Source organism: Equus quagga, chromosome 16 (assembly GCF_021613505.1).
Source record: "Equus quagga isolate Etosha38 chromosome 16, UCLA_HA_Equagga_1.0, whole genome shotgun sequence".
Taxonomy (NCBI): domain Eukaryota; kingdom Metazoa; phylum Chordata; class Mammalia; order Perissodactyla; family Equidae; genus Equus; species Equus quagga.
The window spans coordinates 62197329-62269417 of NC_060282.1; positions in this window are offsets into that span (position 1 = coordinate 62197329).

The following is a 72089-nucleotide window of genomic DNA, read 5'->3' on the forward strand; positions in this document are numbered from 1 at the left end:
TTTTCTAGTTTCTTTAGGTGAAAATGAGGTTATTGACTTGAGATCTTCTTTTTAAAAAATATAGACATCTACAGCTGTAAATTTCCCTTTAATCACTACTTCACTTACACACCACAAATTTTTGGCATGCTGCTTTTTTTTGTTTTTGTTCCTCTCAAACTATTTTCTAACTTTCCTTATGATTTCTTCTTTGATTCATTGCTTGTTTAGGAGTATGGTGTTTAATATTCAAATATTTGTGAATTTCCCAAATTTCCTACTGTTTTTGATTTTTAATTTTATTCCATTGTGGTCACAGACATACTTTGGATATCTCCAATCCCTTTAAATTTATTCAGACTTATTTATTGGTCTAAAGTATGGTCTATCCTGGAATATGCTCCATGTGCACTTGAGAAGAATGTGTGTTCTGATGTCATTGGGTGGGTTGTTCTATAGATGATTATTAGGCCAAACTGATTTAAAGTGTTGTTAGGTATTTTATTTCATTGTTGATCCTCTGTCTAGTTATTCTATCCATTATTAAAAGTGGGATATTAATATCCCTTATTATTTGTCTATTTCTCCCTTCAATTATATTAGTTTTTACTGCATGTAATTTGGTGATTTGTTGTTAGGTGCATATTCATCTATAATTGTCACATATTCTTAATAGGTTGACCTTTTATCATTATATAATGTTCTTCTTTGTCTCCTAACAATTTTTTTCATAAAATATATTTTGTCTAATATTAATAGAGCCACTCTAACTCTCTTTTGGTTTACTGTTTGGATAGAATATCTTTTTTCATCCTTTCACTTTCACTCTATTTGAATCTTTAAATCTAAAGCAAGTCTCTTATAGACAGACAGCATATAGTTGGATCATTGTTTAAAAATCCATTCTGCCAATCTCTTCATTTTGATTGGAAAATTTAATCCATTTATATTTAAAGTAGTTACTGATGGGGAAGGAATCCTGCTGTTTTGCTATTTGAATTCTATGTCATATCTTTTTTGTTTTTCCTTAATTCCTTCATTACTATCTTTTTTTTGTGTTAAATAGATATTTTCTAGTCTACCACTTTAATTCCTTTGTCATTTCTTTTACTATTTTAGAGTTATTTTCTTAGTGGTTGCCCTGGAGATTACAATTGACATCTTAATTTCTAACAATCTAGTTTGGATTAATACCAACTTAGTTTTAACAGTATACAAATTTGCTCTTCTATATGTTTGTTCCCAACTTTATGTTGTTATTGTCATAAATTTCATTTTTATACATTGTGTGCCTATCAACAAAGATTTATAGTATTGCTTTGTGCAGTTGCCTTTGAATCAGAAAGCAGAAAAAACATTACAACATTAAATTTATACCTACTCTTACATCTCCCCAGATATCTTTATTCGTGTGCTTTATTTCTTCATGTTGATTTGAATTATTCTTTAGTCTCTTTTAATTTCAGCCCAAAGGACTCTCTTTACAATTTCTTATAGGGAAGGTCTGCTAGTGATGACTTATTTCAGTTTTTATTTATCTGAGAAAATTTAAATTCCTCTGTCACTTTTGAAATATAGCTTTGCTAGATATAAAATTCTTGGTTGACATTCTTTCCCTTTTAGCACTTGAATATGTCACACACATAGCCTCCATGGCTTCTCATGAGCTATCAGCTGTTAACTTTATTGAGGATCCCTTCTATGTGATGAATCATCACTTCTCTCTTGCTGCTTTCAAGATTCTTTGTGTTTGCTTTCCAATAGTTTGATTATGATGTGTCTAGGTGTTGATTTGTTTGTGTTTATCCTACTTGGAGTTTGTTGAGCTTTTTGGATGTGTAGAGTTGTATATATATATATATATATATATATATCTCAATTTTAGGCAGTTTGAGGCCTTTATTTCTTCAAATATCCTTTCTATTCTTTCTCTCTCTCCTCTCCTTCTGTCACTCCCCCTAAGAATTTGTTGATATGCTTGATGATGCACTTTAGGTATCTGAGACCATTAGTTTTTCTTCCTTCTTTTTTCCTTCTGTTCTTCAGACTGGACAGTCTTAATTAACCTATCTTCAAGTTCACTGATTCTTTCTTTTGCTTCTCAAAACTGTTGTTGAACCCCTCTAGTGAATTTTTCATTTTGATTATTGTACTGTTCAACTCCATAATTTCTATTTGGTTATTTAAAAAAATTTATTTCTAGCTCTTTATTAATATTTCCATTTGGTGATATATCATCCTCATAATTTCCTTTTGCTGTTTAGACATAGTTTCCTTTAGTTATTTGAAAATGTTTAATGTATCTGATTTAAAGTCTTTGTCTAATAAGTCCAACATCTGGTCTTCTCAGGGGAAGTTTCTATTGACACTTTTCTCTTACATATTTTCTTGTTTATTTGTATACCATAATTAATTATTTAGAACTGGATATTTTTCTTTTTCTAAAAAAAGTTTATGCTTCTTCTTCTTCTTCTTCTTTTTTGGTGAGAAAGATTGGCCCTGAGCTAAAATCTGTTGCCAATCTTCCTCTTTTTTTTCCTCCCCAAAGCCCCAGTACATAGTTGTATATCGTTGTAAGTCATTCTAGTTCTGCTCTGTGGGATGCTGCCACATCATGTCTTGATGAACAGAGCATCGGTCTGTGCCCAGGATCTGAACCAGTGAACCCTGGACCACTGCAGTTGAGTATGTGAACTTAACCACTCAGCCATGGGGCCAGCCCCTGTATATTTAAAATAATAGTGTGGCAACTCTGGAAATCAAATTCTCTCCCTCCCCAGGGTTTATTTTTGTGGCTATTTGCTGTTGTTGTTACTATTGCTGCTATTTGTGGTTTAGTGACTTATTTGGACTGATATGTATAGTTTGTGTTCTTTGTTGTGTGTAGTTCCTGAAGTCTCTGCTCAGTTAGCTTACTGGTCAGCTAATGGTTGGACAGATTTCTTTAACTGCCTGAAATCAATATATCTCCCAGTCTTTGCCAAAGAGCTTTGTGTGTGAATGTTGAAACATGCCCTCAAAACTCAGCCATGAAGTCTGCAACTCTCCCTTAGTCTTCACTTCTTGTTTATACAGAGACACAAGTTTAGCCAGAGGTGATAGCTTAGGACTCTCTGGGCATGCATATGGTTCAGGGAATGTTCAAAGCTCATGTGTTCATGTAGCCTTCCAGATTCCCAGGAATCTGTTGGAATTTTTCACAGTTCCCTATGAGCATCTAATGTCTGAGATTTCCATTTTAACCTTTTGGTTATCCTATTGTTTATCCCATGTTTTATTCACCTCCTAAGTACTCATAATGTTTAACTGCCTCTGATTATTTTTAGAAAATGCCCCCTGTGAGAGGGCTGTTCAAATCTGGTCAAATAAAGACAGCTTTGTAGAGGAGTCTCCCAGTAAACCACTAGAGATGTCAAATAATGACAATTCTCTGAGCATGGGATTTTGTAGGACCTAAAAACTTGTTCTGCTTCCTCACAAAGCTACTTGACTACTAGTTTTCACCGTGATTGTAGGCTATAGGTTTTCAAGATTACCACAGAGCAGAGCAGGATGTGTGGAGATAGGACAGTTAACACATAACAAAACTCACTGTCTTTATTAAGATACAGATATTATTCTTGAATAAAGATTTGGTTTGTTGCAAGCCTTTTCTTAATCTCCAGAGTCCTGAAAAAGTTAATTCTAACATTTTTCCCATTGTTCTCATTGCTTTATAATTTTTACAGATCCTTACTCTGCCATTTTTGCTAATATCTCATGTAGTTTTAATTTTCTTGATTGTTAACAAGACTGAGACACTTGTATATCCTCTTTTATAAAATGACTGTTATAGTCTTTCCAGTCTAAAAAAATTATGTTGCCTCTTTTCTAAGTTTATTTGTAGGAATATTTTATATATTCTTGGTATAAGTTCTTTGATATGTGTAGTGCAATTATCTTTCCTCACACTGTATCTTACCTTTTTTTACTCTTCATGGTGATAATTATTGAATAAATTTCTTAATAAAAAGTAAAATTTATCAATATGGGGTTAATTTTTTTGTATCCTGTTTGAGAAACTTTTGCCTACCCCAATGTTATAAAGATAATATCCTATGTTGTCTTCTAGAAATTTTTCATATTACCTTTCATATTTAAGACTACTAACCTGGAATTGAATTTTATGTAGGCTATGAGATAACACTAAGCTTCATTCTGTGCCCATATGAATATCAAATTGATATAGCACCATTTATTGAAAAGACATTTTCCTCACTGTGTTGTTGTGGTAACTTATTATGAATCAAGTGATTATATCTATGTGGATATGATTCTATGTTTTCTATTAGTCTATTTGTCTTTGTGCCATAACCACAAATATTTTAGTTACTGCAGCTTTATAATGCACCTTAATATATGATAAGTTCTCTAACTTTGTTCTTATTCAGGATTATTTTTGCTATTGTTACCCCTTTGGGTTTGCAGATAGATTTTGGATCAGCTTGTCAATTTCCACACAAAAATTCTGTGATTTTGACTGGGGTTGCATGACATCTGTGGATCAATTTGAGGAAATTGACCTTTCTACCATAGTGAGGTTTGTAATTTGTGTATGTTCTGCCATTAATTGGCTCTTTTAAAATTTATCTCAGTAATGTTTCATAGTTTCCTGAGTGGATGTTTTACATGCCTTTTATTAAAATTATTGCTAGATATTTGATATTTTTGGTGCCAATGTAAGTGATATCACTTTTAAAATTTAATTTTGTGTTATTAATATTTAAAAATACAATTGAATTTCATTTATTGAACTTCTAGCCAGTGACCTCGTTAAATTTACTTATTAATTATTACAGTTTACCTGTATATTCTTTTGGATATTCTACATATATTATAATTTTGTCTTGAACAATTAGTGTTTTATTACCTCTTTTTAAATTCTTATACGTATATTTATTCTTCTTTTCATATTACACTAGTTAATTCCTCCAGCAAATAATTGAACTGAAGTGGTAGAAGATATCATTGTCTCATTTTTGATTGTATAGATAATGCTTTCAACATTTCATCATTATTATGATCTTTGGTTTTTTGGAAATGTACTTTTCACATTATATTATTATATTATCACTAGTTGCTAAGACATCTCTTGATTTCATTCAATTCAATTTTTAAATTTAATATAATTATTGGGAAATTTAATGTTGTCAAATGTTTTTAATACATATTTTGAGAACAACAATTAATATTTCTTCTTTATTCTGTTGTGATGCTGATTTTTAGTGATTAGTTTTGTGATGTCATGTTGAACTAAGTTTGCATTCTTGGTATAAACCCCACTTTGCCATGATATGTTATCTTTTTTATATATTGCTGCAGTTTGTTTGCTAATATAAATGACTTTTATACATGTGTTCAGAAGAGATATTTTCTTATGATATTCCTTTCTTTTAATGTCTGTGATGAATTATGGTATCAAATTTATGTGGGCCTCATAAAATGTAGTGGATAGTGTTTCCTCATTATTTGTTTTCTGGAGCAGTGTATGATTGGTGCTTTTTTTGCCTTAGATATTGCAACAATTAATCCTTCTAGGTTTGGAATATTCTTTGTAGAAAGGTTTTAAATTACAGATTTGATTTCTTAAATAAGAACAGTACTATTCAGATTTCCCCATCCCCCTTTGTGCTGACAATTCTAGTAAGTTGCATTTTCAAGGAATTTGTCTCTTTTTCCTTTGACTCTTGGTTTATTTAAACATGTTTTAATGTTTTCATATTTTTGAGAATTTTCTAATTATGCTGTTTTTCTAGTATAATTCTTCTTTTGTTAGAGGAAGCATACTCTATTTAACTTCAATTCTTTAAATTGACTCTTCTCAAATTTATGTCTCAAACCCTTCACTTCTCTTGAGTTTTAGACTTTATCACACACACACAACACCCACATACAATTTTGATAGATTATAGAAGGATAGAGCATAGAGTGAGAAGCCCACTTATCCATGGTTGCAATCTTAGGAACACAATGTTTAGAAAGAAGAAGAGGATTCAACTGAGGACGCGATGAAAGATTAGAAGAAATGTGCTCCTCATTTCCAGAAAGCTAAGGGATTAGGGCTTCAAAAAACAGGGCAGGACTTTGCCCAAATAGATACTTATTAGCTGGTGGTAATATCGCTCTTTCCCATAATAATGGGACATTAAACAAATGTGGCTAAGGCAGCAATTCCTACTTCAATAAAAGTCTTTTCAAAATCATATCTTGTATCAGAGTTCCCCAAACCATTAAAATCTTAATAGGTAGAGTGTCAAAGTATAGACAACTAAAGGTGACTATGGAGATCAGTTCTCCCACTTTCAAAAGACAAAGATTAAAAAAATGCACCATGAGGAAGCTAGTATAAAGCTTAGCTTACAGGAGAAAATAAGACCAAACTGTAGGGAGAGTTCTAGGCAGGTATAAAGAACAGGGCATGGGCAAGGATGAGAAAGGATCTAGTTTACATGAGAGACCAAAATGAACTTTTTCTTAGGCTAACGGCTTAATGAGGTTTTCTCAAAGTCTAGAAACTCACATATTTCCCAGTTTGAAGTCATTAGCATATCACAAGCATGCCCTCTTTCTAGTATGTTAAATTGTGATAACATTTCAATAGAAGAAGTGGGAACCTGACCTGCTGTTTTTCACTTCTTGCCTCATTTACATACTTGAGGGTTCAGGAAATAAATTTAAGAAGCACATGGCCTTTTAATTTCCCTTTCCAGATTTCCAACATTTTCTGGTAGCTTAGGTATACTTTCTCGGAGAAATTGCATTGGAATGTTTATATAAGATACATGAGGAGAATATGTCTAATGCTTTTCATAAAGACTAACTTCTTTTTTGCTAGATTTTAACTCTAGGGGTTTGTTACATTTTAGGGAGCATAATCTGACCTGGAGTGAGCTAGGTAACCACAGAAGTCTGGTATACTGAAATGGCGAAAGACTGCATGTGATGGACATGTTATATCTACCTTATCTGCTTTCTAGAGAGAGTGGATAATGTTAGTCTTTAGGCCTTGGTTCTGCTAAGGGCCTCAATGAGTTTGTGTAAGAAAGTTTGGTGGAATCTGAGCACCAGCCCTCTTTTAAAAAAATTTTTATTTTTTGCTGAGAAATATTAGCCCTGAGCTAACATCTGTGCCAGACTTCCTCCACTTTATATGTGGGTCACCACCACAGCATGGCTGATGGGTGGTGTAGGTCAGCGTCCAGGATCCGAACCCACAAACCCACGCCGCCAAAGTGAAGTGCACTCAATTTAACCACTACACCATGGGGCTGGCTCTGTCATCCCTTTTTTAGAGGGAAAGGGAAAGCTACTCTGCTTGGAGGAACTTGAAGGGTGAGGGCTGTGGTACAGCATATGCTCCAGGGGTAGGAAACAAGAGAGTAGAAGTAGGAGATGATGGCAGGAGACTGTGATGTAACCCAACCCAAAACCACGTATCTTGAATAAATTCTTTTAAAACTGATGAAGTATTTGGAATGAGTAGATTTTTGTGGAAGCTGGTGAAAGGTCTGAGCTGCATGCCTAGAGGGATATATAGAAGAAAATAAGACAGATGATAAGAATGATGCAAGTGGGCCTTCCAGTATAATCCTTGGAGATTGGTAGGAATTATGGGGCAATAATCAGACTTCCAACAGCTGAAGAGTGGGCTTGGGTCAAGATTAAGTAAGCTTTGGTCTCCAAGGGACAAGGGGCTCCATCCGACATGATTATTACATTTATGTGGCATCTTCTCTTTTCTTTCTCATTTATTTTATCTCTTCACTCTCCCTTTCATAGTCTTCGAAATTCAGAAAAGAAAATTCCAAGCCCTGAAAGTTTGCAAGGAACAAGTTATTTTGAGGAAAATTCAGAGAAGTCAGAGCGATTAAACTTGAAATCTTTTGAAAATTTGGAAAAAATAGATTGTGAGCAACTGGAGGGAAGGAAATATCTGAAATATCCTACATGTACTATATAGGACATGATGCAGTATCTGCATAGACAGTAGTAGCAGTTAACTGATCCTAAACCACTTTATTTTCCCTTGTATGTACTAGACATTGATCAATATATAGTAAAAGAATTATTTTTTAGCGTTATATGTTGGTATCCTAGTAAATCATTCTCTTTAGTATAGAATGTGATAGCAATAGCTATGATAATAATAGTCATTGATTTGAAAATGATATATTTTCCAAATATTTTTCTTCTTTGCTCAACTTTATCTGATTATTTCCCATAGTTACATATTTATGTTTGGTATCTATGTGTATGCCTTGTACCGATCTCATATGTATGGATATATGTATGTACATTTAAGCTGATCATTTTTAAACTTACTGACTTTATGAGCTGTCTTTTAAATTATTAGTAATTCCATCCAACATGGAGTCATCTACAGATACACAATCTATAAATTTTATTTAGTCAAATAATACTAGCTGCAGGATCCTCTTAGAGGACATCATTTTGTACTTATGTAGATCACCAATGACTTTTGTTTCTTTTCCGGTTGATCTATCACATTTGACAATGGCGATTAACTTCTTGAAACACTCTTTTCACTTGAATTTCCAGATTTCACTCTTTTCTGGTTCTTTTCTAACTTCTTTCATTGCCCTTTCTCTATTACCACCTTTCCTTTATTAATACATCCCATCTAAGTCAGAGCTGGAATTTTAACTTTATTCTTTTGTTTTTCTACATATTTTGTCCGGGCCATCTTACACACTTATATGTCTTTAACAACTGTTTTAAGCTGATTATTTCCAAATATTTATCTTCAGCTCAATTTTATCTCCCTAAACTCCAGTTTTATATTTTCAACGACTTACAGGAGATCCATAATCTGAGGGACTTCAGGCATCTCAGAATCACACATTCTATAGTAAATTTATCACTTCCATAACTCTCAAATTCCAACTCCTTTCATTTATGGTACTCCATTTTGTTTGGAGGTATCACGACTGACCCATAATACATTGGATGTGGTAGAAGTGGAGGACTCCACGTCCTCTGGTTTCTTGTTGGATTAAACCAATAAAAGGCAGGCAGGAGATAAAGGCCGAGAAGAGGAAGAAGGTTGAGTTACTTTGCTACTTCTGTGTTTTTGAATTGCGCTTCTGGCAGTGGCTTCCTCCGCAGCTCTATCTCTTGCCAAGAGTGCTCTCTTTCATATTGCTAGCTCTCATCTGGTCTTGGTAAAATCATTTCCTTAAAAGGTGAAAATTCTTTTTTTTGAAAGAGGGAAATAATTAAGTGAAGATAAGATGGGCCATTTTTTAATCATGTTTCTTTAAGTAAATGTATCTTTAGTATTAGCACCTAACAACCTAAGCTTTGTGGAGATGCAGAGATTAATTTTTTTTAAAGTATTTTGACTTCAAGATGCTCGCTATCTGCTGGGAGAGACAAATGTACGTATATAACCATAAAGTAGAGGGAATGAAAATTAAGTCTCCTAAGATACACAAACAAAAAATTTCTGGCAGTTGAGAGAAATTTGCAAGATATATTTCTCAGGATTTTGCTAAAATCTTTTTTTTAAGTGGTCATTTAAAATATATCTACCCAAATAAAAAAAAAATTCCTCTTTTTGTTGCTTCAGGCCTTGGTAATGTCTTCCTTATATCGCTTGTCCTTGGATATCTGATTATCTCCTGGTATTTCCTTTAATTTTGCCCTACCACAATGTATAGTCTCTTCATTAATTCTCTTCAAATTCCCTTCTGAATTTGTTTTCCATTTTCTGCCAGGCCTTGACTGATAAAGTGGTCTTGGAGTTTCCTACATTGAAAACTGGGCAGGGCCCCTTGGTTCCTGTAGCCTATGTTCTCTTCAATAGACATTCACTGTTCGGGCTCCAACTTCTTGGAATTCAACTCTGACTTTAGTCCCTTGATGGTATTCTGACTTGGGTCCCCTGCTTCCAATAAGGGATTCAGGCATTTTTAAATTTAGAAGTCTTTAACTATGAGGGGGGCCTAGCATTTGAAGCCATAATTCTGCAAATGGTACCCAGTTGCCTATCACTTTTCTTTCACTTATTCATTCATTTACTCTTTATAAACTCTGCAAGTTTGGGAATTAGTTCCACCTTGTTGCTCACTCTGTTTCCTGAGCTTACCAAGTACTTGCTACATTTTAGACACTTGATAAGTGTTTGTCAAATGGGTGGATGAATAAATGGATGAATGAACTAAACTTCCAATAATAATTTTTGACTACCGTATGTGTTTTAGGCCTCTGTTGGTGTGGTAAATTGTTTACAAGGATGGCTACAAAGCTTTCTCGTATCCCTAGATGCCTGCTTCTTTGCCAGGTGACTTTGCCAATTCTCCCATCACAAGGAGGCATCTATTTCTCCCCATCTGTACCTGAATTAGCCCTCTGACTTACTTTGACCAATAAAACTTGATGGAAGTGATGCTGTGTGACCTTGAGGAAAGCCTGTGAAAGGCCTCACTGCTTCATGCTGAGACAGTATGTAAGGAAGCCCGTCTAGCTAACTGGGGCATGAAAGGCCATGTGGAAGAGGACAAAGGAAGCCTAGCTGACAGCCAGCACCCACTGGCAGACCTGACCTGTGAGTGAAGCCAGAAACTTCCAGCACGACCAGCCATTCTAGATGAATGGAGCCAGATGAGTGAGCCCAGGTGAAGGCAAGGATGACCTGCCCAGCTAACCTGCAGAATCACGTGGGATGATAAATTGTTGCATTTTTAGGCACATGACTTAAAAGATGGCATGAGTTTAAAGATGAGCAAGCCAATGTCCTTCCCTTTATGGAGTTTATAATCTACTGGGAAAGACATGTCACCTATGCTAATAATTCCTGATTTTCGTTTGAGCAGATTATGGACACGATTGTAAAATCTTCCTCCTGGAGTGGTGAATAATTCTTGGCAGCTAGAGAAAGGACAACTAATAAAAATAAAATGAAGAGAGAGAGACCTTGAAAAATATCACATTTGGCCTAATACATGTGAAATATTGGAAACGGGGGAAGATACACATGCATAAAGCTGGGAAATTGGAGCCATTTATTTTATGCGTTGTTTAGGAAGGAAGTATGAGTTTAGTATTGTCCTAACCATCTCAGCTTTTCTCCACGGGAGCATGTGGAAAGAATTCATTTACACCAGATTCTATACAGATACTACATATATTTTACATATAGGCTCTGACAAACTCCATTGAGAGTGAAGAGTAATCTTTCAGATATTTTCATTGCATTGATATTATAAACTCCATTTGGTGGGTGAATATCACTGTAAGCCTCGGCATTCATATGCTAATGTTGTAAGTTGGAGTTGTCAAGAGAATTATGCACAGGCTTGAGTACATGTGTGTGAGTGAGTGATATTTGTGTTTGCCAAAGCAGCATGTGCTCCTGAAGGGAGAGTGTGTCTTATCTTACTAGCTGTCTGGTCTCAGTTTCTCTCTCTAATGTGCCAGGAAGAAAATGTCTTTATCACTGAATATTTTCGTAATGCACAGATTCCAGGATGCCCTCCAGTGGTATGAGACATCTGTGTGTGTGTGTGTGTGTGTGCCTGTGAGTGTCTGTGTGTGTGTGGGCATATATGTGTGTGTACATATATTTATTAGGGGTGGAAGAATAGAATGCTTTTTGCTTTGTATTCTCCTTATCATTTCATGAGCTATCTTTTAACATTCTCTCAGAATTTTGAACTTTCTTGGTTTGATATTTATGAGACAATTTAACATTCCATAGACAAGAAGAAAGTGCTTTGGTATTTCACTCTTAACACTTAAATTGATCCTATGTTTCTATAAGAACAATAACCTTATTTAATTGGATATCCTCAGCAGAAAACCTTTTCTATATACCTTCTATATGTTTTAGGAGTGTTATAACAATTACCCGAAGCAGCAGAAGGCAGAGAGTTCAATATAATTGTAAGGTAGAATTTGAGCAGTGAGATTAGAGGCAAGGCCAGGGAGGAAAGGCACTTCACGTGAGGGTAGAGATGCTCCACCAAAACCTTGGGCATTCTTCTCTGGGCAGTAGGATGTCACTGAAGGGTTATAAACTGAGAGGCAATATGACCACACTCATAGTTTGGACAGTTCACTCGGGTAGGGGTATGGAGGAAAGACCTGTCCATGCAAGAATGGATCTTCTCTCTCACCAAGCCAAATGAGGCATTTTATCCACTATCATGTTTCTGGGCAAGTCCTTAAAGAATTAAATGTGGAATGATGTTTCTCAAAGTATGGTTCTGACTCCATCTACATCAGAATTATCCAGGGATGCTTGTTAAAGAAGATAATTCCTAGACCCTATCTCAAACTTGCTGAATTAGTATCTTTGCAGATTGTTAATCTTTCATCCTGACTTTATTCAAACTGCTCCCTTTATCCAGAACATTCTTCCTTTTTCCTTCTCCATCTTATCCATTTTTTTAAAACCCAACCAAAACATCGCTTTCTTGAAGAAGTTAATCCTAAATCAGGATACAAGTGACCACTCTGTCCATTGTGCTCATACATTCCTTGTAATTATTTCTATACAGAAAGTAGAGGCACATTAAGCACTTCTTTGTTCTTATTTGTATTCTTCTCACTAGATTTTTAGACAACCATGATTATGACATATGTGTCTTTGTTTTCCCTATGCCTACCACAGGAGTTTAGGTGCTTCATAAACATTGTTGGATAAATATATGAATAAATGAAAGTTTCTTGAGCATATCTACATTTCTAATTTTTCTATGGCCACCTGTGTTTAATCTGACAAGTGTTTATTGAATGCCTATGTTGGGCTTAATTCTGTGCTTACTCCTAACGGAAGGTCATAGGTTTCTAGTTGGGGCAATGTAACACGTCTAGTTGAAACTCACACATTGTGGTTCATACTATGATGCTGTGGACATTTCCCAAGTGAAGGGGTCAGCATCAGTTAGTATGTCAGACAGGTAAGTGGGGGATTTGGGGTTTGAAATGGACCTTGAGGATCCAATATAATTTAGAAAGGTGAGGAGAGACCATGCCAGTCACAGTCAATGTTCAAGTAGGAATGCTACAGAAGAGTCCAAGTTCACAATAAGAACTGCAGATGAAAAAAAGATGAGTAAATTGAAAAGAGTGGCAATATATAATTATGGAAGCATAAGTAGACAGTCTTTGGAGGGAAGTAAGTGAAACTCTGGGAACATCCAGAAAATAATTTTATTATACAAAATGGAAGAAATAGGGTGTAAATAGTGGGAAGCAAAAAAGAACAAATGAAAATATTCAAAATCATGAATTTGTCTAAATGGGCCAGAGTATCTTGTCTAAAGGAGGCAGCTATGCATGAAGTGACATGTGCTGTGCCCATTTTAGCTTCTCCCATGCTTCACTGTGACTTATATGAATCTGGGACCCACAACCTAGCCCTTCTTTGGACAGGTGGGACCTGTCCTTCAGGTTACACCAGAGCTTCCAGTTTCAGGGGTCTCTCCAGCAGAGCAACTCTGTGAGGAGGCATGTCTTCGTGATGGGGAGCTGGTGAAGTCTACCTTGTCATGTGAAGGGGCTCACTAGGGACATCAGGAACTATTCAAAAGCTAGAAAGTGATGCCTAATCCAAGAGATCACCGATCACGGATCAGGCATGGTGAAACTCCTATTCTTCCTATGAGTTTCCTGACAAATATGCTACTTTTATTATTTGTATATAAATTTCTATATCTGTGAGCAGCATTTAGTGATAGCCTTCCGTTTATCCTTTGCTGGGGAGAACTTTGACTCCAAGCATGATGTATATTATTTTTTCCTTGACAGCCTTGTCTGTAGCTTTGGTGTCTCCAGGCTTGTAACCATAGGGCCATCCAACATGTGAAGCAGTCTGACTTTCTGCCTAAGTATTCCCAAAGAGGAGACATGAAGTCAATGGATATCAAAGGGCCGGACAGATTATGCAGGGAAGAAAACACTGAGGCAGGTGTGCTTGGCTAGTCAATCTCTAAAATCCAAAGGAAGCTGAAGTGTGTATGACTAAGATATCACAACAAAAATGCCGTATATGTACTTTGAGAAAGAAGCATTGAACAAACAGGGTTTATGGCTTGTGAATTATGAGACTAGATAAATGACAACTAAATCGTCAGGACAACTTGGGAGATTTCTGCCTTGTGAAAGTTCCCAAAGATTCATTTATATTTCATTTCTCTATGATGTATGGCTCCATAAATTTTGGGCAAAGGCAGGAGGAGAAAGACTCACACCTGTGGTCCATGAGCACCTGCTCGCCTTGAAGGATGCCGATTCTGTCAGTTCTGACTTGGAAGCTGTCATGTTTTGGGGTTAGGAAGGTGATTCTTGCAGAGTGGCCACGTACAGATTTGGGAGGTTGGAAGTTTAACCTGACACTGCACCGTTTGCTGTGGGGACCTCCTCAGATGACCTTAGTTAACATTCATTCTTCTCTAAAACTGGAATTTGGCTGACAAACTACATGAGTTACTGCTTCTTTTTATTCGTGTGAAGTAGAGGCTGCAAATTTACGGAATGGGAGGTGATAAATCAAAGAGATGGGAATGAATAAGAAATGGCTCCCTTAAACTTTGTATTTGTGGATGCACCAGCAAAAAATAAACAGCCTGGAAAAGTGAAGACAGTAAAATACTTTTGAGTTCCTCCTAAAAAACGCATGATATAAATGCGATGCGTTATATTCATTTATACTCCTAGAAGGCACAATCTCTTTTGAATGCGCAAAAGAAAGGATGATTTGATACATGGGAAAAAAGTGCTAAAAGAAACTTTTAAAATATTTGCCACTGGAACATCATTTCAAACCTGTCAGAAATGTGGGCAGAAAATAGGAAAGCTTCTGCATTGACAATGTTTTTGTGAAAATGGACCAACTAAATAAATATTGTTTGAAGGCAGTAAGGAGTAAAATGCTCAGAAATACAGTTTTATTTCCTTTTACAAATTCTTCCTGCAGAGTTTTTAGTCACTCACAAAACAGATGTCAGTTTTGAAAATGCAGAATTGCAAAACACAGAAAAATCAGCATCCTTCAAGAATACTGCTGTGCTTTCTTCTCATTTGCTGGTAGAAAGCATGTGTGTCTTGAATACCAATTATCTTCTCAGTTCAGTATTTTCTTCAGAGAACAAAAACTTTCTGGTACAGCTGCAGAGCACAAACAAAATGGTATCACAGAACAGCAACTAGCACCTTGGAACCAGCTGTTTATGCTATTTTGTCATCTTCTCTTTAACCCGCTGAGTCCTGAATGAGAGTGGAGAACATTCTGGAATATGATTAGGTCTGTGAGTGTGTGTGCATGTGTTTAAGGCATCCTCAGCTTGCACTGGAGGAAAGTGTGAAGACAGATGAAGCTCTGTTCTAGTCCCAGAACTGCCATTGATTAGCTGTGTGACTTTGGGATGTCTATTTAACTTTGCTAAGCTTCATTTTTCTCATCTGCCAAATGGCTATAATAGTATTTGCCTCTTAGAGTTGTTATGAGAATTAAGTTAGACAATGCATGTTAAAATTCTTAACATGTGGCACATAGTAGGTGCTTGATAAATGGTAGCTATTACAAGATTGCAATCTACTTAAGGTCAAAGTTTTGTTTTTGAGCCCTTCTCCACCTACCTATTATGGTGACAGGCACAAAAAATATTTGATATTCAGATGATTGTTCCTCTGTAGCATCACGTCAATGCTGGAGCACCTACTGTGTGTCAGCATTTTCACCTGTGCTGTGCCAATTCTCCCATAAACCATAGTTGTGTCGCTATTGCCATCTTCTAGGCGGGAAACTGACATGCAGAGGCCCGGGAAATTGCTCAAGTTCAGGGCACTTAGTGGTAAAACTGAGGTTCAAATGCAAGTCTTCAAATTTTAAGTCCAGCATTCTTTCCAGAGAGACTTCCTAAAACAAAACAAAATAAAACAAAAAACCCAACCACACCAACACAAAACTAACCCAAGAGGAGTGAGAATATGTTGGTGTATCACATTATGTGCTCAGTGGAAAAGCCAATCTGCAAAAGTGGAGGAAGGCAGGCAGCCTCTGGGGCTCTGATTCAATCAAGAGGCCTCAGAGGTGCGAGTGTTCAAATTGGAGATGCACTGTGATCTGGCGGTATGGAGCCAGAGGCTGCTTCCAATTGAAATTATAATTTTATCTTTCCAATGCACAGAAAGTGCATTAGCTATAATTTATGTTATTTCGAGCCAGGCTCATCCACACCTTTGGTGTTTGCAGGCTCCCACTGACTTTCAGAAGAGGAAATTTAAAGGAAGCTACATAACGTGCTGCACCTTTACTGACACATTGCCAGGAACCACGAACTTTTCTAAGAAAAGCAACTTTTATATAAAAGGCTTGATTCCATACCCTTTAGCTCCATGTAGGCTAAGTAAAGGAAGGAGTTTTTTTAAAAAGTAAAAAAGTAAGGTAAAAAGTAAGATATTGTGGTTTCTTTAGTGTGAATGGGATGGGTTCAAAAAATATTCTTTCACAAGTGCCATCAAAACAAAACCAAGGGGAAGAAAGGGCAAAGACAAAACAACCTATCCATTTCCCCAAAGGAGGAGGAAGGTTTTCATATGAGATGCCGAGTCAGGGGGCAAGAACAGCATGCTGTTCCCTTTACTATTTTCTCGGTAGGCATTTCTTTTTCACAAAATCAGGGCAGCTTAATCTGAAATTAAAATCCCTGAAACCCTTCACACCAGGGTTGGAAGTGGACGATCAGATCCTCGGAGTTGCCTAGGATGTGGTGCTCGGGGCTGCATCTCTGACGGATGCAGTGACTGTGCCGTAGAGGAGGCTGGGAGGCCCTGGACAGTGTGTGCCAGCATGACTCGCAAGGAAGGACAGGGCCAGACCAAAGCTGAGCGGCCGGGAAGAACCTCGCTCCAGGGTGGAAGTCACAGTCCTTTGCTCTGGGGGCTCTTGCTGCTGGGTGATACGGGCCTTCTCTTCTAGATGTTGTCTGTGCCTTGTCCTCCAAGGAGAGGAAAATGACCTTGCAGTTTACGTTCCATTTTTCTCCAGGTGGAATGTTCAAGAAGACTTACATTTTGCTTCCAGGTGACTTTAGAGAGAAGTAGATAGTTTAATTTAATTTCTCTAACGTTTGTATGTCTGTTTGCTTGATGCTTTCTAGGCCAGTTCACATTGGAGTAAGAAAAAGGAGAAAAATTGGCTGGTATCAAACCCTACTTTGTCTTTACGTTTTGGAATATTGTTCTAGATTGTAACTGGTGTTGGGAAAAGAAGACCCTCTGCAAATTTTACCAGTGATCTGGTAGCTCTAATATGATTGTAGATGGCGGGCTGGTGACACAACCTGGGACTAATGGCAGGTATTCCAGTCACAAGTGAGATTGGAAAATGAAGAGGTCCTTACTCCTCCCTTCTGCTCTGATGACACAAAGACATCACTCCTTAATGTTAAGGCTACTCTTCATTCTGGAGCCGTCTTGGCCAATCTATTGCATGTGAAGTTTTGCCATAATGAGCCATGAAATCGACTTTTTTGAAGATTATGGGAATATGAACAATAATTCATATCTCTGTTAGGGAGATCAAACATCCTGGTTTTCCCAGAACTGAGGGGTTTCCTGGGAAATGAGATTTTCAATTTTAAAACCAGGATAATCCTAGACACATAGGGACATTTGATCATCCTATCATAGGAGGACAGCAGGACACAGAGTGCTGAACTGGGAATTAGATACCCTGATATTAAGTATTGGCTGTTTAACCGACCAGCTGTGTGGCCTTGGGTAACCTTTCTGAGCTGCGTTTTCCTCAGCTGCAGATGAAAGTTCTGACTGTGTGGTCCATGGGGTTCCTTCCTGCTTCAATAACCGGTGATTTCAGGACTATTTGCAGTGACTGAAATGGGAGCAAAATTATCAAGAATTTATATAAAGTCTCAAAAAGTTTGCATTTCCAGCTTAGAGACTTGCTCACTCTAGAAATTTGGAAATGCCTCCATCTCTGCTCCAACGAGCCTGTGCAACTGTGTCTTCCCGCACTTGCCTCCTAGAGTTCAAAGCAAGGACACTCAGCCTCCCGCCCCGTGCACTCTGCTCAGTTGACTGAAACTCTCTTCGGCACTCCGCCCTTCCCCCAGGGCCATGACCTTCATTCAGCCTGCTGTCACCTCCTATTTGGAGATGATACTAGGCTTCTGCTTTCATGTTTTTTAAAATGACACAACTGCATTATTTATATATTCTATAGTTTAAACTCTTCATTCATTATATTAGCCTTTCTCTACAACTCCCAATTAATTTGACCCACTGAAGTTTACTATGTCTAACTATAAATCAAAAATTGTAGTTACATACTGAATTTGGGCAAATATTCTCATTGTGGTAGAAAAATTAACATGCTTCTTAATTACAGTCTAAATTTATACTTCTGTCATCAGCTCTAATTTCTAAGTTTAAAATAAACTCCTCAGTCATTATTGTAATCACAAATATGGTGTTGAATTCCTACTCATTTTAAAATTTTTAATTTGAACTTTTATTTTGCCTATTTTGAGGTGGCTTGTAAAATTGAATAATACAAAACAGGATAATTTAGTGCAAAATTAGAACAGAGACCATCTATAGCACCAGATGAAGGAAATGTCACCTGGCACTTAAGATTATAATTATTGATAATAGCTAATAATAGGAGCTAACTGTAATGGAGCATTTACTATGCCCAGCACTGGCACTTTTCCTGAATTACATCATGGTTTCTTTATAGTGAAGGCACATAGGGCAACGCTTGAGGCGTATGGCTCTCATTGTCTGATCAAAGAAAATATATACATTAATTTGTAGAGAGCAACCTTTTCCTGAACTAAATTAAAGAGACAGTTTTATTAGGTGTGTCTTTCTCTGAAGTACTTTGCATAACAGGAAGAAAACTTTTCTCATTGCAATTTTGCAAAAGCCACAAACACTTTTCAAAAAAGTCCTTCTTCTTTTGACCTATAAAAGCTTAGATGGCAACATAAAATTATAACTTAAGGCTAAGTAATTTTCTTTTTGATAATCTGCTTTAATATAAGGATGGAATTTGGGGAATGTCAAGTTGAGAATTGGCAAGCCCATTTGAACATTCTCCTTAATACAGTGGTCTCCCCTTATGTGCAGAGGACACCTTCCAAGACCCCCAGTGGATGCCTGAATTTGTGGATAGTATCCTATATATATATATATATTCATTTATTTATTTATTTATAATATATATATATTTACCCTATGTGCATTCCCTGTTTTTTCCTATACATACATACCTATGATAAGTTTAATTTATAAATTAGGCACAGTAAGAGATTAACCACAATTGCTCATAATAAAATAGAACAATTATAACACTATATTGTGACAAAAGTTGTTGTAGATCTTAGCAAACTCAGCATACAATTTTTTTTCCTTATTAAGTCAAGAACTTTCACCTTTTCACTTAAAGGAAGCACTTTATGGCTTCTCTTTGGCATATCCAAATTGCCAGCATCACTACTCCTATGCTTTGGGGCCATTATTAAGTAATAGAAGGATTACTTGAACACAAGCTCTGAGATACCTTGGCAGTCGATCTGATAACTGAGATGGCTACTAAAGGTTTAACGGGTGGGTAGTGTATACAATGTGGACACGCTGGACAAAGGGATGATTCACATTCCAGGGAGGATGGAGCAGGATGATGGGAGATTTCATCATGCTACTCAGAATGGTGTGCAATTTAAAACATATGAATTGTTTATTTCTGGAATTTCCCGTTTAATATTTTGGGACTGGGGTTGACCTCAGGTAACTGAAACTGAAAAGTTTCGGTGGAAATTTGAAACCGTGGATGAGGGGGACTACGGTACCAGAGGACGTGAGTAAGCCATTGTGAGGTTCTAGCTTACAACGAGATCGTGGTCAATTTCTTTAAATATAGAGCAGGTGTTCTGTGCTTCTGTGTTTAACCTAGGACTATATACTTTATGTATTAACGTGTAAGCAGCAAAGTGGATATTTTCATTTGGTTGCTTAGGAACTCAATTCTTATTTCTCCTAGGCAGAGGGCCTCCTGCAGTAAAGGTAAGGATTTTCCCCAAGGAGAGTTTTATATCTTCTCAAGCACTGGCAAGACCACTTGTCAGAGATGCTAGCGTTCTATACCACATAGCACGAAGGAATTCATTTTAGCGAGAAACAATTTTAAAGACATTTGTTGCCAACAGACCATCTTGTCCGAGAAGGAACTACATCCTGACGAACTAGACAGAATAAAATTAACTGTAACAGGCATTTCCTTATAGTTGAAAAAATTGATGCATCGTGTGGAGTTACTTAAAATTGATGGAGTTAATTGAAATGTAATTAATGCTGGGAAATGCCTTTCAATTCAATGAGTTTGCTTTTATCTTGATGTTTCATACTGATTTGCATTTCCTGAAAGTAGGAAGTGAATCAATTTTATATGAAAATTAAAACATATCACCAGAATTTTTTAAAAAGAGTATGTTCTCCTATAGTTTATGCGAGTGTGTGTAGGGGGTGGGGTAAGTCATGTATTCAGTGTATCTGTTAAATATATCAAGTTGTTTGATATAAATTAATAAGATGGAGAGAACTAGGGTATAACCACGGTTAACATCATTTACATTGACGCTACATGTGTGATGAAAACATTCTTGTTGATTCTGATTTTAGCTTTAATATCAAGATACAGTAGCCTTTAATATCATGACTGTCCCAGATTTTGTATCCATTGGCATTATTGTTCACAATAATAATAACAATTAACTGTGAATAGCATTTGTAATTTACTGGGAACATATTAAGGGCTTTATACTTATAAACTCCTTTGATCTTATGTACCCTAACTCTAGAGGTATATAATGTTATTATTGTCCTCATTTTACAGATGGGAAACTGAAGAACAGAGATATTAACGTAGTTAGGAACTGGAGAATCCTGAATTCAAACCAGGGCAATCACACTCCCGAGGCTCTGCTCATCACCACTGGACAGTATTGCTGCCGTCATAGATTGGGGAATTTCAGAAATGGTCTTAAATTGCTTTTATCTGATATTTCGTGGAGATAGGAACACTTTATAAAACTGATCACAGTGAGAAAATTATGCATAAAATCCTCTTACTCCTCATAAAGTTATTCCTTTTGGAAAAAAAATTGTGGTTCTAAAATTTGTTTAGAATTAACCTGCAGTGTTATTGGAAAAGAATATCTAGTAGTCTGATAGGCCTATTGTTTTGAACAGGTGAAGTAGTTTTCTTTTGACAAGGCAGACTATTTGATACTCTGCCTAAGGGGATTATGACTCTAGAGATAATTAGAGCACGTAATTTTTAAACATTGGGTTTACTTAAGACAAATTCTTAGGAGATTCCTTGATAACAGACCTTTTTCTGGGGTCATCTTTTCTAACAGTAAGTGATTGATCAGATGTTTTAGAGTGGATGGAGTTCTAGGCTCCCAGCTGGGCCAGTTCCTGGAACCTACGAAACACAGAGACCATGATGGCTGCGTGAAGTGACTTGTCCAGTCATCGATAGAGACAGGCACTTTCACATTCCTTTCACAAAAGTCACGCAATGTCTCAGAACCTGCACTTAATTGCTCCCTACAGCTGAGCCCAAAACCTCCCACTGGGGTCTATTATAATTATTGTATGCTAAGTTGTTTTTTTTTTTTTACTAAAATAAATTGTTGGTTAAAGAATCTTGGCGATACCAAATAAAATCTACATTTGCTGGATTTTAGAAAATCAGTATTTACAAAACCAAAACATACGTTGGTAAATTCTCTCTTCCCCTCTTCCAAGTAATGGTATAATAAAGCTGATTTCAGCCTGTCTATGGTTAAGACGATATATAAAGAAAAATCTTCTCCCAAAAGACAGGATGAATTAAGTACTATCAAATCAAGTAGAGTAGATTAATTAAAGAGCTGGAAAATTCTCACTTGACTTAACCTTCATATTTTTGTAATAAATAATAAGATAATTTAAAATGAAAATTATTAAAAATGTATTATACTATCAATAATTTCGTTAAGAAAAGCACTTTCTGTCCTGTCTGCCCTCAACTCTCAGATGATTAAACGTGTTTGCAAGTTGTTGGCAGCAGGTGAAGGCATTCTGATAGTCCAAGGAGGTCAGAGTGACATTTTTGAAACAGAAAGAAAGGTTGTCTCAAGCATTGGGAACCAGAGACTATTTTCAGTATGGTACCATAAGGAAGCTGAATGCTTTTGTCCATTATTTTCCTGGAACAAGATTTACTCATTTGTTATTTCAACAACATATAATGAGTTCCTACTGTGTGTAGTAGGCACTTCATATAAGATTGCCTGTTTTGAAAGTGCCATGGGTAGAAGCAATTAATAGATAATAGTGATAAGATAATTAAAAACGTAAATTATTAGATAGTCCTTCTGACATCAGTAATTGATTCGAATAATGCACTTTCTTTCCTGTCTGTGTTCAATAACAAAGAGAATAAAATATATTTGGCTGCTTAGTTGTTGGTTGTTTTAGTTATCATTTCAGCATATTTACTCCTGAGAAAATCCAAGACAATAAAACTCTGTGACTAAGTTTTTAAAATTCATAACTAAAGACAATAAAGTAGCATACCCAAAAAGTTCATAAATGTCATTGTGTTCTCTATTGTAGAAGTACTCGGATAAATATACAAATCTAGCTTTTTTTCCTATTTTCGTCTTTCTTTGTCAAGGTGATCTTTTGACAGGTCTCCATAGGTCTTTAAATAGGTAGCATTTTCTAAAGGCTCTGCAGAAAGATTGTGGTAAATAACTTACTGGTTTTGCATTTATTCAATAAAAATGTGTGTTCATTTTATATCAGCATTGTTTTAGGCATAGAGCATAAAATGATGAAAAGGTTATTTTAGTTTTCAAGAAACTCACAATTGATCTAGGCACAATCAAGTCAAGAGTCAGACATGAAAATGAACAGCCATGATACATAGTGGTGAGGTGCTTTAATTATAGAAGTAACAGTGATATGTTACAGACTCTTACAGTAAGAAAGCATCTACATTTGAAATTACTGATATGGTATATAAAAAACCCTCACATTTCCAATTAAGTAGCCCAAACATTTGGGATAAATTATTTGTGCCATAGCACAAGGCAGTTTCATTTTCATTAATTCGGTACTTTGGAATTTATAATCATAAAGTTTTACTTAAGGTTAAAAAAAAGCAATGAAGGAATCTGCTATTGTCTTCTCTATTTTGGTCTCTGACATCAAGGACTTTGTGGGGAGGGTGTGTGAATGTGTAATGTGATGTCCATGTATTCTGCTTTCCAATTTTTGAAATCAAAGTACTCAATCAGCATTAATTAGGAGATATTGTGCTGTAATTTCCAAGTGCATGTACAATGGGTAGTCTTCTAAATTGTGTGCAATTTTCCTTTTCTTTCGAATTTCCACATGGAGCTCTCCCTATTATATATTAAATAGAGAGGCAGTTAGTTTCACATTCTGGGCATCCAAACATTAGGTTTTTTTATATTTCCATGTGTCATGTGCAAAGTAGGCTGACTTCTGGAAAACTTGATCTTTGTTGTTCTCCCCAAAGCACATGTTTTAGGGGCCTCTGGTAACAAACTTGGAACTGTTACTTTTGATTTTATAAATCACGTCTAAGGGATTCTAAACCACATTTAATTACACATGACAGAAAAGCTTCATGTGCTAATGTTCTTCTGGTTGACCCACCATGAATTCCTGCTAAAATTTTCATAAGCCGTGGAGACAGTTCTCCAGAGTATCCCCCAGAGCCTTTCCTGGACACTGATGATGCAAGAGTTTACCATCCCATTGATGGTTGTCCCAGAGCACCCCAGGATGAATACTCCCATTCCCTGAAAGCTGCTCATGGACCATGATGCTACTATAAATGGCTGAAATGTGATGCAGCTTCCCCTGCAACTTCCTCCAACTCAGCCTAATGGAGATTAAGATCCATTAAGAGCTCTTTGCTACATGTGCAATTTCTATTGATCAGATTGACTCATTTCATTTTAGCCAATGATCCTATTACAAAAGCTGCCTCCTTCCAATGTTTTACCGGCACGGGGAAACCTGCAAAGACTCTGTACTGTAACAGGCGGTACAGAGAAGGACACTGGCTTGAGCTGTTTTCCAGCCCCTGCTAAACATCATTTGCAGCATGTAATTCTTACAAAGTTTTGGGGGAGTTATTATCATTCATGCTCTTACTTAGGATTGGTTTGGAGGTTAGAAATCTAGTGGTTCACTTTAAAAATAAGCATTTGGTGGTGAAACTACGTTAACCACAGTATAGATGGAGACAAAGATGAGTATGAGCAACACTGTGGCTTGGAAATGAGGTTTCCCTGAACTGGAAACCTATGAGGGAAGCAGCTAGAGAAAGGAAATGTAAGCTTATAGTGACAGACTGTATTGAATTAATATGCATCTTTTTTTGTAAAAGATATTAAGCTGGTGGCAGACATTATTGTTTTAGTGGTCAACACTAAGTGGAGTGGTGAATTTTTACAAGATGTAAGTGGACCTTCTAGAAAGAGTTTATGGGAAAGGATAAAAGTAGAAGTGCATGTAACAGTGCCGCTGTCTTGTGGAAGTCCTTCTTTGCCTGATTACATGAATATATTACATGATATTAATGACTTGCATATGCAAATCCCTCCATATTCCCCATTTTCACATAAGAGAGTGATAAATTTAACTGCCATTTATTGAGCACCTATTATGTACTGTATCTTTAATGTCTATTATGACATTTAATCCCTTTAGGAACCCTGTAAACTCTAGATTACTACCAGGCTCATTTTTTAGATGAAGAGAAAAAGACACAAGGAGGTCAAACACCTTACCCATGGTCTTGACCTGGAAGTCACACAGACTGCTTTCAAACCTGAGTCTGATTGGTTTCAAGGGCAGATTTTGTTTTGTTTTGAAATCACCCCACACTTTAACTGGCCAAATTCTCTCAACAGCTTTGTTCAGTGGGTAAGGTATTATCAACTCTGAAGCTCAGCAGAGATAAACAACCTATTCTAGGTATTACAGTGGATGGTGGTAGGGTCAGGATTAAAGCCCAAGTTGCCTGACATACTACATCACCTTCTTATGCAATGTTACAGTCAAAATTTAGACAGAGTTGTAGAATATTTATACATCTTTTAATGCTATTCACTAATTATGCAAGTGTATTTATGGAGGTGAAATTTATTATCAGCGACTGGAATTCTAGTGTTAATTCTATTACTGTTATCTCTGCTCTGTAACCCTTACTCTAATTCTTTGGAAGGTAAGAGGCTGTGATATTTATTGAGCTTCAACAATGAGGTAAGAACATTGTATCAGGCCCACGTTAATGGAGAAAGGATGAGGATGGATATCTCCTTTAAGGAAATAGCTCTTACCTATTTTGAGGCAGTAGGAGTTTCTTGAACTGTTTTTCCGGACCAGATAACTGCTGATGTGGAGTTAGGATGGGCTCTACAAGGTAATTAAGTATGTATTAAATCTATTTGCCAAAATTACACATTGAGCTCGGGAATCAGCTGTTTTTTGTTTTTGAATTTTGTTGCACTGTTTTGGAAGTCCAATGAATTGCTTTCATTGGAAAAGCGGTTATTTCAATTATATGAAACTAGACAAGCATATGTTATGTTTTGCACAAATGTATCTTAATTTCAAGGTGAATTAGAACTACAACAGATGCTTTTTGTTAAAATTAACATAGAACACTTGATTTTTAAACAAAATTGCCTGAGAAACAAAAGACAAAATGTTGTTCAGAATGTTCTCAAGCAGAAAACAACGTGGTGGCAATCAGGTCCCCAGAACATCCTCACTGTGAAATATTCAGAGTGCGCCTGAATACTAGCTTCTTGTAGATTAATCCTTTATGGTACTACCTACGCTATGTCACACGTGGGCATGAAAAGTGACTTAAAAGTGTGAGGAGAATATAAAGCCTGCTGCATATATTGAAAAGTTCAGATGTTTTCTGCCAGATGTGCATCTCTTAGGAATAACTGATTCCAAATAGAAACAAGTAATGATTTGGCTTGGGAAACAAGCCAATAGCAGCAAAGCATTTCTCTTGAAAACAGTAGTTGACTGATTTGGACGATACTAAGCTTCTTAGAGCTTTTAAAAAAGGTGACTTTTATATTTATCAGTATAAACAGAATATATTTTGCTTGGTTCCTCATGTCTGTATAAAATTTCAATAGCCACTGAAGAATATACATTTTTAAGACACTATATTTGGACTTGTGAGAGCTGCTCCAAATGATCCTGTCTCTTTTTTTTTGACAGTGGCATGAAAATAAAGATATTTCCTCATCTGATGTATATTGAGAGGAAGCAAATCCTCAGAACCAAGAAATATGCTTTGGTGATGCGCAATGTATAGGTGTATGTATGCACGTGACACATTAAAAGACCAACACTGTAGGGGTGCAATTCTTATTAAGTAGCTTGTTTTCCATCCCCATTGCCTAATCAAACATGCTCTTCGAGGGAGTTTCTTTCCTGCCCCTGGATGAAATTCAGTGGAAGTCCATGAGTTTTTCTGGATTCCTTAAAATAATAAGTATTCTGGTACTTATTATAAAAGAAGTATTATTTTAGTAGGAAAATTACCTAGTCTATTGTAATAACAACAACTCAGAACATTATTGGAGGTTAAAGCTGTTTCCTCCTCCAGTTGGAGGTGCTGCAAATGGGAAGCAGCAATGAGGAAGTGGGAGTTGGGCTGGCGTCCTCTCAATTTCTCTGTCTGGCACTCCTCTTCTCCATGGTAACCAGTCCCTCTTAGGACTGGCTCTGGTTCTTCCGGGGTTGGAGCCAGGGGAGGCAGGCAAAGAAAGGTGCCCTAAAGCAAAGGTCTTCCTTAACTTGTCCTGCTGTGATCTGGAGTTGACCTTGTCTCAGCTTGGCAAATACTCAAATGGGGAAAGTATGGGTACACATACTCTCTCATATAGATTGCTTTGTGGAGTCCTCAGAAATACCCCCACAGCCATAGGTACTTGTGGGAACTGTTAGAAATGTAAAATCTTGGGTCCTATCCCAGACTTACTGTACCAGAAACTCTGGGGAGGGACCCTGCAATGTAAGATTAATAAGCCCCTCACATGATGTTAACAATGCTCACATTTGAGAACCACTGAAATACAGTATAGTCAAGAAAAGTTGAATTCTAATCTTTGCTTTGGCACTGATTATGTACTGTAGGGCACACCGGTTGCATCAAGACTGTTTTTGGGTAGCTGTCTATTGTTGAAAGCTTCTTAGCTTTCATAATAAGGAAAAGTCATACTGAATGGAGCATTACTACAGGGCAGATACTGTTGTAAGTGGTCAAATACAATAACTCATTTGGCATTGATGTACTACTGTCCCATTTTACAGATGAGGAACAACCACTGGCTTGTTGGGGAGGGTGTCTGCTCCGTGTTACAGTTCTAGGAAGTAGCAGATCAGAGATTTGTGCTCAGGTAGTTGCAGAGTGCCTGCTCTTCTCACAAAGCAAAACTGTCTCCTTAGAAGGATAAGCCACCCCAGCTGTGATGACCTGACTCTACCTGGATCTGCACTGAAATAGCAACATAATCCATAGGTTCTTTGTTGGAAGTAAAACTTCAAAACTCCTCTCTCAAGACTTCTGAAAGATTAGATGAGAAAAACATTTATGGGGCTTTTCCATAAAGAAAGTTGTTTATCCATTCTTTCAGATAACTCTAAAATCTATTCTGGGATTAAGCCAAAGTGTCATGAGAATTTGCATGCTTGTAGATGTACTTTACTAAACTGCATTTTAACATTATGCCATTGACCCACATCGAAGACTGTTACAAGAAACAATGCTATGAAATGCGTTGTACTTACTATAAGAACATGACTAAAGAAATTTCTCACTCTGTACTCAGTAACCTCTTTCTGAGAATCTCAATGAGGTGTTTTCCATCCTTGGTAGCAGTAATAAGCTTGCTTTTCTTGAGCATCTGATTTATTTTTGTCTTGTGGACATAGAGAACCATATAACTAACCTTGCTTCTGCCTTTGTGTTATGGATTAAGTTGTGTCCCCCCAAAATTCATATATTGAAGTCTTAACCCTCAGTACTTCAGAATGTGACTATTTTTGAAGACAGGGGCTTTAAAGAGATTATTAAGTTAAAATAAGATCATTAGCATGGGCCCTAATCCAATACGACTGGTGTCCTTATAAGAAGAGGAAATTAGGGCCTAGAAAATCACTGAGGGAAGCCATGTGAAGACTGGGGGAGAGGATAGCCAACTACATACCGAAGAAAGAGGCCTCAGAAGAAACCAGTCCTGCTGACACCTTGATATTGGACTTTGCCCACTGGAATTATGAAAAAATTAATTTCTATTATTTAAGCTACCCAGTCTGTGGCACTTTGTTATGACAGCCCCAGCAAATTAAGACATTTTGTGTTGGATGTTGCAAAGGGCGCATTCATGAACCACATCTAACATATCATATCATTCCTTTTATGTATTACCTTTACATATGACTTCATCTACTTTTTCCCTTTCTTACTTGCTCTTTACCTGTTTCCTTATTTATTTCTTTCTATCTCTCATGCTACTGCCATCCTTCTTGGGTACCATATTGTGCTTGGCATTCCCTAAGGGCTTTCCACTGCCCTTGCTGTACAGCTGGCTTGGAAGGAGAGGCTGGAGCTCTTGTACTCTTTCCAGGGCCTGGAGAGACACACATGGGCTGTGCCTCCAGGCTTGCGATGATTTTCCGGCCATGTGTTTCCCTGTTTGTGAGCAGGCCACCCAGACTCTGACCTGGCTCTTGAACTCAAGCCACAAAACTCACAGTTTCTGCTCGGAGGTAGCCTTTCCTGTTGTGGTATCTATTCTGAAGTTAACTCACACAACTGCTTTCTTAGAGTAGTCCAACCAAACCCCGCTCTGGTACCCTTCCTGCTTTGAGCTTCTACTTCTTTGAGTGCAGAATACCCTTAGGGTTGCTCTTGTCCTTTTGCAGTAGATTGTGTGTGTGTGTGTGTGTGTGTGTGTGCGCGCATGTGTGTGTGTGTATGTGTGTGTGTGTGGTATATCCTGGATAGCTCCTTTCTATCATTTTCCAGTTTTTCACAAATTTCTCTGAGTTTCCAACTCATTGCAAGTTCTCCCTCTTGTTTCAAACACACGCATATTTAGCTTATATATAATTAAGATGTATAAATAAATATGTTTAATTTTTGTTGTATACAATTAATTTGTATATAAATATATAAATAAAATGTATTTCTATATTTCAATTTTCTTTTAAAATATTTTCTCTGATTTTTAAGGATTTGTCCAGGGAGGGGTAGATTGTGGAGCGTATTTAATCCACTGTGATGAAATAAAAATTGACATCTTTTATATTATGACTTGTACATTATTTTGTGAGTTACCTTACTTTCCTCTTGAAATGAGGTTGTTTATATATACATTCACATCTAAGTAATACAGCAGACCATATACATGATTTGACCTAGTTTTTTTCACGTATCTATATTTGCTTCCTTAAATGTAAAATATGAGAGAGAGATCCCTAAGGTCCTGCCAGATATCAGTGAAATCCAGGGAGACCATGGATTCTTGTATCTGTCTTAAGTCCCATCTTACTGTGGGGATACATACAAAGGACACACATTTCATCCTCAAAATACTGAAGAACATGGTAAATTTCTCTTTGAGGGGGCTTTAAGATGGGTTACACTTCTCAACACAAGACTGAAGTTTCTTCAGTATCCTCTTTAGCTATCTCTACTGCTAAAATCTCACTGACTGTGATATTGTTCTCTCCAATTCACTCTTCTCCATCTCTCTCCTGAAACTCTTGCTCTTTCTATACCTCTCCTCCTCCTGCCTTCCTCTCCTCTTACATCATGCCCCTCTTGTTTAGCCAAATTCCTCTCAGTATTTTTTTTCTCTTCTACCAACCTATTACTCTTATCAGCACAAACAGAATCTTCTTCAGAAGGTGGGTATAGTAAAAGCTTTAGAAGCTTATACTTTAATCTTTGCTCCCGTTGGGCAAGATGCTGTAGTTCTGTATAGACAAAATGCAACCTACGGGCTTTGTCAGAGGTGCCGTTTTCACCGGGAAATGTACAAGGAGGAAGAACAAATTGAGCTGCTTCTGCTTCCCCAGGACCAATTTGTATGAAGAGGCATTTAGACTCTGTCTAATCATCTTGCTCTCAGAATCCAACTGGAAACAAGCGTGCAACTAAGACTTACTGATTTATAATTGGAGACGTTAATTGGGGTTCTTGGCGTGATCTACATAGATAATGTCTATGTTGACATGTGAGGGTAGTTAACTCATGTGCTTGCTATTGCCATGACATGAATTAAAATTTTTGGAGTTGAAGTATAAAGTAATAGTTAAGGGCATGAATTTGGTATCTCACAGAACTATGTTCCAGTCCTGACTCTCCATTTACCTGGAGAGATGTTGGGCAAGTTACTTAATTTTTATTAGGCTCAGCTTCTTCATCTATGACAAAGAGATAATAATGATACCTCCCTTAAAGTTTTACTGAAACATTAAATAAGGTAATGAGGGTAAAGAACAGTCGAGATCACTTTCCTAGGATCCACAAATGCCCTAGCACAGACTGCAGGGTCCTGCACGATCTGATTCCTGGGGGAGTCCAACCTCCTACCCCCCCACCGACTCCCAACATGTGCTCCACACACTAGTTGCATCTAATAACATGTTGTGCATGGTTTCTGTGCTATTCTCTGCGGATAAAGAGATGAAGAGATGTGGCTCCCGGCCTGGAGGCACTCACATTTTATTAGGGAGCAAGAGACTCATAAACAAGTTGGCAATCCTGGTTGTTAAGCATTAAACCAATGGTTAAACTGTTAGGAAAAGGGAAAGAAGACAGCTATTAATTTTGCTTGGATAGAAAGTGGGTGGGAAGAAATACAGTCAATCTGAACAACTCACTGTTTGTCATAAGAGGATTAATACAATTCCAAAAATCTCCGGAAAATGGGATTTATTCGACAGAAAAGGGTATGAGAAGATTGAAGAGAACCAGAATCACAGCCAAGCTGGGGACACAAAACAGAGTTGTTCCTCTTTTCCTCCCAGTAAATTAACTTCCCTAATGTCCTAAGTAGAGGTTTCACAGGGTAGGTGAAATATTATACATCCCAGCTGAATAAGGCCAGCTTTGTTTTATTAAATAGCCCATATTACAGATTATGTTGAGTGGTTCTGAGCATTTAGATCACTGTGACTCAGCTCTGAGTAAGTGCTCTGGGTTCTTCTTCTGTATGGTTTTCTGGTCACCGTGTAGCTGTGCACCAGCACCGTGGCATAGCTGGGTATTCTCAGATGGAAGCACGATTTCTATCACTAGTAGGTGGTGTTAGGCTTCATTGGCTACACTGTTTACAACCACGGCCCATCTTTCCAGACTTGGTACTTCAGCTAACTGCACATCCTCCCTCTGGAACTCCCTTTCCACTTTCTCTTTCTTCAAGATCCAGTTCAAAAAATGTTTCGACACATATGCTCCTTCCCTCCAGTCTATCACTGGCACAAGGCAATGACTGTGTCTTATGGTTTTTGTGTTCCTAAGCTCCCTCACACTCATTACAGACTCCACACACGTTTGCGGGACGAATGATGTCGAGCACGGATGTGAGACTTCTAAGACCCTAGTGAGACACCAGGCAGGAGGCTGTTGGAGTTCTCAACACAGGGCGTGATAAAGGCTCAGACCAGAGTGGCTGCAGTGAGAAGGAAGAAATGGTTCGTGTTCCTTTTAATTCAGGAAAATTTCATATTATCTACCATGGTCACCAGACCAAACCTGAATTTTGATTCTGATTTGATTCCTGAACATGAGAAGGAATAACTCATTGGTCTACAAAGGTAGACTGCCAATTCCCTAGTTGTCCAGACCTGACATTATTGCTCAAGGAGCAGCCACAAATCAGTTATAGGGGTGAATTTCCAGGCAATCTGGGGGAAATTAAGTAAGTTATTTTGGATTTGTTGGGCTACACATATTTGAACAAGTATATCTTTGGAGTCAACCCCAGAGAAAAGATAAGAGAACATTTTAATCTGAGTTTAAAAGTAAAAATGACAGCGTCATCACCCAGATCCCAGTCTTAAATATATGTGTGTGTGTGTGTGTGTGTGTATATATATGTTCATATATTTATATAAATGTTTTCCTGATCTGGCAGAGTTGATGCAATAATTCCTGCTGTTGGTACTGAGTGAGGCTTCAAAAGAAGCAACACCTCAGCTAAGATCCCAAATTTTTACTCTGTTGCTAAACCATATTGTCTTTTTTGGTGTTCATAAACCATCTTGATTGTTCCAGTGCAGTGAATACACTACAATAATACTAATTTGATAAGAGCGTCCCGGAACTTGTAGACAATTATGTGTTGACACAGTGATGGGAGATTTGAGGTTCATCTTTTTTTTCTGGAGTTTGTAATCTGAGGAGACGGAGTACAGAAAAAACGAAAATTCTTTGTTATGGAGCTATAAAAATGCACCGAGTAAAACGTGTACTTATCAAAATCGTTTCAGTGAAGTAGCCATAATGAGGAAAGGTTTTTTGTTTTTTTTTTTTTCCTGTACTGTACAGTCAGTATTACAATGAGAGGCAAAAAACCACAAAACAAGCTGGTAAAAGGAGTTTATTCTCAAAAGCAAGTTTAGTGTACATTCTGGGATCAAAACAAAATCAACCCAAATTCTTGTTTATTCTGCTTCACAATAAAAGCCAGTATTCAAGATGACAACATTCAGGCACTGTAAGATTTTCAAACACAAAAGATTTCATTATATTTATAGCATAATTTCTTTAAAGAGATGGAAAAAATAAACTCAAATTCAAATCAGGAAGCTCTCAATAAAGCTTGAGATTAAGAATTCTTCCTATTTAATAATTGTTAAGAAAACCTTCCAGTTACTGTGACATTCCATGCCAAGAACACCTCAGTTAATGCAGACTTTTTTATTGCTAAATACCACTAAGTACCCAATCATATCATATACATATGTGACTATATATATAAAACATATATAAATATTACATTTAACATTAGTCAAATAGATTGGTGATTAATGCTTTTGCTTTGGAAACCCTGAATTTCAGTAGAATTGAGATGCTGCACCCTTGAGAATCTAACACCCTTGAGAAAAGCCACATAACGGTTCTCACGAAAAAACATTTGACCTGTATAGGTGGATGTGCCAATGGCACCAGATAAGGGAGTTAATTAATTGGTTTGGGAAAGTTTTGTTGCCTTCTTTGTGCCAGGCACTATTCTAGATGCTGGAGACACAGCAGTGAACAAAACGTGGGACTCGTAGTCTAGTGGTTATGAATTTGGTTGTTTGCTAAACCCAACATGAACACTATTACATCTGAGGAAGCCTAATCAGGATAATGTTCCATCTTTCAAGCCTATGCTTTGTTTCACATTTGCAGCTAAAAGTGAGTCTTCCAAAGCATGCGAAGAAATATTGAGCAATGTTCATACAGAGTGTGAGTAATGGGGATGTGGATAAATTATCACATCTAGAGATTTGCAGACAAAACCCACTTCCTAATGTGCCTTTTAAAACGCAACGGCACGGTGACAATTTCAAATAGATGCCAACAGGCACAAAAACAGCTCTTACCATGTTCTTCCATTAATAACAGTACTTTAATTGTGGATAAATAGGGCTGTACTGTTTATGAAGGGCTTTCAGACACCCTCCTCATTCTGTACAGGAGCTAGGGAAGATGTTATCTCCATTTGACAAATCCAGAGACTGGGGTTTCAGTGGGTTTTCAAAGGTCACACAGTAAGTTGTATAACTAAAACTAGGACTCAAATCTTAGGGCAATGATTCCACCCTGATTTCCTGGGCACCTCAGTAGTACTCCTTTCATAGGCTTTGCTGGTTTAGCATGGGACTGTGGTCTCTGGAGATTTTACTTCCTAAGATCATTATAGTTAAAGTTGTGTGTGCTGATTTGAGAAATATTCTCATGTCCTGATGCTGAGAATTCTGAAAGCAGAGTCTTGAGCAATAATATAAAGAATATGCCTAGTTACTGAAAGTTCTGGCATTTGGATTTGAGCTAATGGCCAGGTTCTGATCTATTTTATTCATTAACAAAATCGGTGTTAGATTTCGTATTAGTAGGACTATGAATTGTAAATACTGTTATTGTGGCTAAATTCCAAAGTGAGCAATCATATAATGGCAGTTTTCAAATGGACAATGTTAATTCCTTAGAGAATAAAATCAATAGCTATACAGTATTTTCTTGGAATCTCGAAACATTCGAATGGATAAATGCAACTAGTGTGTAGAACACATATTGGGAGTTGGGGATGGAGGTGTAGGCGGTTGGACCCCACCAGGAATCAGATCATGCACGACCCTATAGGCTGTGCTAAGGCATTAGTGGACCCTAGGAAAGTGACCTCAACTGTTCTTTATGTACATTACCTTATTTAATGTTTTAGTAACACATTAAGGGAGGTATTTATCTGACGTGAGCTCTATATTGGGCAGTACCTATGGGGCAATGCAACATAAAATTTTACCTGAAAGTTTTGCAGAAGGAATTAATGCTCAACCAGAGATAATGGTCAACAGCATCAGTTTCTGAGAACATTTGACAAACACAAAAAAGACCTTTGAATTTCTAAGAACACTCCAAGGAAATGACGTACACTGAATTTTCTCAACAATGACTTTTCTCATTCTAATATGATTATCTGGAATTGCGTGTGTGTGAATTTAACCCGTGTTTAAAAGAGTGGATAAACAGTACATGTGCAGGTTGGTTATTTGTGAAGTTGTTCTATCCTATCAGATGATTTTACAGGATGAAATTTTTTAAAAAGCCCTCGGGAAATAAGATTGAACCACCCTTGATGGTTTTCCTCTTAAAATAAAGCGATCCATTTAAATCAAATGCCAATGGCCAATCTAGTTGCTCATCTGCAGTCTGAGAGCACATGCAGAGGCGCCATTGCTTCTGGAAAAGTGCTTCCCATGCCGTTTCTCACTTTTACAAATGCTTCGCTATTTTCATACCCTTTCACAATTTTTAACTCGTTTCTTTTTCACAAAAATCCTATGTGTGTGTTGGAGAGGGGTACTATAATTCTCATTTTTAAGAGAAAACTTAGACTCAGAAAAGATAAATATCAGACCCAAGGTCAAAATGTGCTGAAATTTAGGTTTTTGTATTGCAAATTCAACTCTTATCCCCCTAGGCCTATTTTTTTTAGATACGGAAATGTCCCCTTCCTTCCAAAAAAGGTGCTACCACTTCAAGCTGATATAATGGTTTAAATTGCCACTGGGAAGGACAATTACTGCAAAGCAGGAAGTCTGAGAATGTGACAACCCTGACCTCAACATTAATTATGCATCAAATAATAAGAAGTGGGTCAGTGGAAGAGCCAAAGATATTATGTGACGCATCACTCACTGTAATAGCAGACTTTGGGTTCTGGTAGAGACAGCCTCACTTAGAAATTATTTTTGTGGGAATTTGGTTCTCAGTTTGACCCTTCCTCCAGAAAGATGGAAGTCTGTGTGGTTTCCAGAGGCTAACCTACGATATTGTGTGTTCCACATTCTTACGTAATTCTGGTGGAAGAAGCTCTGCGGTCCCGAGGACCTCAGGTGCTAACTCGTAATAGAAACACAAACTGGGAACAAGTTTGCTGATGATCCCTAGGTAAGGCCCATAAACTTATCTAAGGCAGAGTTTGATAAGCAGTCCTAGTTGTAATTCAGTATGCTTTTCCCTTTGAATAGAAATCAGGACAAAGGTATTTCAAGTTGGGTGGTATAAGCAAACGTTTATAAGAAGAACTGAATTACATTAGTCCTACATTTTTCCCTCACTGTGATATTTGTCTACACTGAACCAAAGAAGATATCAAGAAAAAGCAAAAACCAATGATTTCGAAGATTGGTCTCAGTTTAGCAGATCCTCCTCAATATAGCAGAAGTAAACATTTTGAACCAGAGACGAAGACCAAAATAAGGGAAAAAAGATTCCCCGCTGCCCATCGTGAAAACGTGTGCTCAGTCTTTAAATTTAAGGAGAGATGTTTGATAAATTTTTTTCAACTTGCCAAGAAATGCTAAACACAGTAAACAAACCCAGTCCTCCTGCTCAAAATGTATGAAATTTCAATTCCATTTTTAGGGTACTGCACACAGCTGACATATCTGTTTGAAATGAAAAATTGTTTCTTGTAATTTCTTTTTCTTCATGTGCTTTATTCTGAGCCAATGTGTCAACTTGGTATTATAAGTGTATTTGTGTCCATACCATGTGATACATACTCCAAATGAAAAAAAAAATGTTGATAGATTTAATTATGTTTATTTGAACACTTGATAAAACAAAACAACAAACCTTCAAGATTAACCTTTAAGGATTCTCCAAGCTGACTGAATCTAAACCTCATAAATATTTTTCTCTAATATGAGAGTTACGTGATTTATAAGATTTTACTATTTTGAAATGTACACTTCAATATCTGATGTTTTAGGACAATTCTACCAACAAGTTGATTCTGGAAGGCTCATGCCCCACATCTAATCATACACCAGACTCTATCAATTTTTCTCTCAGTAATGACATTTTAATCTGCTCCCCCATTTCTTACTGCCATGGTTCAAGCTTCCCTTTCTCTTCTTTGGCATGTTTCTAATGGCATTCCTTCTCTGGGGCCTCTGAACCTCTAAGATTATCCCACTCCAGTCCCTCCTTCACATTGCTGCCAGGGTTATCTTTTCAAAAGACAATTATGGTCACTTAGCATCTCAACCAAAACCTCTGTTGGATCCCTTTTGTCTTTAAAATAAGTCCAAGAATAATAAAAATAATAACGGGAGCTAATAGATCCACATAATCATCTAACAAATTTGTATAATGTTTATTTGCCATTTAAGTGGGTATGTAGAGGAACCTTATTTTATTAATTTGTATTTCCTTGGTGACGTGATGTTGGTAATCTTTAGATGCATTTATTTGTCATTCATGTATCCTCTGTGGTGAAATATTTATTCAAATCTTCTATTTTGTTTCTGTTCACAGACATCGTTTTTCATGGTACAATGTGAAAAGCACTCCTTTTAAAATCTGGAAGAAGGCTGAGATGCCCGCTGTCACTGATTCCATTTAATAAGGAAGAACCAGTCAGTACTAGGTACATACATGGATCCTTGACTTGTGACAGAAGGACAAACAGGGAAAAGATGGACCACGTCATGAATGGCGTGAGATAATCAGTCATCCATTTGGAAAAGAAAGAATTTGGATTCCCGCCTCACAATACACACTAAAATCAACTCTAGATGGATTTAAAAATTTAATCTGAAAGGTGAAACTTTAAAACTTTTAGGAGAAAATATTGGAGGCTATCTTTATGGGTGTATGGCAGAGAAGTATTTTAGAACCAAGCACAGATGATACCTCAAAAGAAAAAGATCGTTTCGTTAATTACAGTAAAGTATAAGACTGTTCATTAAAAGATCTCTTAAAGAGAGTGATCTAATTTGACAAAAAATCTAGCCGAATCAGAAAAATAAAGGAAACAAATCCATCTCTCTTGTAAATGTTGATATAAAAGTCTAATGTAAAATATTAGCAAATAGAATCTAGCAACTATTAAGAGGCGAATGCCCACTATCACTGCTTTTATTTAAAATTTTTCATGAAGTACCAGTTAACACAATTTGAAGAGGTAAAAGAATCAGAGGTACAAAACTTGCAAGTAAAGAGGAAAAATTATAATTACCTATAGATGATGTTTCTAGATTCCATTTCTGGACAGCCTAAGTTAATCACCTAAAATTCAATTGGAAACAGTGAAGGAAATTATTAATGTGACTATCTCTTTAACATAAAAATCAGTAGTTTTCCAGAGCCCAGCCACCAAGTAAGATAATATAAAGAAAACACTGCACTTATAATATCAGCAAGAAGATAAATGCCTAATCCTAAACTTAGCAGGAAATATACAAGATCTTTATAACTTTTCAAAAATTCTATTCAGGCATATAAATGAAAATTTGAATACATGAAAAGTTGCAACTTCTTCTCGAGTAAGAAGACTCATTATGGTAAAGATATAAATTTTCCCTAAATTAACTTATAAATTTAGTAGAAACACATTAATAAAACATTAATTTTGAATTATTTCTGGAACTTGTAAAGCTAATTCTAAAATCCATTAAAAAAAACAAAAAAGGAAATAGGATTTTAAAATGAAAAATAAAAAGTTATAGGGCTACACTAAATCAGGCAAATATAAGAATGTATTGTAGGGGAGCAAAATTTGCCACCCCACAATATGCCACTTTGGGATATTGACTATTTTGAATTCAAGTTAGTTGAGAAACAGCTAGTGCAAGGACACTCCAACCTGCTGTGTCTTCCTGAAAGTAGGAAATAAATCTCCCATGTGAAAGGTACCCTCTGTCCAGGAGGTAGACAGACATCCTTACCACCAGAGCTGGGAGATTTAGGGCTGAGAAAGCTATACAAACAAACCTTGTTACTTTACTAGTTTACTACGCCAAACCCAATGTCTTTGTCTTGTTGGTTCTTCACAAATTTATTATTTCTTCATCTAAAAAGTATAAAGCTGCCTGCTTTGGTCATTTCTTTAGGCCTTAGATTCTTTTGGAGCCCCCGTAGATAGAAAATTAAATATGATTTTCTCCTGTTAATCTGTCTCATGTCAATTTAATTTTTAGATAAGCCAAAAGAACCAAGAGGCATAGGGGGGAATTTCCCCCTCTCTTACAGTATTAATACAATATTTTTGTATTGGAATCCAGACTAGTCAGATCAATGGAACAGTTCTGAGGTGCAGAATACACACAAATACACACGCTAATTTAGAATCTGATATAACTAGACTTTCGATCAATTGCCATTGAAGGGGAAAAATCGAGATGTTTATTTCATTCTTATTCTTAAATTGAATTCCAGGTTTGTCAACAATTTAAATGTTAAGATTAAACCTGTTTTCTACCCTGCATCCCCTAAAACAAGTCTGTAAAAATACTAGAAAAATGGCCAAAGAATGTTTTTATACTAATGGAATGGGAAAGATTTTCTTTCTAAACAAGATAAAAAACTTAAAAGCCAGTAGTTTAAAAAATAAAATAAAAATTACACAAAATTAAAACAAATTTTTTGAACAAATACCATAAAAAAAGTCAGACCAGGAAATGTATTTGTGATATGAATAACAGGGGACTTTTTTTTTTGGTGAGGAAAATTGGTCCTGAGCCAACTTCTGTTCCCAATCTTCCTCTTTTAGCCTGAGGAAGATTGTCTGTGAGCTAACATCTGTGCCAATCTTTCTCTATTTTATATGTGGGACACCACCAAAGCATGGCTTGACAAGCTGTGTGTAAGTCTGTGCCCAGGATCCAAACCCATGAACCCCAGGCCACTGAAGCAGAGCGCACAAACTTACACTATGCCATGAGGCTGGCCCTGAATAATACGGGACTTTTAAGCTTAACTTCCTTAATATGTAATAATTCCTTCAAATCAATAATGGAAAATCTAAATTTAAAATGGGCAGAAAACAGTTCATAGAGAGTAATACAGGTATCTAATAAACATGAAAGAGACTTCACTTCACTCATAATAAAAGTAAGTCTAGGAGACGCTTTTTACATCAGGTTTGCAAAACCCCCAAATTTTGATACCACACTGTTTAGACTAAGGGTGGGGGTCCACTTTTAGTGGAGCTGCAAATTAATATAAGGTTTTACTAGGGCAATTTGGTACTGTCCAAATTTTAAATGTATCTATTTTTGACAAGAAAATTTCATTTCTAAGAATTTATTTTACAGACATATTTTCACGTGTTCCTAAGATCATGTATGTTACAATAGCTTTGTGATAACGAAAGAATGGGTATAATGTAACTGTTGACCAATGGGTAACTGGTTAAACAAATATGATGAACACAGTGGGATACTGTGAAGCTGTTAAAAGAATGAGGCAGATTCAAATATGCTGACGAAGAAAAGTTCTCCAAGAAATAGTATTAAATGGACAAAATAAGATGCAAAATAAGACAAAATATATCCTTTATATAAATAGTGATATATGCATACAAAGTTTTCTGAAAGGATGCACATGAATCTATTACTGGTGATTGAATCTACAGAAGGAGAAATTGGATCAGAGAAGAGAAAATGATTTACTTTTTATAGTATCTTTAGTACTTCCTAACTTTTTAAAGTCATATTTATGTATTACTAAATTTCCTAGACAAAAAGCTAAATATTTTGCAAGATATTATGGAAAAATAAGAAGGGAGAGGACTTGGGCATCTTGGGACTCAATCGATGACTTAATGGGCTAGGAACCTCCCTGAGATGCTGTGGGTCTATCCTTGGAACGTGGGCTGGCTGAGATGTGGGAACCACTCCTTTGGTTTGCTCATCTGTTTCTACAGGAAGACAATGTCCCACAACGTCTGCCTTCCTTTGCTCTCCAGTTTTTGCGACTTCCTGGCTGTCTGCCTGGATCTTGCCTCTCTTGTGACTTGTTTCCTGGTGCTCTTTGCTTTCCTTGCCTGCCTGGTTCTCTCCTGGGTTGTTGCCGAGCCACACAAGTCACGTGCTTTCCTGGACTCCTGACTCCTTGCCTGGTTCTTGGCCGCATGTTTTCTTCCTCTTGAGTGGATTACAGTGGAATGTTTGCTAAAGCTTTCTTTTTTGCTTTCACTTTGGCTTTCTCACTCTCATAGGTCCCTCGTCTTCTTCCTGGGAATTTGCATTCCTTCCAGGGTTCAGCACAGATGGAATTGAATAATAAAAGGAAGTTTTTTGTAAAGAAAGCCAAAGCAGGAAAAGAAAGAGACGCTTAGGATGTAATAGAAGGGACTTGTGAAAGTGGAGGCAGAGGGAGTCTGTCTTCAGAGTGTAAAAAGTCTGATTGTCTTCCTTGACCTCAGGACCAATTGGTTAGAGTGACTTTCTTCCTTCCCCCTGCACTTTGCTGAAGGTATAGAAAGTATGCTAGAGCTCCAGGGATGTGGGTAGGACAGAGTTGTGTGGGAAAGAATGATTAAAAACGTGGAAAGAAGAGAAGAGTGGTGGGGTCTGTGGTGGGAGGTGGGAAGAGGAAGGCAGAACAAAGACTTCCTGGTGAAGAGAGGCTTCTGAAGAAGGATAAGCTAAGGTTGACCCACCGACACTACAGAATTGAGAAAGAAAGGCTTCTTCTCCAGGAGGGAGAAGACACATGGGTGCTGTCTTTTGCTTGGATTATTTTAGGGGCTTAAACTGGATATCAGGGGAACCCTCCTGGATGCTCTCGTGGATTCTTCCTGTTGGGCTGCGATGGATCATGTCACCGTGTTCTTCAAACATTAAGGTTATAGTAAAGGGTTGCAGATTCTTGGTCACATCTTTTCCCATGATGATTGATGATAACAGTTAAGAATGAGTATTATTCTTGAAAATGTTGAACTTTACCTCATTACACTGCTCCTGGAAAGCAGTGACAGTTAAGAAATCTCCCTATCCCTTATGACACCAAAAACACAAGCACAAAAGGTATAAATACATAAACTGGACTGTCACATTTAAAGCTTCTGTATCAAGCAACACAGTCCAGAGAGTGAAAAGGCAACCTATAGAATGTGTGAAAACATTTTCAAATCAAATATCTGACATGCAGTTAATATCCAGAATACACAAAGTTAAAAATATAAAAAATAACAACAGGGCCAGCCCCTGTGACCTTGTGGTTAAGTTCAGCATGTCTGCTTCGGTGACCTGGGTTTGGCTCCCAGGTGTAGAACTTGTCAGTGGCCATGCTTTGGCAGCTCACATACAAAACAGAGGAAGATTGACAACAGATGTTAGCTCAGGGCTAATCTTCCTCAGCAAAAGAAAAAAAATAAAAAACAAATAACCCAATTAAAGAATGGACTAAGGACTTGAGTGCACATTTCTCCAAAAAAGATGTACAAATGCCAACAAGCACAAGAAAAGATGCTCAACATCACTAATCGTTAAGGAAATGAAAATCAAAACCAAAATGAGATACCACCTCACACCTATTAGGATGGCTACTATCAAAAAAACAAAAATAACAAGTATCGGTGAGGATGTGGAGAAATTGTAACTGACAAAGTCTCTCTTCTTAACTAAGAAGTCTGAATCCTCTACCCAAGTAGGCAGCAACCTGTGAGCTTCTGCGTTTGTCTTTAACAAAAATCCTGTTAAATCAATTTAGCCAGACTCTCCCACCCTCAACATCAGATCACCCTCAGTATCTGATCAAATTTCTCATCCTCAGTGATCCCCCAGGTGATATCTGATCACCTCGGCCTGCTTTCAGCAAGAATCCTGTCAAGTCAGTTCAGCCAGAATCTCTCTTTCCCCTGATGTTTCCTCTTAGTAATTTTCCATTCACTGGTCCCCACCCTTCTTCTTGATTATAAATCTCCACTCATCCGTGCTGTATTCGGAATTGAGCCCAGTTCTATACAGAGCACACTTCCCCTATTGCAATAGTTCCCAAATAAAATCTGTTTTTTCCTCTTTAACTAGTATCAGGGTCTGGTTTTCTTTTAACAGAACCCTTGTGTACTCTTGGTGGGAATGTAAAATGGCGCAGCCTCTGTGGGAAACAGTACGGCAGTTCCTCCAAAAGTCAAAAATAGAACTACCATATGATCTAGGAATTTCACTTTTGGTTATACATCCCAAAAAATTGAAAGCAGAGTCTAGAAGAGAGATTCGTATATCCATGTTCATAGCAGCATTATTCACCATAGCCAAAAGGTGGAGGCAACCCAAGTGTCCATCATTGGATGAATGAATGCACCAAATGTGGTGTATACATACCATGGAATACTATTCAGTCTTAAATAGTAAGAAAATTCTGACCTTGCTACAACATGGATGAATCTTGAGGGCATTATGCTAAGTGAAATAAGCAAGCTACAAAAAATATACTGTATTATCTCACTTAAATAAAATGACTTGAGTAGTCAAATTCATAGAGGCAGAAAATAGAATGATGGTTGCCAGGGGTTTGGGGGAGGATGCATTGAGAGTTGTTGTTTATTGGGTGTAAATTTCAGTTCTGCCAGATGGAAAGAGTTCATGAGATTGGCTGCACAATGATGTAAATGTACTTAACATTACTGAACTGTACATACAAAAATGGTTAAGATGGTAAATTTTACGTTGTGAGTATTTTACCACAATGAAAATTTTTTTCCCAGTTTTATTGAGAAATAATGGTCATACTGTATAAGTTTATGGCGTACAGCACGATAGTTTGATTTACATATATTGTGAAATGATCACCACAATAGGATTACTTAACATGCAACATCTCATATAGATTCAATCAAAAGAAAAGAAAAAAAAATTCTCCTCATGATGAGAATCTTAGGATCTACTCTCTTAACAACTTTCTGTATCTCACACAGTAGTGTTAACTGTGGCCATCATGTTCCACATTACATCTCTAGTACTCATTTATCTTATAACTGGAGGTTTGTTAAGAAGGTAAATTTTATGGTGCGTATATTTTACCACAATGAAAAACTTTTAAAAACAGAAAGGAAAAGAGAAAGAAATGCCCCTGTCCTTCTGTGTTCCTGGGGTTATTGCAAAGACCCTCCCTTCCCCGTGCAACTTAGATATGCTAAGGGATGACCCCTTGTTTACTTGTGACAAGGCCAGACCAGATCTTCCAAATTCCCATTCTTTGCCTCATAAATGCTTAGCTGAAGTGTTTATCCCCACTGATTAATCTGGACAAAACACTGGTCAACTTGACCAAACTTTAGTCAGGCTTCTCCCCTCTCCATAGGCCTCTGGACCTTGACCCGCCCTTGAACTTCAACAAGCACTGGACCATGGAGCAGTCTCTCATTAACAAACCCTTCTGAAAATCAGCTGACCACAAAGAAAGACATTTCCTGCCCCACTCTCCAGTCATGCCACCTGCTTATTCCCCTTCCCACACCCAGTCCTTTCTAGCCTGTCTTGCTCCTCCTTAGAAAAGAAAAACACTTCCTGCCTGACCTTTGAGAAGCTTGTAGATCCTAAGGATGGAGCGCTCATTCTTCTGATTGCAATAGTCCCCCAACCTCCCCACACCCCTTGCGATAGCCTTTCAAATTGTCTCTCCTTACCTAAGTCCGGATTTGTTTTTGTCACTTGCAAAGTATGAGAATAACGTGTCCTATTTAACGTATGAAATATATTGACAAGACACTTAATGTATGAATTATTTATATTTCATAGGTAACACACATGTAATTGAATATGTGAGTCTAATTGTGTAGTATGTGTGTATGCATATTTAGGTATGCTGGCTAAACTTCACTATAATGCTGTCCTAAGTTATTATAATTTTTCTTTATAAGTATATTATTTGGAAAACTGTCATTACTCTTGTTTACAGGCCTTCTGGTACCACTCTTAAATTGGCAGTTTAGTTCAGGAAAATATTAAATTGTGGACACTTAAACACCTGTATAGAGGACAAAAAGTTATGCTCAGCTGGTTTGGTTTCCAATTTGAGATTTTAGCCTAGTCCATTCTAAAGTGCTACTTCTTTGCTTTGACTTTGCGAAATTCTGAATTGAGAGTAAAAACAAGTGTTCTTTGTAGTAAAATTTAACACTTTTAACTATAACCAGTACATCTTAGAAGTGTTCTGATTTTAAATTCACAGTGTTTTCAAATTATTTCCTTTTGATTTTTAAATTGCAGTTGTGTGTCAGGATTCCACATAGGGAACTCATGATAAATCAGCAACCATGATAATTAACACAGCCGAATGTCTGACCAAGACACTACCACTAGTCTAGCTTAAGGGGACACTAACATAGCAGCAGACTTTCAAGGTCAAATCTACATATTTTCTTCTCTTGATGTAAAGATTGTCCCATTCTGGATTTTTTCTTTCTTTTGCCTTTTTTCAAACATCTTTCTACTTTTGACTGGTAATTTTTGAGGAAGAGATGATACTCTGCTATCATTAAGTTTGATATTTAGAAAAATAGAAGGTTTGTGTTTTATATGGTCTTTTATTATTTATATTAAAATTTCCATACATTCACTCCCTCACTTATTGAGCTTTATGTGGTAGGTAATAAAGAAGATAAGATGGTTTACACAGAAATACCTGCTACATCAATGCTGCACTGATCTCTTCTTGGGTCCTCTCCAGTCCTATCTCAGCTGAATGTGGCAGCTCTACAACCATCCACCCTCATTGCCCAGGCCTTTGACTAACTTGGCCTGTTTATGAATTTTCTGGAGCTTTTATGCTCTTATGGGAGATGCACATGAATCTCAGGGGTGTAGGACGTTTTTTATTCTTTTCATTTTCTTCTGTACCTAGATCCCAAGTCACCTAAACTCATTTATGTGATGAGTTGACTGTATGCAGAAAGAGCTGATGGTACTTTCTGGAAAATCAGCATACACCTTTTCTCTGCTGTGGACTGGGAAGGTTTTTGGCCAAAAGATAGCTAGTGACCCTTGACAGTATCAGATCTAATCTCCTCACTCCACAGCTAAGGAAATTAGGCCATGAGAAATTTAGCACTTTTCTGGTATTTCATGCTGTTTGAGTGACAAAGCAAGGCCCCAGACCCCTCAGAAGCAGCCACACACCCAACCAATTGCATTGCCTCTGGTTTGAGTCAGATAAAAGTCAGATACCTTGCATGAAAATTAAACCATCAATCTTCCAATTTTTCACACGTGACAGAGTGGAGAGATTGAATTTTAGACCAAAATAGCCAGATATTTGGACTCTCTTGATAGTCACAGACTCTGAGACTGTCATAAGTTGGTGGCATTTAGGCAGGTGGTACCTAAGTACAAATAGATGTGGACTATAAAACCTTTTACCCAACCCAGATCTTTCTATTCTCTACTGAACGTTTTCTTCTTCATAGCTTGAGCCATTTGGTTACAGTTTCTGAACTTAAAATAAAGCATCCTGATTGGCTGTCATCACTTTAGTCACTGCATGATGTCAGGAAGATGGAACACACCAAGGAGAAACACTATGGAGGGCGAAATTACGCAGAACCAATTTTCAAAATTATGGAGCAGAACTATCACGAATGGTAGCATTGAAAACTACACTTGTGCAGGCATGCTTTTCAGAGGAACACCACATTTAGACAATTAAATGAAAAACATAAACTTTTCTTTTGATAATGAAAGTTGAATGATCAAAGAGGAAGCTGGGAGAAAGCGTGGCTGTGGAAAGCAAGACAGCATGAGGGGAGGGGGCTGCGTGGCTATCACCTCTTCAGCTCTGGGGTTGGTTGGGGGTGGGACTACCTGAGCATCTTGGGATTTTGGTTGCCCTTTCTGTAAAATAAAGCAAAAGCATGGCATGCTCTTTAGGATATTTCCAACTGAAAGATCCATAAAATTAGGTTCCAAAGTTGTGTTTAATTATTAAAACTATAATCTGAAGTTTTTTCCCCTAAGTTTGTCCGTGGTCTGAAAAAGGTATAGTAACTATATATTCATATTCTCAAACAATCCTTTAACTCCGAGAAAAATCCAGCAGAAAATTCCAAGAAATGTCATCCTTAGGTAAGAGTTACCTTAAATATCACAGATAGAGTTCAGAAGCCTTATTTCAGGCCAGCGCTGGGGCTCGTGAAATCTGTCTGTTTGTTCATTTTCTCCAGGAGACCCTTTCTGTTCTTGCATCTAACTCAGTGTGTTGTGATAAATAATGCAGTGCCTTCCCAACAGTTGCCTTAGCCATACGAGGGGTACATTTTAAAAAGAGAACAAGCAGACACAGAAATGGAAATTAACCCCAGGCCTGCCAGCCTCCGTCAGGAATAATGGCGTCACATAATTCCAGGGTTAAATGAGAAGTAGGTGCCTTTTTACTGAGTTTGGCTCTTTGTCCTTGCTTTAGTGTGTCATTGTAGCAACTGTCATGTAAGGTTAATGACAGCCCCTCATTACCCTTGTCAAATATGTAATAATGTGGCCCAACAACGGGTCTGAATGGCTTCTGCTTGTCAGACCCCTATGTTTTGCCTAGCAGATGGTCACTGTGTTTGGAGGGGCCCTCGCTCAGATCCATCACACTGATATCCTGAACACGTGTGTGTGCGGGAAGCATTTTCCCCTGATGGGACAGTGTGTGGCTAGAATACTAATTGAGCACAGCAAGACGACTGCAGACTTCACCCTCGCTCCTCCCCCAGATCCCTCTTCATTTTCTCTTCGGCTCTGGGGAAAGGGGGAAGACAGGACCTTTCTCGCCTCTCTCCTTCTATTATTTCCGGCGACACACAACACTTTTCAGCTGTGATATGCACCCGTTTTCAAACCCTTTATTTGGATCACTTAGGATGCAGCACCCATGAAATTTAGACACGTTCTATTCTCGGAGACGCGGAAACAAAGGAGGGAAAAAGCCTCAGTGAGGAAAGTGGCAGGGGGCAGGGCTTACTGAAAAAGAGCTATAGTCCAGGTGGCAGGAAACTAGAATTCTAGCCTGTGACCTTGAGCAAAGTCACTCCTCCCGCCTCTGTTGACTCCCCCAGGAAGGTGGCCTGGCTGCAGAAGGTGAGAGAGACACATGAGGACAGATACAAGAAGGATTCTCTGTCCTGCCCCAGGGCTTCTCCAACGGGCCCTTGCTTTTCTCATCCTCAGTGGTTTTTTTACATGATGTTACCTCCTTTCTCGAAATTGAACAGTGGCTCCCAATTGCTTAAAAAATCAACTTAAACTCTAAATCACTGCTGCAGAATTAGTTCCGAGGCAAGCCACTCTTTTCCCCTTACTAATCTGTTCCCACGATTTTTCAGGCTGCACAGACCTCTTCAGACACAAATCTGTCTGTTTTTTATGCACCAGTTTTCTTGGTTTCAAGTCTTTGCTCATGCCTAACCTCCCACATGAAACCCTGATGCTCCCTTGAATCAGCCCCTATTCTTCAAAAACATTACATAAAGACTTCCCCTAGCCCTGTATAGCTCTGGTAACTCCTGCGACTTTAAATATTCCTAATAAGTAAGGAATTACTTTGCTTGTTAATGTATATTCAGAAGTTTAGAACTATGAGCGAACTCAGCAATCATTCTGTGCAACCACTTCATTTTGGATATGAAGTAGTCAAGTCTGCATTGGTCAAGACCAAGTTCAAGGAGCTAATATGGTAGCACGACCAGCAGCAAGTTCTTTTGATGCTGAGTTTAGTTTTACTTTACACTCTAGCAGATCACCCACTTGCTGTATTTCACTGTTTAAGAGCTTGTTGTTATCATTGGTTCTTTCCGCCATCCCCTGTTCTCTCCCACAATGGAGGGCAAACTCCTTGTGGGCAGAAGCAGCGTGTCTTCCTTTGCAGGCCCTGACAGAGCCTGAACAGCTTTCTGGGCACAGGAAACGGACATCTCACGGAGCATATATGGCTACAGGTCACAGTGTTCATGCCAATCCCTTTTGTAATCTCTATGACATTTAACACTTTGCCAAATTATCTGTTGGCACTAATCTCTTGGTACTAACCTAACAAGTGACATTTTCTTTTGTATCTTTTGTGTGAGCCATCCCTGAGGCCGACGAGTCACTGTGAAGCAATTGTCATGAGCAAAATGTCGTGTTAGGTCTCATGGGGCAGAAAAGCCTGTAGCCTAGGACAGGGAGGTGTTCACTGTGCTGTGTTCCATTGACGATAGAGAAAACCTGCTTCTACGCAAACCTTCCAAGGATCTGAGAAGTGAGGCTGAAATAAACCAGAGGGAATTGCATCCAGTCTTTCCAGGATGGAAAAGGAAATAAATCCTCAGGCCTTTCTAACTCGGTCTCCCAGGAGGAAGATTCTATTTCAAATGATTTTAGATTTGGCATTTGCTGAGTGTTTCTTTTTTCTTTCATCAACTATACAGAAATTTCAGCATAAATGTTAAATAACTTTACTTCTTAAATCAGATCTAGATGACCATAAAATGCTTCTGTTCTCTTTGACTCCAGATACTGCTTCCTCAAAAGTCTTTACCATATTGTTTCATTTAGTTGCATTCTTGCTAAAAATCATGCAGCACATATGCACTCCCTCCATAGCTTTCCTAAGCCATAGGGATGATCTCCTTTGAATATTAGCAAAGTTATACATTCTAATTGTCATTTAGCAATCATTCTTTGCTCTCTCAACAAACATTTACTGATCTCCCAATATTTCAAGTATCATTCTAAAATATAGAAAGATAAGGCAAAAGCCTTGGTCTGTACACACTCACTATCCAGTGGTAGAAGAGGTGCGTATGCAGATAAACTTGATCATTCAAATGGATGCTCCTCTTATTCTGTACGTCCTCTGGTCTGAGCCAATCCTCTCTCCCTTCTCATCCCCACAATTTACCACCTGCCTTCAGGAGTTCTTGTCCACATTCAGCAATCTTCCCCATATTCCCAAACTTTTCTCTGAATGCTGCCTCTGCCTCCTGAGTCCTTCATCGGTGCCCAGCTGGTCCATAAAGACAGGGTTTCTTATGAGAAGTTCGTTGCTTATTTCTCTCTTTTATTTCTCTTCACAGTAACTTAGGGCTGAGGTTTGGAGTCTGTGTCCTCCTCTATCCCCACTACCAATTCTGGTCATTATTTCTGCTCCACCTTATAAAAAAATCCAACTTTCTTCCTACTCCTTTAAGCCTTACACCATCTGGTAAAACCACCTGTCTCTCCTCAGTGTGTGGTCTGCCAATAATCTCTTGGTAACCAACTCTTTGTTTATCACGAGTTCTGGATCACACGGATAGCCACAGAGACGGCCTCTCCCATGGACTGATCTCTCAGTTTCTTAACCACTTATGTTTAGTGACTTTCCATCTCAGCTATTTTCTCCCATAGTCACATTGCCATAATCAGGAACTGTCCTACATTTAAAATAACAAGACAAAATGGCCTATTTTCTTCCATCATCCTCCTCCTAATTCACATGTTGAAATATACACTGGCAACATCGGTCCATAGATTTCTATGATTTCTCTTGCTTCCCCTTTTCTCCTGGCTCTATTTGCCTTCTTATCCAGTGAGGATTCAGTGATAAATCATAATCACTTCCTTGCAAAAGCCCTCAATTGCCTTGCCCTTGTTTTCATCCACCATATTTTCCATCCACAATATTTCTTGGCAAAATCCCAAACCAGGATAAATCCAACCATCTGTCTCCCTTGTGGCTACATCTGAGTAGCTGATTGTCGCTGGTGAAAATTACAAACCGGGCAGACAGGTTTTCCTTCAAATGTATCAATACCATTTCAAATGAGTACTTAACATGGCCCGGAAATCTGTGTTTCTCTAGTAAGCTCGCCCTAAAAGACCACTCTTGTGTCTCTTCCTCTCTCTTCAATGCTGTCTCCATCTTCTTCCCCGGAAGAGTTCTTGCCCAGTATTCCCGCTCCCTGTCTGGGCCCCTCCAATTCATTGTTCACACAGCATCCAGAGTGAGTTTTTAAAAATCCAAAGTGGATTACATTGGTCCCCTAGTGAAACCACTAAAATGAAGTCCTGTCATACTGGAACAAAGTGCAAATTCCTTAATGTGGTCTGGCTCCAGTCTACATGTTTTTGGTTCTCACTTCTCAGCCACTCTCTGGCCAGGTCCACTGCTGCTGTCAGTTCCTTGATTACCAAACTCTGTCCCCTTTGACAGCTACATTTGCTAGTTTCCCTTCACCTGGCTAACTCCCTTTCTGTCTCAGATTAAATGTCACTTCTTCAGAATGGTGTTCTCTGAACCCTCCATTCCAAACTCTTTCCCTCTCAGCCCCTCTTCTAGCACATTTCTTCCTGTTCCTCATAGCGTCATGAGAACTTATAACCTACATTCATACGTGTGATTCATTATTTAACTTCTGTATCTTCCACTTGACTCCATAAAAGAAGAAACCTTGTCCATTTTGTTCATCATTGTCTACTCAATGTATAATAGAGTTATTGCTGCTTAGCAGGAGTGCAATAAATATTGGTTGACTGAATGAAAAATGGTCGGAATGAATTACTGTTCAAAGACGGCTTTGCCTGAGAAAATTGTGGGAAACTTTCACTGTGGAAATATCAGTTGAAAGGGAACTATGAAGTTGCTTGACAAAGAGAAAAGGAAATGGCAGTTCAGAGACATAGAATATCATTAAAGTGTGAAAAACCAGATGTGTCAGTAGAAAGGTATATTTGCTGTGGTAGAGATGTGTGGGCCGTACAGGAAAGGGTGAGAAGTTGTGGTAGGCAGAATAATGGCCCCACAAAGATGGCCATGTTCTAACCCCTGGAACCTGTGGATATGTTAGGTTATATAAGAGAAAATTAAGGTTGCAGATGTAATTAGGAAGTAAAGTGCTGATTAGCTGACCTTGAGATGCAGAAATCATCCCGGACTTTCCAGGTGGATCAGATATAATCTCAAGGGTCCTTGAACGTGGAAGAAGGAGGCAGAAGAGTCAGCAGGAGAGTGATGTGATGTGATATGAGAAAGACTCAACTGTTGTTGCTGGCTTTGAAGATGGAAGGGGGCCACAAGCCAAGGAATGCAGGTAGCTTCTAGAAGCTGGAAAAGGCAAGAAAACAATTCTGCCCTAAGGCCTTCAGAAAGGAATGCAGCCCTGCAGACACCTTGATTTTATCCCAGTGAGACCCATTTCAGACTTCTGATCTCCAGAATAAATGGCAAGATCCTAAATTTGTGTTGTTTTGGTGGTAATTTGTTATAGCTGCAGTAGGAAACTAATACAGAAATGAAGTTAGGGATAAAAACTGGGATCAGACTGAAGAGCCCTATCACAAAGCTCCATAGTCTGGCCTCCATACTTCAGGAAGTGGGGGAACAGCAGGTATTTTAAAGCATGGGAGCAGCATGGTCAGCTTTGTTTTACGAGACCATCCCTTTGTATCAGTGTGGGTGCATGCGGCATTGGTGGCCTATTGGTGGCAGAGTGACCACTGTGGAGACTTCTAAAATATTCTATGTGAGTGATTAGGAAAACCTGAGAGAAGTCCCTAGAGGCCTTTTTTGGCTACACATAGTTATTTAGCTCTTAAGTTTTCATAAATTTATTTTTTATTTCTAAATCTAGAACAAAAGTTTCTGAACTACAGTGGCTTTTTAAAATACCAGTTTATGTCTTTCTGAATTCCTAATACTAATACTAGCTGCTCAATAAATATTTATTGATCGTGTAGTGGTTTATGACCAGGTAGATATCCTTGCTTCTCTGGATCTGTGTCAATTTCTTATACAAACTAGGAAAGGTGTCAGGAATACCAATCGTCAATTGCTATTCTTCCACTGGCTGACTCCATCTTCTAGGATCATGGTTTTCTAGTCTATAAAACGAGCATTAAAGTAATTCCTACTTTCTGAATTTCAAAAAGGAATAGGATAAACTTGAAAAGAACATCGATTATTGGGAGAGGCAGCCCTTGTTCTGAGGATCTAAATTCAAAGCAGAATCCTCAAAACACCAATGATCACGCAACATCTGTCTATCTTGAGCTCAACTGAAATCACTGGGACCTTAATTTTCCCCTGCTTCTGAAGAGAGGATGACAGAGGATTATAAAAAGCTGTGTGCCAGTTTAGTTTGTAACTGCCTCCTTTTTCCCTTGTCTAAACTACTTAAAAAAAAATAGGACAGCTGTGGAATGAGCCAGTTCAGCAATCTGCTTCTTGCCTATCATCCTGCCCCACTGTCTGTGTGTTCCTCTGGGAAGAAATCCTAGGGAAAAGACGGCAGGAAATCACTGGCAAATTCTAGAAGTTCTTGGGGGCGGGAATAGGCAGGAAAGCACAGAATAAACTATAAATGCAGTAAAGGAGGCAGCTACTCCCTTGGGGCTGATCAGAGGAAGTGGGCCTTCCTCCTCGGGGACTAAAGCATTGAAATTAATTATTTCATTTTATACAAATACCTCACCTGAAATGAAAGGAATGAAATACTCTAATGCAACCACAGGCCTCCTGATAAATATGAATGTGAATTCACACACATATGCACATATACATATGTAACCAGAGAAATCAAGCAGTATGAGTTATGTGTATTCAAACGATCAAGTGTCTTCACGCCAGCAGTTTTCTAGATAGTAGCACTGTCCCTTGTGAGTGACCAGTGTGACTTCTGGAGTTTGACTCAGCTCCTAAGTCCTGCAGTGTCTTTACTGCAGCATTTGGACACACCGCCTACAGGTGTCAGACAAGAAATTAAGCTTAGAGTTTCCTAAAGAGGATGACTCTTCTTTAGAAAGGAATGGATCCCGGATGCTTCCTGTCCAGAGTAGAGGTACTTAGCTTTTAAAATGCAGACCCATGTGTGTGTGATGCACTCAACTGGTCCAAAACTTGCCCAGAAAACAATGTACCAATTGCTCCTAATGGCTGTCTCTATTTTGGACCTAACATTTCCTTCCCGTTCATTTCTTTCTTCTAGCTTGCTCCCGTCTCAGATCCCGTGTCCCAGTCCCTTTGTTCTAGTCTCTGTTGTAGGGACACATCTGTGCTTCTACCACTTACCTTCTTTCTCAACCTGGCATTCTTCTCGATCCCTTTCACCACTTGAGAAACCTACTCATTCTTCAAGTCCCCTCTGAGATGTCACGTTTTAATGTCCTATCCTCACCAATCCAGTCAGATCAAATTACTACTGTCTCTGAGCCCCTATACTTCTTCATTTACACTTTTATTTTTAGCGCCGATTCCACAGTCTGATTTGTATAATTTGTGTTTTTGTCCATCTCTCCCACTAGAGTCTGTGAGTCCCTTGGGGCTTTGGGTTCTATCAACTTCGTTTTTGCAAACTCTTTGAAGATTAATATGTTGCCAGATACACAGTCAGAATATATGGGGCAGTGAAGTGAATCCAAGTCAATTCCCAGGTCCATGAAGCCAATCCTTTCCTCTTCTCCATGCATCTCGCTTTGGAATGAGGTGTCAAAGCAAAGGCAGGTGTGGCTGCCTTGTAGGATACCCACATACAGAAAGCACTCAGCTGGGGTGCAAGGCGGGGCTCACAGGAAGCCCGGAGGCAATGGGTTGCTGGTGTATTGATTTCTCAGTTGTCCAAATGCTGCTGGAAGAAAGAACAATGCAGAAGTCAATTCTGGACAGGATGCAGTATTTGCCAAAATCAGAAACTAAAAAGGTATCGGTTGAGGTATTCTTTGTCATTGAACTTATATCAGCTTTGACTTTACAAAATGATGTTAAGTTCGTTTCCAGTCTCAATTTTGAGGCATTCATTTTTATCCGTTCTATACTATCTGGAAAGGAGGAAATGTTATGTCAAAGTCATGTGTGTGTTCGTTTTTGTCTTCCTCCTAAGGAGAGAAGCACTTACCAATTTGGGGACGAGGGTTAAAAAGAGCAAGATAATAACAACAGGGGACAATTGCATAGCAATTTGCAGCCTACAGGCCCTTCAATCTGCTATTTCATTTAACCCTCAAGACAATCTTGTGAGGCTGGTATTATTGCCCCCACTTTGCAGAGGAGGAAACTCAGGCTAATGATGTTTAAGTGACTTGTCTAAGGTTATATAAAAGCACCAAGACTGACAGAATGCTATTTATTCAGAGTAACACAGAGTGAATTGAACTCCAGGATGATTATCCCGGAATTTTCGCTCTAATAATATGCAACCCTTGCTGACTGCTTACAATGGAGCAGACACTGTTCTAAGTGCTTCACATGTATTAACTCATTTAATCCTCAAACCACCACGTGAGGTAGGAACGGTTATTATTACCCTCATTTTACAGATGGGAAGCTGAATTCCAGAGAGGTTAATTATCCTGGTCTTGCTCACATAACTGATAAATGACAGAGTGAAGGTTTGAACTGAGGCAATCTGGTTCCCATGTCCACATTCACAACCGCTATCGTAGACTGCCTCTCGGGGGATGTCGTGCCAGTGTGAGGCGACGACTCTAATGAATAGTAATGGAATGCTTTCATCCTTAAATAAATGTTTAATGTTTTTAATTTAAGACTTTCAAAATCAACAAAAATGTTTTAGAGATAGAATCTGCTATGTCTTGGATCCCACTGCCTCCTCTCCCTTCTATGCACATCCACTGCCCAGTACAGTGCCCACTACAAATGAGGGTTCAGGAAAGTATCTGTTGAATGAATGAAAATAATGCCTCCAATGTTAAATTATCAGCAGCTGAGGGAAATAATCCTTTTGACCAGTTGGAGCGCCAGACCACAAATTTGTTCCAAACTCCTTCTGTGCACTCAAGTTGAAACATTCTTTTCTCTTTCTCTATTTATTCCTGTTCATTCCTCCCGTCTCAGCTTTTACTTCGTTCGCTTTGAGAAGTCTTTCCTATCTCCCTGCCCAACCCCACTACCAACACCAACTCTGGAGTAGGAGCTCCTTTGAGGGAATATACAGCTTCCATCTCTTCTCTTTATATAGTATTTGTGTTTCTAATGTCAATTTGCTCTCTAAGATTCTGCAACGCACATGCGTAAGGTGCATGCGTGCACACACCCAGAGACTGTGATTTCCATGGAGGCAAGGATGGTGTGTTTCATTTATGTTGTTCCTCTGAGGACTAGAATCGTAAGTGTTCAAATTGCAGATATTTGTTGGAGGAATAAATGAGTGAGTGAATTGGCTTTAGCAGCAGTCACCCAGACGTGCTCATTGATGAGCAGAAACAGATAAACAAAATATGTGGACTTAGAACGTCAGTTATCAAAGTCTTCTCAACACAGTTGTCCTATTGCTTGAAGGACTAATATCAACCGCAGATCCTTACACATTTTCTTATTTCATTTAGAAGGGCTCAGAGAGTGGTTACCACAGCTTGTGATCCTTGCTTGTTAGCTCTTATTTCGAGGGTTTTTGGCAGGACCTTGACCTGCTTTGACCCTGATCTGGCTTGAGGTTGGATATTCCTCGTGCTGCCATAGATTTTGTTTTTTTCTTTCTGACGTATAGAGATTAAAAGTGATCACACACACACAAAACTTCATCTCTTCTGGATCAAAATTTCCAGATTAGCTTCCTCCATGAGTTCTTTTATTTTTATTTCTAAGAGCATTTCTTTGTTGCATTGAAGATTAAGGATGTAGACGGGAGGATAGAGGAGGCCATATCTTAGTGGGACATCTATCAGAAGTAAATCAACTTAGGGTATATTCAGTGGAAATTTTATTTCGTAAGATGCTAACTTCAGATAGTATTAACATTTCAGCCATACTAATAACTTAATATTTATTTGCTTTGGTATATGCATATTTTGATCTCTGGCTTTTAAACTCTGAATTTGAGATCATACCTGGATTGAGAAAATTAATTTTTTTGGTAAACCAATAACATTGTGCTCCATCTCACACACATCACATACCATAAAGATTTCTGCTCAAGCGATTCACTTCTGAAGAGATTTTTTTTTCAGTGAAAGCCAAACTGTAAGGCTGGAAAAAATTGCAGTTTTCAGTCACTATTTAAATGCAAAGTTTCTATCTGCCTCAGATCTTAAATTGATCTCCAAACAGATGAAATTCAAATCCACTTATTTTGCACAGAAATGTGATTTCTAACATTAGGCAATAATTCAATAAACAGTCTATAGAAATGTCTTGTTCTATTAGTTGTGGTTGGGTCTTTTCTAAAGGTATATAATTTATAATTTTCTAGGCATGTAATTTTTAGAAATCTATTTTACTCACATAGAGCCAGTGGAGTTTTACTCATGAAGAACTCTTTGTTTTGTAAAGTATCTGCCATAAGATTTTTTTACAAACTTTTGTTTGTTTATTTAAAGATAATTTTACAGTATAGTGTGATGGCCAAGTAAGAAACTTGAAATTGTGCTTATGATCTTTCTCCAACCTTATCTTTTCTAAATTGCCTTTGTAATTTGATTGTGTAATAACACTCTTTTAATTTTTTAAATTCTAAAGGTTTTTAGGAGAAGAAGAAGACAGAGTCTGCTGATCATCCTCCAACATTAGATATTTTCTTCTTCTTTAGCACTAGAATCCCTTGATTTTTCATTGGCTGCACTCTATCAGGACAACCTTTCCAAGATGTCCTTGATAGGTGTGGCCAAATGACTATGTCAATAAGATGCAACCAGAAATACCATATGATGTCCATAAAGTATCCTTGTGGGTAAGGGTCAACTTCATTTTAAAATTTCTTCTTTCTTCCTGGTTAGAATGTGAACAGGTAGGCTGGATCATAAGCACCCCTCTCGGACAGTAAGGTGAAGTCATGTGCCGAAAATAAATAGCAGAGTTATAACATTGAAGGGGAATCCGCCTATCAGCCTTGAACTGCCCTCTTCTGGACTTTGTTTGCCTAAGATAATAATAGGCTTCTGTCAAGTTTAAGTCCTGTTAAGCTATATGTTCTGTCATTATTTAAACCTCATGCTAAATTATGTAAGGATTTAGACTGGATTTAAAGAGACTTTCATAGGTGGGTGTTCAGAGTTGTGTTGTGAAATGATTTGTCCTTGTGGAAGTTTTGGGGATCCCTACCATGGGTGGCTGGGATGCCCACCGTGGGACTTGTGTGAGGTCTGGGGATCCAGTTACGGTTTCAGAAGTGGTAGATGTTGTTAGTTGCTCTCCCAGGGTATACTGTCTGCTTGCAGACCCGCTGTGTCAGCTGTCCAACATGAATCACATCCAACAACTCTGGCAGGGGTAGTGAGGTTGTTTCAAGGGAGAAGCTACTCGCAGATTTCTAGCCATCAACATTTGATATTCATGTTTTGAGCCTAAATATGTCTCTTACCCAAAATCAAAAATAAACCTTCCTTCAAATCCTAATAATTACCTAAGAACATCCAAGTGTTTTTAAACACTTAAGCACATTATTAAAATAAAGTGGAGTCTGGAAAATGATTCTGATGGCATTTGTTTTAGAAGAGGAGATAAAAATTGTTTAGAAAGAAAGCTTATTAACATGGTGGAACAATTTTATGACAGTTACTTAAGGGACTTTAGCTCTTTCTTTGATGGGAATATTTTATACCACCTCTTTAAATCTAATGGATTAGTTTCATTTTGCTTTATCTTTCTGTATATTTTTATCTTAAAGAACGTGTTGAGATAAATAAGCAAAAAATGTCTGAAAAACAGAGGTGGGACTTATGACCATGGTGTGTTATATCAGCCTATAAAATATATAGTGACATTAAAAGTGAAATTTACACGGCCTCTATAGTTGGAAGAGTAACAAAATATTTTCTCCTGAATTTATGAGTGTTTCTTATAAATAGATAAGATTCTTAAAGTTCTAGCCTAAATAATCTTCTTGGTTACTGACAATGTCTCAATTTTTGATAGTACAACTTTTTATCATGTGAAAATTGTGTTATTGGTTTATGGTATAAATGAATATTTTACACATACTAATGCTTTTGGTGTCCCTCTCAAAGTAAATCTAGTCTTTCTTGTAATTTCTGTGTTGTGATTGGAAGGAAGATTTGGGAGTTTGTTAAGAGGTGGTTGCCCCTGAAAATCATCTGAATCAGTTTAAAGATCTCTTCTCTGTGTATTGGGAATAAATCAATAGACGTGGCAGAAGAGGGACTTAGGAAATGGCTACCTTTCAGATCCCTACAGCAACCAGACACATTATTTTTTAAAATACTAGCCATTAAGCACTGACAATTATAACTCATAATTAAAAATTTTAGAGATCTATATCTCTAGGATCCTTTAATATGTCTAACTCTTTCAGGCTATGGCAAACCACAGCAATTATTGGTAAAACTAAATTGTACTCTGATTGCCCACTTGGACAATTTACTTAGTATTAAAGAATTGGGGGTGAGAATAAGCTTGGGTAAAATAATTTAGCTTTGAACAACTATTTTTTTTCATGTCACTCCATTTGATAGAAAAGGCACAGGCACAAGCATATTATTGACTTCCCTTTAATTCTCAAAATGGAGGCTCACAGTCTTGATCAGAGTGCTGTTTTCAGAGACTCAGAAAGCATCTAGGGTACTTTTCCCAGAAGAGAGTTCTTTCCTGAATTATTTGAATACTTGGGATATTCCAGAGAGTTTGTATGAATTATCTAGGTTCTTTTATCACTTCTTATTTATATCTAGCCAACATCAATGCTAAAGCTTCTTTGTTTTAAAAAGCAGTTCTGTTTCCCATGTTTTGCAAGGTAGTTATCCACATGGTCATTCATCTTATTTTTAAAGTAGTTGTACATGTATCTTAATGTTCTTTAGCAGAATAGCATGAATGAATGATAGGTTTGGATGTGGAATCCCATAGAGAGTACACTGAAGGATGGAACCTCTGTCTATCTAGCCTTGCACCAACCATCCCATCCTTACAGTTCTAATTTCTGTTTTCACATCTTGTTCCTTATTTCATCTAAAGTCTGATTAAGAAAGATAAATCCTGAGAAAATTGAGACACAAATCACCTAGACAAAAAAGAATGTATTTTTATTTAAAGACTTCCTGGTAAAAAATTCCATGGTCTCTTATTTCAATGCTTAACACCCTTTATACTTCGTAGAATTCTCTTGAATCCAAATTTGGAGAAAAACGTCTTTTCTCTCATATAAGACTCAAATTCCTTTTTGGAAATTGCAAACATCACCTCTCCCTTGCCTTTCCTATTTTTGCTACAATCTGGGTGGTGTAACAGATGAATGCCACGGAGCTTGAGTCACATTGTATTTGTCCATCTCTCTGTTTGTCCACCTCTCAGTCTCTCTATACGGCTTTTGTGTGTTGTGCTCAAAATCTCAGGCTTCAAGCTTTTTTGTAGGGGGGAGACGTTACCTTTGGGAAATCTGGGATCACATATTTACCACCCTGAGACCCAAGGGAAAGAGGTGCTGGTTGAGAGTTGATGAGTCCACCCTGTGTCTGGGTGTGGGAGGAGGTACTGTGATTTGCAGCAGACTAGAACATGCAGTGGAAGTAGGGAAGGTCAGTTCCCCAAAGGAAGGTAACAGGACGCTACTTCCAGTGGGAGGAAGAGGATGCTGGAAAGACAAAAATAACAGATGTCTACTCCAGGCTGAAAACTAGAAATACCTCCTGCGTTATATGTCTATGTCCATATCTCTATGCCTATACTTATAACTGTATCTACATATCTGTAAGTATGTTTATATCAATATCTGCATCTGCTTATCTCTATTTATGTCAATATCATATCTATGTCTACAGCTTTTGTCTGTGTCTCTCTATATATCTTCACCTATGTATATACAACAGAGTTATTTATTCTATAGTACTTTGGAGTATGTTTCTGTTAAAGATGATCCATTATATGAATGTAGCCACAAGAGAAATAGTTATCGAATACTGACAGTAAATGTACACAGTTTTAGGAACACAAAAAATCAAGTTCAGATGGTTCTTGTCCTATGTCTTGTTGTTCTCTCAACCATTAGAATATATACTGCTTCAAAGCAGGTGAAACATTCTTACATTTTGCACACAGTATCCACATATTATTTATCAACTTTTTCTTTATATAACATTGGCAGGAGGAATACTCCTGGGAGAAGATATGTGACACTTTATATAATTTACAGTGTACTTGTATTGGAGATATTAAATTTCTTACCGGAAATTTAACTTTTCAATTTTTTTAAAGTTGGTATTCCTAGCCATTGGTTTTCTTTTCATTATTGAGGATGATGCTATTCCTCTAGAAGATAGTGTTGATTTTATTTGCTAAGATACAGATTATAAAACTAATTTTTAAAGCATGAGTCTGGTAAATAAGCTCAAGATTAATGCAGAAAAATATGGCTAGGTAATAAAGATGTTTCTGCAATGAACGGTTGTTTTATTGTATTTGGCAACGTGTTCTGAATTTTTTTATTCCAGAGAATGCAATACGGTTTTATTTAAAATGTTATATAAAAGTTTTAGTCTCTGGTCTAAAAGATGATTTGTAATGATGAGATGAAAAACGTATCCATTAGTAACAGCGGTTTGATAGCAGGTCACATATTTACTTTTATTAATTTTCACTTTTTCATCTTAAAATGAATTAACCACCTTGATGGTTTGCTCTAGGGGTTACTGGGTGAAATTATGAGTCAAAATGATTATGGTGCAAATGGAAAACATAGAGTTTATGGCCTTTCCAAACACTTACACTAGTTTCTGAAATAGGACTATATGAATTTTACTTCTGAAATGTTTCTTCGTATCATGGTACCTCATCCATTATAAATTCTGTGGTGTAATTACATATATAAAAATGAGATTTAGGATTTATTCATTTCCAACCAATATTGGTAGCAAGTGAGTAAAATATTCTTTAAACTATCTTGAGAAAAAAAAATAAAGGGACCATTTATTGACTCGTTTAACCAATCCATGCAAAGGCTGGGGTAGATCTAGTCTCAGGGTAGATAAACCAGAGCCTGAAGGAGATTCTGACCTCAGGCTCTCTATCTGTTGGTCTGTTCTGTCTGTTTTTCCATCTCTTAATCTCTTTATACAGCTTATGTGCGATGCTTACAGTCTCAGATTTGAAACTTCTCCATGGGGACATTACCTCTGGGAAATCTGGAATCACATCTTTACAATCCCCAGACCCAAGGGAAAGAGGTGCTGGTTGAGAGTTTATGATTTCACCCTCTGACTGGGTGTGGGAGAGGGTGCTGAGATTTGTAGCCAACCAGAACATGTAGTGTGTGTGTGTGTGTGTGTGTGTGTGTGTTGGGGGGGGGGGTGGTCATTTCTCCCACATTTGCCCCAGTGGAAGGGAATGGGGTGCAATTTCCAGTGGGAAGAAAGGGATGCTGGAGAGACAGAAACTGAAGATGTCTACTTTCAGAAAGAGAATCTTTTGGACATTTTTAGAAGTTTACAGCCCCAAGTGGATTACCGAGGATCCCCAGATATTGGTGTTCAAGTTAGTTAGGGATCTTTAAGTGTTAAGTAGCATGATAATGAACGAAATATCTCCTGGTATCAGATAAATCTGAATTAGAATCCCAACTTTGCCTCTTAGTAACTCTGCGGCCTTTGTTATGGGTTGAATGGTGTCTCCCCAAATTTGTATTTTGAAGTCTAACCTCTAGTGCCTCAGAATATGACCTTATTTAGAGATAGAGTTTTTATAGAGGTAATAAAGTTAAAATGAGGTCCTTAGGCTGGGTCCTAATCAATATGACTGGTGTCCTGACACAAAGGGGAAATTTGGACACAGAGACAGGCACACAGAGGGGAGAGGATATGAAGAGACACAAGAAGACGGCCATCTCCAAGCCAAAGAGAGAGGCCTGGAACAGATCATTGCCTCATAACTCTCAGAAAAAACCAGTACAGCCAACACCTTGATTTTGGACTTCTAGCCTCCAGAACTCTGAGACAATACATTTCTGTTGTTTCAGGGCCCAGCTTGTGGCACTTTGTTATGGCATACCCAGGAAAGTAATACAGCCTTGAACACCTTACTTCAATTTATAGAGTCATTCAACAAACACCAGCACCTTTTTATTCTCCTCCTCCTCCTCCTTTATCTTTTCCACCCATTGGCCTGTAGTCTGAAAGTCTGCTGACAAGTTTTCTGTCCTTTAGTTCTTTTCAAAAGTAAAATAGCTTTTAAAAGTATCAGGCTGTCTCATTACAGATCCAAGAGAGAATTCAAATAACCTATTAAGAAGGTGGAGGAGTAAAATGGCATATTAGAGGAGGAAATAATAACTACTATTATAGATTAACATAAGGGGTTTTAATTGAAACTTTATTAATTAGGGAAAAATAATATCTTCAGAGTACAGTCGCTAAGGAGGCAGGTTCTAGAGTTAGACTGCCTGCGTTTTAAATCTCAGCTCTGCCATTCACTATGTAATCCTGGGTCATTTACATAATTGTAAGGTATCTCAGTTTCCTCTTCTGTAAAATGGGAGATCATAATAGCTGAACTAGGGTTGTGAGTTAATAAATGTAAAGTACTCAGAATACTGCAGACACTGTAGGAAGCCTTCACTATGGGCTGGCTTTTGTTATTAATTTAGCTTTCTTCCTCACTCTCCAGACTCTGGTGGAAGACTCTTGTGAATATTCCAGAGTAGATCATCCTGCCCCTAACACCCACCATGCAGATATATTTCTGAATAGCATCGCTGCTCCATTGGCTTGGGAAATTAGCAGTTTGAAGGGCTCTCCTATATACAGAAGGAGGCAGCTCATTTATAGGGCTGCTCATTGTTTCTCAAGGCAAAGAAACACAATGATGTATTTCTCTCTTGGCTAAATCTTCTATGCAAGCATCTCAGGAATTAATGGTAGGATTATCCAATAAGCCCAGTAAAATCATCTTCTCCCTGCCTCATTTATCCATGAACGCAGCTCCGACTGTAATTTGGGGCCTTTATCTTTAATGCCTGGGCACTGGTAGAATGAATGCCCTTTGTACAGGCAACACACCTGGGAAATGCTGCCATGCGCTCCCTAATGAAAGCGAGGCCTAGAACAAAAGGCAGGCGATGGGGTCCTCACAGAGACACCCGAGAAGCACCGGCTGTGCTTGTGATGATAATGCCGAGAAGGCCGCTCATACCTGAACATGCCTTTTAACAACCTGGTCCAACACACACATTCCCACTTTAAACCTTTGCTTGATCAGTGGGACAATACTTTACCGGTAACCTTGCAGGAGGACAGACTAACTCTGTGATATAATTGCCTGCGAAGTAATTTATAGCTTACGTATTGGTGAAAGTCAGGCTAAAAGTGTTTTATCGTCCTTGAAAACTTTGCCTAGCGTCCTGGCATAATGGAAATTTGTGTAGTCTGTTTTCAAAAATTTGAAAATTATTCTCATGTTTGATCTGCAAATAAGCTGCAAATAAAATGTATTCACTTGCAGGACTTTTACACCTTATCTCACACCTATATATAATGCGACACGTTGTGTCAATGATTGCTAATATACGAAAGAAATTGATTTATTTCATTTCGTGTGTGGCTGCATTTTAAATTTATTTAAATTTTCATTTTTAATTTGTTTTAGACCCAGCCTTTCCCCTAACCCCTCCCCCACCAAAATAGGTCTGTGGATCCAGAGAATTTGTACAGTAGTTTAAAGGAATGATTTCTCTTTGCAAGTATTGGGCTTTCCCCTAAAGTCACTGGTATAGAGCTACATAAATAGCATACATACTTATTACACATGAATTTCGATGCTGCATGGGGTCTGCACTGAAATCTAACTCCACAGGGAGACCAAATGATCAAGGCCAGGAAATCAGTCCCAGGTATGCCAGGAAAAGGAAAGAGATTTCTATCATTATGCAATTTATTCATTTAGTTCTCTGTAATATTGTATATATTTACATATTATATAGGATTACAAATAGCAAATCATTCTTAAAAATTACTCACATTTCTTATACTTCTACCTTAAATGTGGCATTTCTTAAGGCTTTCTCACTCTTCGCTTGTTTGCTTAAAATTCTCATTTTCACTTACACATGTATTTTTCATTGACACGTGAATGCTTTACAATTTCTATCTCGAGGTTCAGCTCTGCGTCTCCAACTGCTTCTTAAACAATCCACGCACAACACATCCAGCAAAATCAATACCATTCTAGCTCCTCCTATGAGCCGGGTGCTCTGCAGGGCCCTGCTAGGATACAATGAGGAATTAGGCGTGGCTCCTGTCTTCGTGAATCTCTAATAATCACATATAAATAGCTTTGAAAAGGCATATTGTAATATACAATGAATGAGTTCAACTAAGCACTTTTGGATTTGGGAGAGAGACCTTGACTTTCCCCAGGGGGATTTGGGAAATGTTACAGGGCAAGTAGGACGGAATAGGGTCAGACTTTGACAGATAGAGGAAGGGGGAGGGAAACGGCAGGAGGAGGAGCTTTAGCATAGAAATGAAGCTGAAAACTAGTCTTGTCCAAGGAGCAGTGAGGAAAGCAAGAGTTGCAGCTGCTGGGAAGACCTGGGAGTCTCCGGCGGGGTGAGAGGAAATGTAGTAACATCCGGTGAAGTGCAAAGGCAGGACAGACTCCCTCCACCTCAGGGGGGTGCTGAATGCCAGACAGAAGAGTTTGGGCCTCGTTTGGAATGCAATGGAAAGGCATGGAAGGTTAAGGAGGGATGTATGTGTTAGGAAGACACCTCTGAGGACAGAGGGAAGGGTGGATTTGAGACAGATTACAGTCGGAGAGACAGGTCAACAGGTCATGGGGTGACCTTTGAAAACATTTCAGAGTCCCAGAGTCTTGAGTTTAAGCTGCAGCTCTAGTGTTTACTAGCTGTGTGAGCATGGGCAGATCATTAACCTCTCTGTCATCCTTTGATCTGTAACATGGAACTAAGAGAATGGGTGTGAGTTTTAAATAAGAATGTATATAAAGTAGTCGTCGTGGTACCCAGCACATACTCAGCAAGCATTCCAAGATTTTAGCTTCTATTTTTGTTAACTTTGGTATATCTACACATTTTGATAGATTCAATTCAGTACAGGAAATATTTATTCATCCAACCATTTATTCAGTCAATAAATTATTCAGCACCTGCTTTGGCTAGTTACCTTCTGGGCATTAGGGATATCATTGTAAACAAAAAGTTTCTGACTTCATGGAGGTTATGTTCCACTGAAGAGAGTCAAGCAACAAATATGCAAATAAGAAAATAGTATGTTGGGTGGGAATAGGGAATATGGACCATATATCCTGGTTTTCCTGGAGTAATCCTGGTTTATGTGTCACCAGAAGTAATCATTAATAATGCCTCCTTTCAGTTGCATAAATGTCCCTGTAACTGGTAAATTATATGGTCACCCCAGATATAGAGAATAACTGACAAGGGCAAGGAGAAGAGGGGGTGCTTGTGTAGGCCTGGGGAGGGGTTGCTACTTTATAATGGTTAGGCAGGAAATGTCTCCTTATTAAAGTGTCCTTTGAGCAGGGATCTGAAGGGAGGAAGTGAGGCTCATAGATATCTGAGAAAAGACATTTCCAGGCAAGTGCAAAGACCCTGAGGTGGGAGCATGATTGGCATGATCGAGGATTAGTAAGGAGGCTGGCATGGCTGGAGATGAGTGAATGAGGTAAAGAATAATAGGAGGTGAGGTCAGAGAGGCCTAATCACCTATGTTCTTGGGGACTATGGTGAATACAGAAATTAAGGACTTTGACTCTAGCCTGAATGAATTGGAAGGTAATGAAAAATTTGAGAAGAGTTATGTGAACTAACACATTCTTAAAGGATCACCCAGTGCTACATGGGGTGGCAAGGCTGGAAGCAGAGAGATGAATTAGGACAGAGCTGCAGTAATGGAGGCCAGAGAGGGTGGTGGCTAGAAGCAGGGTGGCAGCAGTGGACAGGGCTAAATTATGCAAGTATTTTGAGAGTATAACTGGCAGAATTCGCTATGGATTGGACGTGGAATAGAGAGAAAGGACATGAGAATAACTCTAAGATCCTGGGCCTGAGCAAGTAAAAGAATGAAGTTGCCATTTAGAGAGATGGCGAAGATGGTGAGAGCGGCAAATTTGATGACAAAAGAGGAGAGAAATTGGGAGCTTGGTTTTATTAGATCTTGTTCTGTTAGAGATCCAGGGGGAGGTGTGGAGTAGGCAGTTACATAGGTGAGTTTGGAGTTCAGGAGAGAAGTCCAGGCTGGAGATATAAATGTGGAAGTCTTCAAAATGTAAGCGGAATTTAAAACAATCGAACTGGATGAGCCCATCTATAGGGTGAGTATGGCCGGAAAAGAGAAGAAGTCAGCCTAAGGACTGAGCCTGAGTATGTCCACATTTGGAGGCTGGGGTGATAAGGAGGAACAAGTAAGATGGAGTATGAAGAAAATGGTGTTTTGGCGGCCAAGTGAAGGATAGATTTCAAGAAGGCAGTGAAAAGCTATGTCAAATGGAGCTCAATGGTAACACTCACAGGATTGTTTTGGTGTTGTCAAGTGCATCCCAAATATACTGTAAATACTGTAGGCATTTTAATATAACTTCCCTAGAGTTTAGTCTCCACATTCCATTCTCATTTCCTAAGCACTAACCTAGAATAAGTAACGAGTGGTCATTGGGCAGGCTCTTTTAGGCAGACACCAGGAAGGTAACTGCTTATTTCCTTCTGAAGAGCTCCAGAGATGAACTCTCCGCATCCCCACCAGCCATTTCTGTGTTTGATCAACCTGAGGTTGGACGCATTTTTCTTTTTGTTTAAATGAAGTCTATCTTTAGGCCCATTTCTTCCTGTCAGGTCCTCTGCCAATACAGAGAGCAATCAATCACCAACACCTTCATAAAAATGTCCTTCGTGTACTTGAGACTAGTAATCAGATCACCTCTTAACCTGCTCTTCTTCAGGACGAACGACACTGCTGCCTTTCATCTTCACTAAAAGGTCCTACTTTTACCCTCTTCGTGTGCATGAAGATAGCATATTAAGTAAGTGTGGTTTTCTCTAGGCCTTCTCGGCCTCTGGTCCTGCAGACATCACATTTTTATGGTATTTATAATCCATGAGCATATCTTTACTTAGACGAGGCAAAAGAATGAATTTCTCCGGATCTTGGACTCTGTCATCGACCTGACCTCAGTGGTGCACACACCATAAGAATGTATATGTGTGTCTGTATATTTGTGTGTGTGTGTACTGACAGTGAAAGAGAGAGTGAGACAAGGAGAGAGAATGAGGGAGGGAGAGAGAGAGCACAAGAGAACACCTGAGTCACTGTTTAGCTCAAAGAGAATCCCTTCACCTCTGGCAGCTGCGTACCAGCCAGCGTGGTTGGCCGGCTGCTACCATTTATTAGCAAGATTCTGTTTTTCAGCATATCTGTGTGCCCTTGAAATGTCTGAAGGACTTGTCTCACTTCTAAAACAGAGAACAAACTGGAGCTTTATCCAAGGAGCTCGGCTTCCTATAACTGCTATTCACTTTCGTTCTACTTCCAAAACATCCTGTGTCCATCCCCCAAGTCTGAACTTTTGGGCCATCAGAAAGACTGACAAATGGGCAGAAAAGCAACCTTAGAAGGAAAGTATTCCAGATCATAGGTGCTTCAGAAATCGAGTTTTCCTTAGTAGGGCTATGGCAGCATTATGATTGAACAGAGGTTTCTAACACACCAAGCTTTTGTTAATTGCAGAGGGTCGTTCAGCTAGCTGCGATTTTATATATTTTACACCTTTTGACATTAATAATACCTCGTGCATTTAATTCAGTTTTGGCCACTTGTCTTGGCTAGACAACTGATAGGTTAATCAACATCTAGGGTTTATAAACTGACATTAGTTTTCCCATATGTAAAATGGAGTATTTCATAACCGTGAGCTGGAAATGCACTTTGATGTATGTGAAGACAAAAGAAGCTCTGTGCAATGAGATGCTTTATTTGTGTGGATAGCCACACAGGAGAGGAAACCAAGGCACTTCCAAAGAAGATTTATAATTGTTTGGCTGAACCTAGCTGCCCTAATTGTATCTGTGTCTGCAATCACTGATGTGCTGATCCCATTCGATATTCTGAAGCCTCGATTTTCTCAAAGGTTAAAGCTGAAAATAAAAGCAACACTGCTTTGTAATGTCTATTGATCCTGAGTTTATAATAACGTCTTTGGCATTGTGGGGGAATCATTGCTTATCCTGACAACCACAGTTTGCTTTTAGTCTTTGCGACTGAGGCTATTAACTAGGCAGGTGAAATGTTCTCTGGAATGTTCTTCTTCCAAATGTTTCACATTTAACTACACAAAATATGTTAAAATGATAGGCCTCCGTGTCATAAACATACAAAAGCTAGAGGGAGAAAATCCAGCATCTCTATTCTTATCTCGCTCCTGCTGACTGCAGAGGTCTCTGAGCAGTAGGGAGGCATAAATGAAATTTATCACTAGATAAGACTTCCAAAAGAGAAGGCAGCTGAAAGAAGGATATTTCTCTCGGAGACGGTATTTTCCATAGGGCAGGGTGAGGCTCCTGGACCCTAGAATCACATTTCTCCCTTGCTGAACTTGGAGCTGAAAAACAGCAAAGCATGCAGTGGTGCACAAATGTGCACTGAAATTTTTAAAAATGTTCACTGACCTTTTGGGAGCTTTCATGCTGTTTAAGAATCTACTGACCTACAGGCAATTACTGCACATAAATGCCTAGCTTCTGCTGGGAATTCAACTTTGGGCTTCTGCTTGCTGCTTTTCTCCTTTCCTCCTTTCTCCAAGCAACCATGTTCTGCAGCAACCATGTTCAGCGGTTTCAGCCTACGGGGAAAGCAGGAGACTAGCCTCTCTGCCTGGGCTGGCTCTGTACTGCTGTTTGCTTGCAAACATTCAGTTACCAGGAAATGTGGAGTCAGCTCTGCTCCTGTTCCACTTAATTTTCTTCACCCCATGCACTGGGTTTTTCTCTTCTGCCGCCCCAGCTGCTCTTGCTTTTCCCAGGATGATAGAGTCCGCCCCAGCTGCAATCTGTGCTTTCTACAAAGTTCCTTGGTTGCCTACTTGACCTCAGCTGCCCTACCTCGATTTTTCATTTCCAGAGCCTTCCAAACCAACACTGAAAACTTGGCAGTAGCAGCTGCAGCAGCAAGTGACAAGAGCATTAATGGCAGCAGTGGTGTTGACTGGGGAGTCAGACCTGGGTTCAAATTCCTCCTCTGTTACCATTATCTTAGGAAAGCTGCTTAACCTTTGTGAAAACCTTGGTTTCTTCAGTTGTAAAGAGAAGATAATGTCAATCTGTTGGAAGGATGAAATAATATAACATATAAAACTTCCAGGGTACAGTAAGCCCCTCCCAGCATCAGCTTTCACCTCTATTTCACTTCCTGAAAAGATCCTCTGCTTAAGGCAATGTTCTGGGGTCAGTTTGAAAATCTACAAGATAAACAGCAATCCCACCTCAGGGGCCTCTAAACCATGTGAGGGTGTGAGCAAAGTTAAAACCTAATCTAGGTTTTAAACGAAATTAGAAAGCTAACAATGAGAGAGAAACCACAAGGCAGAGACAATTGATGAATTAATGTGAAAGACAATGTGTCACAGAAATTTGCTACGGAATAATCAAGATAGATTTTATGGAAATGACACAATTGGAACTGAGTCCTCAAGATGAGTAGAGTTTTAATGCATAGAGTGGAGAAAGGAGGGCATGATGGACAGAAGCAACACTGAACGAATGCGTGGAGTTGGGAAAGTGCAGGTGTGCAGGGAAGGTGGAGACCCTATCTTGGCTGGAGCAGTGGGTTGGTTCTGCAAAGGTAGGAAAATTAACTGACGAGGTTTTGGGGCACTGGGTCTGCCAGATTTAGCAGATAAAAATTTAGGATGCCTGGTTAAATGTGATGAGATAAACAAAAATAATTTTTCAGTCGATGTTCCAAATACTGCATATTTATACTTTAAAAAATATTTGTTGTTTATCTGAAATTCAAAATTATCCAGGCACCCACATTTTATCTAGCAACCCCACCTTAAACTCTAAGCCAAGGATTCTGCCCTTGACTTCGCTTCACCGAGGGTTTTAAAGAGAGGAGTGAACTGATGAATAAAGCATTTTAACAAGAGATCAACTTGATAAAATGCCAGAATGGCATGCAGAGGGAGAGCTTAGAGGCAGGAGGATTGGCCCTTGTGTGTTCTCCCCTAGTTTAAATCCTTGTTCTCATATATATGGACAGAATTCTCCTGATAGCTTAAGAGCCAAAGATATATCTGTTTTTTCCCCACAATGTAGAAAATTATGGAATGTGAGGATGCTGGATGAAAGCTTAGTGCTTAACATGAAGGTGTTTCTAATTAACATTAATCCGGACTCCAAGGGCTATTAATACAATTCATAAAGAGCTGACATCAGGAGCCATCATATATCATCAGTGGAGGGGGACCAGCCCCAGCTCTTTCTAGAAATCTGTTGGTGAATCTTAGTGATAAACGTATTTCCTGGAACACTACTGCTTTGTTTTGAGTAAGAGTCCACAAAGACAAGGAAGACGTTTAAATAGTAATGTTCTCCTTGGGTATTTCTTTGAACAAACTTAGAAAACACTAGGACATGGTTTCTATTCATTTTTAGGGATTTATCTGGTTGCCGTTTAAAATTAGGTTTCCATATTGGATGCCTTTTTCTCTCTCAGTAGAAGAAAACAAATCTTTGGGGTTTTTTCTGGATAAAGGGATTTCTTACGTTATGATTTTAAGACAATTTTCAAAATGGATTTTTCTCTTTTTATCTAATTTTATCAAATTTATCAAATTTGAACTAATTTGCTGAAATTCAGCCTGTTGAAAACTAATGGTATTATACATCTTGTTGATAGTTTATTTCCTCAAGCAATTTTACTAAATATTTTCACTAAAAGACAAGAGACCCAGGGAACTCTATTAATTCTGAAATTAATTTTAGAAGATGCTGAAAATATATATGTATATGAAAATATTTTTGTTTTTCCATTCATTAAATAAGAAGTTAAAATATGTACTTGCAGAATCCTATTAATAATATAAACCATCAAAGTGCTCACCTTTTTATCACCTGGTGCAAGGACAGGTAGAAATTAATATCAAGGGCTCTGATTCTATGGTCAGTTGAGATCTTATTCTCAAAATGTTTTAAAAAGGACACTAGTTGCATATACCTGGCAAGCACTTTCTTTAGAAGCACTGGCGACTCATTTTAATCATTGATGAACATTCTTTGCTCCCCAGTATCAGGAGTTTGAGGTGGTGTTAAATAAATTGTTTTTAGCATGGGATGCTCTCACATATAAGCACTTAACGTGTGTCCCGAAAGAGACATTATTCTTTAACTTACTTTGTCTTCCAAAGGTGATGTTGTTTCTTAAAATAAAGATATTCAGGTGCAAAGATGCAAATGATAGAAAGGCATCGCCACTTGATTCTTGGACTAAAAGTCAACCCAGAAAAATCAGAAAAAATCACATGCAGAACACGTCGAGACTCATTCTAGAGGACAGTTCTAGAAGGTCCACCAGTCTACTAGTTC